Source organism: Akebia trifoliata, chromosome 4, assembly GCF_017979445.1.
Source record: "Akebia trifoliata isolate Shusen 1 chromosome 4, ASM1797944v1, whole genome shotgun sequence".
In the NCBI taxonomy this organism is placed as follows: Eukaryota; Viridiplantae; Streptophyta; class Magnoliopsida; order Ranunculales; family Lardizabalaceae; genus Akebia; species Akebia trifoliata.
Genome location: NC_141378.1, coordinates 19,024,115 through 19,089,677, shown reverse-complemented (window position 1 = coordinate 19,089,677; position 65,563 = coordinate 19,024,115). Strand labels below are relative to the sequence as shown.

Genomic DNA, 65,563 nt, shown 5'->3' with positions numbered 1-65,563 from the left:
TCTGTTTAGATCCATTAGTTAAGTGTCCGGATGAAGGATTTGAGCTCCCATGATGACTGATGATAACCAAATCTAATAACATTGGATCGACTTTGGATCAACCATGTCTTGATACAATTAAAAAGGACCCTTTCTGATAATATGTTCAAAATATTTATATTTCATATTTTATATCTTATTTAGATACATGATACATATTACATTTTCATTAAATCGAGAGTTAATATCTCATTTCACTATCTTATGCCCTACTGGCAGGGGCAAGGTAATTGGCCTCTGGCCTCCTAGAGCACCATATATCATCTAAATTCCCTGTGTATATGCAATACCCCACAAACCATGCATACCAGGTAAGTCGATATAAATCCATATGGGTGGCTAATGAGGGGGTTTGAACTCAAGAACTATTCCTTTTTGGAGGGTGGCCCTGGCCACCATCTCACTCTTTTAGTAGTTATTATATCTTCGATATAACAATGGGATGTGGCATGTGGGTACTACAATTTGCAATATAAAAAAATTAAATTTTGCGTACATATAAAAAATAATTGATTGAACTTCCAAAAAAATCAGATTCTTGTACCTACCAAGACATTCAGAAATATTTTGAGACATTCCAAATTATTTCTTGAAAATTCAAAATATTCCTAAAACATTGAATGATTCGGGGTCACTATTTGGATTTGATCATGACCAAAGTATAAACATCTTGACTGAAACATCAACGGTACAAAATTTTAAACAATAGACAATAAATACTAAAAATTTAGGTTTTGTCAGGGGAAAAAAAGAGGGGGACCAACTAGTTGCAGATCACCTAGCACAAGTTGCACTCTATTACTTAAAAAATCACTCACACTCCATTGGTATAATTGCACTCCAAAAACAATAGAAGTTATATTGATTTTTTTCTTATTCTTCATAAAAATCAAAGAGGAACCACAACACCAAAACTTCATAAGCTATAGGTTTAAAACTTCATGATATACAAGTAGGGTAAAAATATGCAAGAACTCTTGCTAATGATAGGTTTGATGCAAATTAATGATGGATTCTTTATCTTAGTATTGCTATTTTTGAATACTTTCATCGAGCTCTCAAAAAGCATCTATGATTCTGGCACACATCCAAGCTAGAAATGTCCCCCCACGATGTACATTTTAATGTTACCTCAGCATTATCCCAAAAGAAAATCTCTCATCTTGTGTGTCACTATCATTCAATCCCACAAGAAGGGTGGTCGGAGGAATGGGATTAATGGTGTCCTTTTCACAAGCTATCGACATCATCGAAAGGTTTGGATTATACTAAAATAAGATCAATTTATTCTTGTTATATCCTCATCTTTTATCCTCTCTAGTCTCTACATCTTAAGTTGAAATATTATGTATAAATAGGAAGGTCGCTATCATGATTTTGGAAAGGAAAAGCTAAGATGATCCCAAGAACTACAAGCTTTATATGGCATATTTCTTTCGGCAATGGGATTTAACCATTAACTCAAGAACTCAGATTCGACTTAGATACCCACCTTGTCAAGTTGGAGACTCATGAGTCATCTCAAGCAAATTAATGTTACATATGTTAAAAAAAACTTACATGGGGGATGAAAGACTTGGGTGTTTTTTTCACTTGACATCTAAGAGGAGGAGATGAAAAGCAGATCTTCTTCTAATTTTTTTAACAAGTAGGAAAATCATTAATAATTAAATAATAATAAATAATTAAAATTTGAAAAAATAAAAATGAGAATTTATCTTCAATTTTAATTAGGAATTATGTGTTTGTTTGAATTTTTGTATATGTAAGAGTAATTTGATCAATTTGTTAAAATCCAATAATTAGAAATTGTCATGTAATGAACAAGTTTCTATTGAAAATAGCTTCCTAGGCTCTAGGCTTATGCTTTTCCCAGAAGTTAAAGTCTAAAGTTGGAACTGGAAGTTATAAAGAACAAACCCTAAGATGATCCCAAGAACATCAAGCCTTATATGGCATATTTCTTTTAACAATGGGATTTAACCATTAACTCGAGAATTGAGACTCAACTCAGATATCCACCTTGTTAAGTTGGAGACCCTTGAGTCAACTCAAGCAAATTAATATTATATATGTTAAAATAAACTTACAAAGAGTCTATCGCCAACCGAGTCATAATGCTGAGTCACCTCAATTTATGGTGGGGCCATTAATTATTACAAGTTTGTCTTATAAGAATGGAGTACAGACAAAAGACACAGGGATACATGGGTTTTTATTATACTTTCTATGGGAAATGTAGTAGGCAGCGGAGATGCCAACTCTCTACTCGATAATAAGTCTTTCTTTTAGGGCTGCTAATGGGTCGGTATTAGGCCGACCCGACCCAACCGTTGGTTGGATAGTAAATAATATTAGGAGTTTTATTATTCTCATGGATGATAATTACAGAATCCTAACAAGATTTATATGAAAAACTAAAGAGATCCACTATCGATAGATCTTAGTTCTAATCCTAATTATAATTAACATCGTAGTCTTGTAATGGTTATATGTGTAGGACAAAGGGCTCGTGGTACGTACGGAGTTGCAAACTTAATTAAGTAGTACGGGAGACGGGGGGAATGGGTCGAGTTAACTCCTTTGAGTCAGAATGAAGTTAGCCTTCGATTTGAAGTCTTTTATCTCCTTGCTTTGAACTGATTTAAGAGGACTAACAAATGGACTTAGTATTCTAGAGATCTACTTTGATGTTTCGCACTACCTTATTACAATGTATCATATCTAATACCCTAACAAATAACGTTACTAGGTTAGGCTGAGGTTTGGTCCGCCTTAAGTTTGATTCGTATTTAGGGCTAAGTTTGTTGGGACAATTCGATAACTTATATAATAGTTATGTCGATGATATATAATGGACTGAAGAACCATGTAGAGCCTGGATCGAGATCCTCATTTGGACTATGTGAATTGTCACATAGGTCAAAATGACACCTCAACCCTAAGGGTGCAACTTGGTCTGGTTCAAATTGAGAACTAAACCAAATCGATAGTTTTGAGGTGGTTTGCTTCTATTTGGAACAAATTGCAGTTTGCTTCCAAGTTACAATAATGGAGAATTGGTCAATTTGATTTAGTTCCCGGATCAAGCTTATATAGAACGGAACCCCTATGCAATAAATAAATATATATGTTAATAATAATTATGATGAATTATTTTAAGAGTTTGGACATATATTCGTATTTTTTTGTAGATAAATTAATTACTTTTTATTGGATAGATTAGTGATTATTCTATGAAATTTTATGTTTATTATACGTTTATTTTTTCATTAAAAAATATTACTTACAATTTATAGAATATTAACAATCCGTTGAACCGAACTGAACCAAACCGACTCTAGTTTGGTTTGGGTTGGTTTGGTTCCAATGGAATTTGATTCAGTTCTTGTTCCTATTTAGTGGAATCGACTTATGTCGGTTCGGTTCCAATTTGACCTCAAACCAAACTGAACCGAACCAAGTTGCACCCCTACTCAACCCTACAGACTTTGCGGCATAGATTGAGTTTGCAAACCCAAGATTTTTTTTTCCTACCAGATCTTAACAATGAAAATGGATAGCCAATAAATTCTCAAATTTAACAAAATTAAATTCAATGATGAAAAATAAATATTTTTTCAAAAAAAAAAAAAAATTAAGGGTTTCATAAAATGGTATACTCTACATCCATGTGGCACCTAATCATGTTTTTGGGTGTCGCATGGCCATACAGTCCATAGGTGATCCTTCAATTTGACCATCAAATGGGACAAGTTTGGACTAGGATTTTGAAGCCTAAAAAGTATCAAGCCCTTTATAGGGTTATGAATGTGTCTCTCTTGATAGAGAACATTTTTTGCCCTTTAGTCACTCAAAAGCACCTTTGCGATTCAAATTATCATTTGATAGAATATGACTGGAAATGAGCAGAAGTGAAGCGGATCATACTTGCTTCATGCTTCCAGTGTTTGCGTGAATCTAATCAAATTTGAAAATTATATTTTCAAAAGAAAATACTTTTATTGTTTCAAATAATGATAAAATACCCGTAGAATATTTTTAAGATACAAAATCAATGATCTTAGTTTGTTTGTCAAAATATGTAAAAAAAAATTTCCTCAAAATGTACTTTATAAACAAGCTTATCAAATGCCTACACCACCGAAGCGCTTTTATTTAAGATAATGACTAAAATATCCCTAGAGTAGTTTTTAAGATACAAAATCAATTATTTATAAAAATATGTTTTTTTTTATCCCTCAAAAAGTATTTTCTAAACAATGTTATTGGATACCAATGGCCCCAAAGCACTTCCAAGGGGAAAATCTTTGAAGCGGCCATCCCACATCAAAAATTTGGTAGAACCCTCTCCTTTGGATTACATCTAGGGAGCTATCCCAAATATTAATGAAAAAGTAGGGATGTGAAATAAATACAAAATGCCCCTTATCTTGTAACGAGAAGGGTTTCTCCAAAATTTTGAAGCGGCTTGGCCTGGCCGCTTCAAAGTCGAACTTTGTCGAAAGTATGTCCAAAAGATATTTGAAGCATAATCCACACGAGCCCAAATAAGGTCTTCTTTATTGTATCAAACATTTTTCATTCTCGCTATAGCCTTAATGTACAAGCCCATAGAAGGATTCAAAATCCATTATATAAAAAATAATAATAATAATAATAATAAATAAATAAAATAAAACATTGCCTGAAACCAACTGTTGGAAATGGAATGTCACAATCATTATTTCTTATAGATTAATGGGCTTGAACGAGCGAGGGTCACATGTCATTAAGTGGGCTTGTGATCCACCAGCCCATCAAAATGCCCTCGTAACATTTTTTGGTCCAAAAAACAAAACAAATTGAGACCTGTAAAATTACCATACCATTTCATTTGAGGTTTTGTCTAGATTTTGGTGAAAATTAGAGATACTCCATGTGTTTTGACATACCCCTTGACTTCGGTCTTTTATAATATACTGATGTGAAATGGTTGAAATTCCATTGTCTTCAACTGTTGATAACTGTTGATTTTTCCCCCCAACTTCTTCAATTCCTAAACTAATTTTTTTTAATAATGATTTTCTGGTGCCCCTCTCTAACATACTCCCCCCCATTACAGAATCGTAGATCATTTGTCTCGAGTTACGTACAATTTGTAGGCATTTTATTTTTATATCTGTCTAACTTGACAATTCGTCATCTAGTTGTGGTAAGTTCTTAATGATGACCGCAAAGAACCCAAGAGCTTGAAGTTCCTTTCCCAATTTTTATGTTTCTAGTCCTTTCATTCTCTTCCACGGGACGTAAAAAATCGCACACGCTTATAATCGTTACACCATACACTCTATTTAACGAACATGTACGATTAGGATTGTCACATTATGACCAAAAGAAACCTCACGCTTAAATTCGTAAAAATTGATAAAATGACGAAAATACCCCTCATGAGTCTTATACCTCCGAGACTAAAAATGATCGATTGAGTCTAACGAGACTAAAATTGATGAAAACAAAATTTTTTGTGAAGAATTGTAAAAATGTCCAAAATACCCCTTAATGTTCGACTTAAAAACCTCGATCCCTAGGAAAACGTATTTGAGAATGAATTTCTGATAACATTTACGTACATCAAAAAAATTTAGAAACCTCACACTTAAGAAAATTGAGGATTTTTACATAAAATGACAAGATTAAAAATTAAATTAAGCTAACCGATGAAATTAAAATCTTAACTTAATCGAGCAATCAAATACAAAATTAAAATTTAATTAACCAATCAAATTGACTTTAAAATCAATCGATCATTCAAAATCAAATGAAAAACCAACCTGAAAATTTAAAATCAAATTGAATTTAAAACTCAATCGACCAATAAAGTTAAAATTAAAGTTTAATTGATCAATTGAATTAAAGTTTTAACTTAATCAATACATCTAAATTGAAAATCAATTAACCCATCAAATTAAAATTTTAACTTAATCGACCAACCAAAATTGAAAATTAATCTTGTCTTTATCAAAATAGAAAGTTGAAAATTAATCGTCAATCCAATTAACGATAAGGAAAGTTTGAATCAATCATCAATCACCCACCAATGTGCCATGGGTTGAGAAGGATTGGATCATGCTCCATTTTCTTTTTTCCATATAAACTCAAATAGAAAGGGAGAATATCTATTTGGTTCGATCAAAAGAAAAAACAACCAAAAAGAAAGAAAATCAAATAAAGATAAGGAAGAAATGGGAAGAAAAAAATGGAAACATTTTTTTATAAATCCCCAATTTCTTCTCCTTTTTGGGGGCGGTCCCTCTTCTGCCCAACTCTTTCTCATGTCCCCCACTCCCTCTCACAGCAACAAAGAAGAAGAAGAAGTAAAAGAAACATAACCATTACCATCCTCTAACTCCTCTTCTTCTTCCATAACCCCTTCCACTTCATCTTCTTCTTCCATCTCATCCTATAACATCAGCCCCATTTCACACTATTATACCCTCGTGACATCCTCCACACTCTCTCTCTTTCTCTTGGACAACAACAAGAATGAAAAAAAAGAAAAAGAAACAAAGAACGATCTACCTGGAGTACAACCACTACAACTCCACCTATTCTTCACCATTGATGTCATCCTTTTCACGTTCTCATATCAATAACAATCCCTTTTCTTCCCATCTTCATCTTCATCTTCTCAAAAGTAATTAAACTATTCACCTCCATAATAACCAAACCACTCACCTTCATCTCCTTACAACAACAACACAACAGCTATTACAGTCCTCTCAACTTCATGAAAACATCCTGACAGCAGCAACTTCAGTTTCATCTCTTCTCTTTTGAGACGTCCCCAATAGCAACAACTTCTATTTCACCTCTTTTTCTTTAAAACGTCCTCAACAACAGTAATTTTGGTTCATTTTCTTCTTTGGAATATCTCCAATAACAGCACAGCAACCCTTTTCTATTGTTCTTCTTTTCGTTTCTTGAACACAACGGCAACTATCCTAATAACAGTCTCGTTGTTGTTTTTCCTTCTTTTCACTAGCTCGAGTTGCACTTGAAGGAACGACATTCAACCGACATCTTATTTTAGAGGTAAGTTTTTATTTATTTTTTTTCTTTTTTTCTTTTTTTTTCCTTCTTGCTTTATTATCTTTCTCTCTCTCCTCTTGGTATTTTTTGTGTTTTGTTCCTATGAATGTTCTACCTTCTATTGATATTCGATATTAATCTTGAATCGTAATCATCATGATTGAATCGTTTATAATAGAAGAATTTCATTTTTCTCCTTCTTAGGCTATTAGGATTAAAGAATATTTCTGTTTTGTGATAGTCATGCGATCATCATGCTTAAATTAATTTTATATGATGAATTATAGTTAGAGTGATTCTTCATATTTGGGTGTCAAAAGGGTTTGATTCGATGGACCCTAGCATGTGATATGTTGTGTGATGATTTGAGAATTATTCCATGCAACGATGCAATGGCTAATTCGATAAATATGCATATTTAAAGTGACAACTATCTTGGGAAAATTCATGCTTATCAATTTATAATTTAGGAATTTCCTTTTTTGTAATTTTTCAATTTAAGAATTTGTCATATATGTGTACTTTTCTATTTTGCAAACTCGTTTTTGCAAATTTCTAATTTGGGACTCGTCATGTATTTAAAATTTTCTATTTTGGGAAATTCATGTTTAATAAATTTCTAATTTGGAAATTCATCATACATTCACAAATTTCTGATTTGGAAAACTTCAAATTTAGAAACTTCATAAGTTGTTAATTTAGCAGTTCCACATTTATGATTTCATAATTTGGAAATTTTGCACAAATTCCTATTATTGTCAATTTGAGAAATATTTATATATGTGGGATTTTAATTAAGAAATGTTGCCACATGAACTTTAGAACATAGGATGAAATTACGGCTTTTTTAAATTTTCTCATCAATATAAATTGATGATGATGGGATCCTAGCTTGACTTTAGTCTTTACCTATTGATCGTACGATAATTTTGAATTGTAGTAGAAATCGATCATCTCGATCAGACAAGTTTGATGCCTTACACCTTTCAAAACCCATAATTTGACCCGTTGCCCATGTATCTTACTCATAGACCAATCCGATCCATTTTGAAATTATCTATGATTCCTAGATCTAAACTAGGTGATAACTCTTAGTTCTTAGAAAATCCCCAATTTACCAATCGGACCTTCTTCGCTATTTAGTGAAAAATGGTCGAGACGATTTCACAATCATAATTTTTTTTTATTCCGAGGCAAATGATTTATGATTTTGTGATAAGGGAGTAGGGGGCGAGTATGTCAAATAGGGGAGTTATCACAACTCAAATTTTTTACCCCTCATGTTCAACCTAAAGATTTTGTCTCCTTCAACCATCAAACCTCGAGAACAAAAGTGAAAGTTGAAGGCGACAAATTTTTGGGAAGAAAAATCTAAATTTTTTTATCGAGGATTGAACGTGATGGATTGAGGACAAGCTTGGAGTGGTTAAAAAACTTAGCTTAGAGATTGAAGATCATGGAGTTTTGGGGGAAAACAAACATGACTTTTTGTTATAAAAGTTGAAGATGAGGGTGTCTTGATAATTTAATGTTAGTATCTCAAGCAAGATGGAAGTCAAGGGGTAGCTATCAGTTTGAAACCCATGAGGTATCTATAATTATCACTAGTGTTGGCAATAGGTAGAGTGAATCACATATTTGTATCAAAATATATGTATTTATTCAATTTTGTACACAATATATGTATCCAAATATTTATCCAATGTTTTAAAGGATACACATACCTAGCTTGTACCAGAATTTCAAGTGGACATTTGGGTTGTGTGTGAGTACCTCGTGAATTTACTATTTTAAATTCGGATAAATTGATATTAGAGACTGGTATGACGCGCTTCCATTCCAACCATAATTTTACCTAATTTCTTAATTGAATAAAAGAAAAACTACTTGTACCCGAATAATTAAGGTTGTATGAGTTGAGTAAGCGGATATTAGGTTTTTTTTCCATTAGTTTATAAGAAAAGATCTTCCATCAAGGTATCTCAAACAACAAGGTATCTCAAAACAACAAGGTATCTCAAACGTTCACCAAAATGGGGAGGAGTATGTGTAAATCACCATAAAATTGGAGGTTTAATAAGTTGATGAGGATCGACCACCTCACTTAACAGGGTTAGCCGGGTCATCGTTCCAATTGGTTGAATCCAAAGAGATTTATGATTTTTTCAAAAATGGGATTTTAAAATTGACTTGGCCTGTGAAAATTTGTGAGTCTGGTCCGATGTAGTCAGACAACTGAATGGTCCAATTTGGGTTTTAAAACATTGCATTACCATTTTTTTTTTAAGACAATGATAAAACGACACGTTAGAATATACACAGTTGACGTGGCAAGTGTACAAAATCGTAGATCTTTTCCTTGTGTATCCCGAAGAAAAAGATATATGATTCTATGCACTTGCCACGTCAATTTTTTAGCTCGTCCTTTTATCACGTATTTATTTCAAAGATTCATAAAAATGAAATGGTTTTTTCTTTCTTTCAAAAACATACCAATATTTTTAACATATTTTTATGCCTTTGTTTTTAACATGAAAAATGAACCTGTAGCATTTTTTTAATAACTTTATATTATAGAAAATGTTGAAGTAACATTGAAATTGACATCATTTGGGACATTGCTACCGTGGATGTGTCTATAAAATCATAAATATTTTTCATCGAGATACGAGTGAGAAGTATCGGTCCTATGCATGCCAATGTCCCAAATGGTGTCAATTTCAATGTTACTCTAGCGCGTATTTATCCCATTTTGGTACAAATAAGTGAGCACCCAAATAGGTATATGACCCTTTTTGGCAAATATTTTGTAACTATGACTGAAATAGTAATTCCAACAAAATACATTGCCTTTCTTGTATGTAATTATAATTACTTGGACAAACGAAGTCTTAGGTACAATAATTCTCTTAAAAAAAAAAAAAAAAACCAATAATTCTCGCAAAACACTAATGCTAAGCTGACATTTGCCTTAGTGCGATTCTCATATTTCTGACGTGGAAACACGTCTACAGTTAGAAATGTGAGAATCACCACAGCACGACTCTTCTTAAAAAGTCATCCTTGGCACGTGAATCATTCTTATTAACTACAAATGTATTACCACGTGGCGCACTTGTAGACAAGACAACCAGCCTCGTAGCATTTAGTCATCATAGCCCCAGTTGCATTAAATCATCATCCTATGAATTCAAGACTTTTAGATAACCTAAAGTCAACCCAATTCGACAACCATAGGGTTTGACTTTATGGTGGGCCCTTTTGCAAGCTCCTTTGTTGACCGTCTAGAATTAAAGCACATGATCCGAAAATGGTGGGTCCGAAGCGTAATACGCATCAGGCGTATGATATGGGGATAGCGTGTCAAAGATTAAAACCTAAAAGACAAACGCGGAAGTAGCTGAGATGCAGATTCCGAGAATGGAGCAGCAGTAAGATTTGACTATGTTGGGTGGAGGAGGAGAGAGGCAAGTTGTATTCTGGAGTGACAGTCTAATTTATTAGATCATATGGTTGTCATTATTGACAAAGTCTTGGCAAAGAAAAACTTTGGCAATCCATAGTTAAAACATGGGAAGAAGTAGATTTATGATAGAAAGTATAAAAAATATATATTTCATAGAATCGTGTATTAGAGAAATAGATTTTTTTTTTGGTAATAAGAGTTGTTGAGCTCATCTTGTGGTGTCCAAAAATATGTTTCCATTTAGAAAAAAAAAAAAAACTTAATTTTCACTGTTAAATATTACTCTTAAGTTTGGGGAGTTCAATAGTTGTCCATTTTCAAAACCTTGGATTAAGCCTAAGAGGAATAGTTTATCTAATTTTTTTTATTTATTTATTTTAAATCTAATATTTTTTCCATGACATCTAGAAGACTGTATTGTTGGATTGTCAATGTGGTAATCCATTTGAGCTCAACTACCTTTAGTAAGAGTTGAAATAGATAGTAAGGAACGTGTTTTTCTAATAAAAATATTATTATTAAAATCATTCTATAACAAAACACTAATGCTGGAGTGACATTGGATTTACTGCGATTTTTACATTTCTGGTGAGGAGGTGCACACATAACCGTAGATGTGTTTACTCGTATCCCAATGTCACCCCAGTACAACTCATAACAAAATAACGTGAAAATTGAAAAGTGAACCCGCCATATTGAAAACTACAATGTGTCATGATCATTCGTGTTTTCATATAAAAATTGTCGTTTAGTTCAAAAATTCGTTGATTTTTTTTTTTTAAACATGATTTTATTTGAGGATGAAAATATCATGATTAAATCGCAATTTTTTTCAAAATATCGGCGATTTTTGTCATTACCGTCATTATACATAAGTATACACGTGGACTCTTTAGTATATATTTTAGTTTTGAGATTTGGTGAAAGTGGTTTTGATTTTCATCTAAATTGAGTTTTTAAATTGTTGGATATAAATAACGAATAAGCTAAGGGTGACAGATAAAATATGAAAAAAATAAATGGATGACAAGCTTGTAATTGTTGGTGTGAGGAAGAAATTTTCCAATAGAATTTCAAAGCAATCTTTGCGCGTTGTTAGGTATTCATAGCAAGTCTCCTCTCGACCATTGGACCATACTACTATGTCAAAAAGAAAAAAAAAAACTTTCTTTTTTAATGCAAATCAGGGGTTAGTGGTAAGTTATAATAAAGGTTAATTTTGAACCCATGTCGTGGTATATATGAACGTTCGAAAATTTAACCAACTTGGCAAGATCTCTTAACCATTAAATCATATTCTCTCTTGCCTCATGCATCCATCAAATAAATCATTGAATTGGCCCAGTACATATCATCATACTTGACACATACTTATAACATATCATATTGTTTGATCTACATCTATTGATCTACACAACATTTCGCTTTCTTGACTAAGAAGACATATTCTATTCTTAGTTACAACCAAGTCTGAGATTATCTACTTGTATTATTAAGAATAATGATGAATGCACGTAATTTTGGTACGTGGTTGACGTGGTAAGAGCACAGAATTGCACATATTTTTTCTATATATCCCGATGAAAAAGATCTATGGTTATGTGTCCTTGCCACATCAAACACATACCAAAACTGCATGCATTCATCATGACTCTATTATTAATTGTGGCAAATCACTTAACATTTATGACTGAGACTCTGGTTTAAAATATCGGAATGTATCGGTCGATGCATATTAGTATCGAAAAACATCTATATGAAACATTAACCCTGACACATTGAATGTTTTGGGAGTTTATTAGTTGTTTTCTATGTTACATAGACCTATATGTAATTGTTGAAAGTCAGAATATTATCCATAACGTGAATATTCCACCAAAAAGTTTTTCTTTTAGTTCAAAATGAATAATAGATAGAATTAGAACAAGTGATTATTGAAATTCATGCGAGAACGTTCAACTTGAATTTTAAAGAGAGGGTTCGAAAGCATATTTATTATGACTAAGAGGGAGAAATGCATTAAAATACTGATGTGTACTAGGCACTTGAATATACATATGGTAATGTTCATCTCCTACAAAAAAACAAGTCATTTATGGATATTATTGGGAGATCCGTTTAGACTTAATATAGTTCATTTTTTTTTTTGCTCTACAAGGATCAATATCAAATGAACGTTCATTCTTCTTTATCTTGAACGAAGATATATTTCTAAACTCTCAATGACTAATGATCAAGTTCAGTTGTATTGAATGTATTAGTTGATATTGTATCGATTTTTTCATTAAGTGAAACATCTAATCGATACGATATTTTAAACCGTGGTCAAGACCCCTAGATTGTTCACAACTACTAAATAAAACGAAAGGGTGTCTTTTTTATTTTTGTGATGAACATGGATTAGTTTACAACGAGGGCATTACTCCCCTCACACGTGTGTGCGCGCGCGCACACACAAACACAATATTTATGAAGTTTTACTGCTAGTGTGACTGATAGCAATGACGAAAAACATAATCCACAACTATTAGCCTCACACAAAATTTTTAAAAAATTACAAGACTTAATTATCCTCGAATAGACAAAATCCTGACTCCACTCTTGTGCTAAAACACTTAGTTGTTAAATAGATTGTGTAGGGACATTAACGACCATTTTCTACTTTCACTTACTATTTGTGCTCATGACTAGTTAAGAGACTTTCTATTGCCACACCAACTTTTACTAGTGCCACACCAAGTGTGTAATAATTCTTTGGTGATTTACATATGAATTGGAGTGGGGTTGGTGTGACAATAAAAACTCTCTTAATTAAACAACTAACACAAATAAAAGATGAATAATGCTGAAGTGACTTTAAGATTGGACCTCACATCGCACATCCTGGTGTGAAAGTGTATGGGAACCATAATTGCTTTTCTCAAAATATTAGTGAAAAAACATCTATGGTTCCTATCTATTTTCACGTAAAGATGTGCGATATCAAGTCCAATCTTGAGGTCACTTCAACACGACTCATAAAAGATGCCACAAAAGTATCCATCTCCCCTTCTTAAAGGAGTGCAATTTTGGAGAATGCATCGAGGCTTGCATTCCCATAGGTCACATGCGCCTTTAGAATGTTGGTCTCCAAGATTACACTATCCTTAAACACATGAGTCATAATAAAATGATGCACTAAAATGTACGTGGCTGACGTGACAAGTGCACAAAATCATATATCTTTTTCTTCGGAATATACAAAGAAAAAGATCTACGATTTTGTGCACTTGCCACATCAGCCACGTACAGATCACATACGTTTTAACGCCTCATTTTATCATTAGTCTTAAACGCACATAGAAAGGTGCAATTAAGAGCAAAAATGGATCAATGAGAGTTTGCCATCTCATCTGCCACATGTAAGATGTACTGTCTGTGAAGAGTGCCTATCTCCTCTGTCAGTGTAGCTAAGAAGTCAAGTTAAAAAAACAAAAACAAAAACAAAAACCAAAAAAAAATCTGTTGAAGGAGATAGTCAGTTTGACCTCTTCCTGCATTTTTCTATTTTTGTTGGGCCGCCTTTATATCTTCCAAACTCGATTGAACTTCGTTTCTTGATTTCGATCAAGAACAAAAATTAGGGTTTTTTTTTTCTCTTCGATTACTCTTTGAGATCTTCTTGGTGTTTGGAACTGTATTTTTTTCAGAAATTTCGGGAAAAAAAATCTGTGCTTCCAGTCTTCAATTCCTAACAACTGATCTGAAGTTAGTGAATTCGGATAAAGAGAATTAGGGTTTATGCTCGGCTTTATCTGAATTTGAGGAATTGGTTTGAATTCATGGAGATACAAAAGAGAGAGAAAAAGATAGGTGTTATTTGAATTTTGCTGAGAGTAATGGCGCTTAAGGCTCCACCATTGAAAGCTGCAGAGACTGCGATTCAATCGATCGGATTAGGGTATGATATCGCTACAGATCTACGGCTGAAGTACTGTAAGTGGGAAAATTCATCTAATCCATGTTTGATTGAGCTTGATGAAGATCAAAGTCGAGATATTGTTCTTCCTGGCGGGATTTCAATCCCAAAAGTTTCAAAATCGATAAAATGTGATAAAGGGGAACGGATGAGGTTCAGCTCTGATATTCTCTCTTTTCAACAGGTTTGGATTAAATTTTTTTTCTCTCATTTTTTGGTTGTTTTGCAGTATATTTTTGTTTAAAAAAAGTAATTTTTCTGATCTGTTAAGATGAGGTGTTTTTGCTTGGGGATTCTGATTGGGCCAATCTAGACCGTCTATCTTATAGAGGTTGGATCATCCGTGTTGACTTGCATGGACTTATACTTGCCATAATCTTAACTTTTTAGAGAGAGAAGCTTTAATAGAGCTATTTACTAATTCAGGCAACCTTAAGATTCTTGAAGGTGACAGGAAGGAAAATCAATCCCCACCTTAATCACATATCAGTAAATAGTTCCAAAAGCTTATAGGGTAAGAAACTATTCAAACCCATCATCATCGGCATCATCATCAAACTGTTATTCCAAAAGTTGGGGATCATTGTCATCGAACCATTATCTAAAAATATGGGTTTGGCTGAAACCCCTATTCCTACATTCAATTCTATTTAAACCCATTTATTCTGTTAGTGAAAGTTTGTTCATACCCTCGCTAACTACCAATCCACGCTTTCTTGTCTCTTCATCTTGCTCTTTTAGAACTTTCAACTTTCAACTTTCATGTTCCTTCTAATTGGGATTGTCTCGGCCTTTGTTGCACATGAACAGACCATCTCCATTGGCCTCATTTTGGTTTGTACCTATTGATGCTACTACATTTGCACGAACGGTTCCATTCCTAATATCATCTTTCTTAGTCTTTCCATTTGTCCATCTCAACATCCTTTATTTATTTTTTTATTTGATCTCTTTGACAAGCAATGTCCTCTACTTAAATTCATTGTAGAGTAAATCTCATTGTATCTATTATGCTTCTCAGAAGTGGCTTACGCAACCCATGGATTTAAAAATTTCTGAAATAGAAATAAGTATGAAGGAATTTTTCTTTGTTTACAACGTGACAGTTGACAATTTGGCTGAAACTTGCCACATGGAGAGGTTTGGGTGTTGAACAAGTGGACCAACATGAAAGTTTTCAACTGCTTTATGTGAATCTTATCTTGGTCAGGATCAAAGTTTGTCACATCACACTAGAGTATTGGACCTCTCTAAGTTATGGAAATTATTTTTGTTCTCGTTCATTATGAGTTTGCTAGGTCCATTTGATCTCACTTCTTATCCCTATTTCAAAATTTATGGTCTTTCCTAAGGTCCATGTCTTCCTTGCTTCAATGTTGGCTATTCTCATTTTTTGTCAGTAGAAAGAGAATTCTCTTGAGCATGAGATACTTCGCCATTTGTTGGAGTTTGTGAAGGAGAGAAAGGGAGGGGGGGAGGGGGTTCTTTAGTGGGTAGGATTTCCCGGTTTCTAACATTATCATATCCATCTTAGGTCTTATGCTCTTTTCAATGTAAGTAGTTTACCCACTTTAAGGGGGTTTTCTTTGATGATCTTTTGTTCAAATGGGACCAAGGGTATTGTTGTAGCTCAGGTGATGCTCCCTAGTTTAGTTGTTCTTAGCTTTTGTGTGTTTCCTTGCTCTAGGTATGTTTTCTCAACCTCCTTTGAATCTTCTCTTTCTTCTTTCTTGAAAAAAATTTACTCATAAAAAAATAACTTATGCTGGTTTTCAATTGTTTGTTCATTCATCATTTTTCTGGTTTGAACTGATCTTTTAAAATGGTTGTATCTGTATTTAAAGCAGATTAGGCCAAAGTAGATGTGTTTCCAAAACTGATAAAAACTTGTTTACCACGTGTTCCCATATTCAAAATTGATAACCTCCATAATTTCCATTATTAATATTTAAGTGTCAATAAATATACATGTTAGTGGTTTCAGGATTGAGATTTCCAAAGGAAGATTGAGGATGATGAGTGAGGTGCGATCTGTTTCAGTGCAATAATTTATCTGTCCTGGGGATACTAAATCCAAGAGAAGAATCTTTCTACTATTCGACACGGAGGGATATTGGGTTAAACATGCCTAGGAACTGGCATTATCACTGTCACAACTACTTTTAGTGGATACCCTTATTCTGCTAGAATATCATAAAAAAAGAGAGAACGGTGTGAAGAAGCTTCTTGACAATGTCAGTTTAGCTTCTTGACAATGTCAGTTTCTAGAGAAATTAGTGTCACTTTTTGGTGTGTTGGCCAACATGAATGTTCATTGGGTAGTTTGAAAATTTTAGTGTTATGCTTCTCCTTTCTTATTCCTTATTGTGGTCGAGACTTTGAACCAAATGTTGAAAAGAGCAATCAATATTGGGGTGCTATTGGGGTTCAAAGTGAAATTGGAGAGTTTGATGGTCTCCTACTTACAATTTGCGGATGGTACTATTATTTATTTTGGAAGATTCCGTTGATCAAACAAGGTTCCTCAAAGGTTATTAGTTTCTTTTGAGGCAATATCGGGATTAACAATAAATCTAGGTAAGAGTAAAACCTTTGGTGTTAGACCAACATCTAATATGTCCCTATTTGCTGGCTATCTTGAGTGCCAAGTGGGTTTCTTCCCATCTTCATACTTAGGCCTTCCATTGGGTGTTGCTTATAGAAGTGAAGCTATTTGGGATCCAGTCATTGCATTGTATTAGGAGGAGATTGGTTTTGGAAATTGATGTATCAAAAGGAGGGAAAGTGACCCTGATTAAAAGCACTCTATCAAGCATTCCAATCTACTATTATTGTTTGCTATACCCAAAAGTGTTGAAGTACATATACAAAAAATGATTCGTGACTTCTTATGGAACGATAAGGAAGGTGTAAGAAACATCTTATAAAGTGGAATTTGTATTTTTCTCCCTAAAGAAATGGTGGGAGTGGATTAAAGGAATTGGCGAGATGAACCATACATTATTAGGAAAATGGCTGTGGAGATTTGGGGATGAGAGTTACAGCCTATGTAAGGAGACCACCTAGGAAAAATATGGTGTTGATTGATTGGGGGGAAGAATTCTCCAGTTTGCACCACTTATAGGTGCAGCCTTTGGAAGGGGATTGACATGATCTTCTATGAGATTCTTGAGTGCGTTGTATGCTGATTTTTTTTTCTTTGCTGTTTTGTTGGGCAGCCATCTTGGCCACCTTTCTTTTTTCTATTAATAAAATTTGTATCGATAAAACAAAAGTATAGAAATAGTACAACAACCAACACAGCGATCTTTGTTATTAAGGTCTTGCACCGCCGTGGATCATTTTTTGCCAGAAGAAGTTTAGATGTATTCTAGGTAATGGTATCTCTTTCATGGTAACATGTACATACTTTTTACATGTCTGTTACAGATATTAGAATGATCCACATCATATAATGAAATGCGAATAGAAAAATTAACATTATTGATCGCTCTAATATACCATGAATACCACTTCTCCAAGGATTTTATTAGCTTGCAAGTGATATCAAGTCGTACATTAGATTTCTTGTTTGTTTGGTGTTGGAATTTGAAGATATATGGTAACTGTCAACGACTTATAGATTTTCTCTGTGCCATTTCTTTTTCCAGATGTCTGAGCAATTCAACCAGGAACTATCTTTGTCGGGTAAAATTCCCTCTGGCCTGTTCAACAATATGTTTGATTTTACAAGTTGTTGGCAGAAAGATGCAGCCAACACTAAAACCCTTGCTTTTGATGGGTGTTTCATTACACTGTATACGGTTGCATTAGCAAAATCCCAGATTGTGCTGCGGGATCATGTCAAACAGGCTGTCCCATCATCATGGGATCCTGCTGCATTGGCAAGGTGAGACTCTAGAGTCTGTCTAACTATTTCCTCACATAAACTGAGTCACTTCAAACATTGGCAGAGTGAAGCCTTACATGCTCCCTTTTTTTCCATTGAATAATGATTTTCTGATGCCCCTTCTGACACACGGCCCCTGACGTGGCATGTGCTAGAATCATAGATTCTTTTCATCGGGATTCACAACTGCACATATTTATGATGATGTACAGTTGTGTATCTCGAGGGAAAAATCTATAGTTCTAGTCCATGCCAGGTCGGGGGGGGGGGGTATGGGGGCGTCAGAAAATCATGACTCTTTTCCATTACCTGTCAAAAAACTGCTCCTTTTTTCAGCATTTCTGCTTTGGATTCCTTTAACAATTCCTCAGTTTCCAAGAAGAGTTACTTGCTTTTTATTGCTTTTCTGCTTGCAAGCCTTTAATTAATTGTCTCTTGCATTGACCTTACATCCTATGTCTGGTTGTAAGCAGCAAAGAAGATGCACTGAACAACAAGGTTTCAATAAGGATATTGGGTTGTGTAACTAGCATGGATTGTTACCATTATTCTTGAATAACAGTAACTGAATGATGTGCTTCACCATCAATAATATTACAAAATGTTCTGAAAAAGTGTATTTCAAATGAAATTTGAATTTTGAGCACAGATAAATGTAGACAGCAGCTCATTTTTTTTATATTATAATAATAGCCACTATTTGAGTTTGGAGACCATTTTCCCCCATAAGTTTGAAACAGTTAAATAACTCCATTACGTAATGTAACAGTGGTCGCTAGAATAGTAATGAGCCAATTTTGGAACGTCATTGCTTTCTGAAAAATGGCATGGGTTATGGGCCTTACCATTATAACAGCTGTTATGAAACATTATTTACAACCACAGAGAAGGATCCTAAGGCGTATAAGTGCCAGCCTGATATTCTCATTTGTTCTCCACCTTCCCTTCCCCCTCTTAGTTTCTTATATTAGTTTTCAGTGCTGACCCAGTGCAAGAAATGAACTTCCATGGTGATTATGAATTTACCAAATCATGTTTAGGGATTAGGATTAACATAAACGCCATTGAAGTTGTTGTTTATCGATGTTTATCTTCATGTGTAACATACGAGCTGAACTGAATTTATTTGGTCTAGTTTTGTTGATAAAGCACATTGAACTCTTGAAGCATGTGCATTCTTGGAGTTCATTGGCAGAATTATTAAATATAGCAATTTTTTTTTCTCGGATGACATGACATTTTTCCCGTAAGTTCAATCATTATGATGATCTTATTTCAGTATATTGGTGTTACCTAACCTTTTTATTTGGACACAAGCTGATAAGTATATGTGTGCTCTTCTGGTATTAGTTGTGCCACATATTCTATTTGAAGTCCATTGCCTGGCTATGTGTGTTGTTGACAAATGCTGGTTGTCAACGGGGGTAGGGGGCCACGTTAGTTAAGTGGGAAGATACAACTTCCTTTCCTCCACACGGTGTTAAGTTGAAGATAGTTCAGATTCCACGAAAAGCTTTAAGATGTGAAGTTTTAGGAAATACTGCACTTTCATCAAATATACAACGTTATTGTGATATTAAAATGGGCATTCTTCTTCATCTGTCTATAGTACATCATAGGACATTTAGACTAGGTTTTGCTTTCTTATCCAGGTACCCCAATTCAAAGCTATGGCTTCTTTTATGAAAAGTGAGTTCATTTGTGGTGTCACTATCTCGATCCGCGTTCTTTGGGCCTTCCTTTATATCTTTTAGAACCTTCAACTTGCATATTCCTTCTAGCTTGGGCTGTAATAGGCCTTCATTGAATTTGCCCAAACCATCTCAATCGACTTTCACTTAGGGTATGTTTGATTGCATGGAAAGTCACTTTCCATGGAATTTGAAATCCATGGAAAATTAGTTGTGGAAAATAGGTAGGGTTGGAAAATCAAATTCCATTGTTTGATTTCACTTGGATAAAATCATGGAAAAATATGAGAAAAAAGAAGAAGAGGAGAAGGAGGAAGAAGATGAGAGGAGGGGGAGAGGAAGAAGAAGATGACGAGGAAGAGGGAGGGGGAAGGATGTGGCGACAGCGGCGACGAAGGTGGCGGCGACGACAGCGACGGTGGCGGCAACAACGGCAACGGTGGCGATTGTGACGGTGGCGGCGACGACTACGGTGGTGACGACGGAGGTAAGTGAGGAAGATGGGGGGAGAACGTGGTGGTAGTAGTGGCGGAGGAGGTGAGGGATGGAGAAGAAGTAGAAGAAGAAAAAGAAGAAGAGAGAGAGAGAAGGTGGTCGGAGACGGAACCGACGGCGACGGCGATGGTGACGACGGCGATGACGACGACGACGAGGTTAGTGTAATGGTGGTGGCGGTGGTGGTGATAGTAGGGAAGAATTGAGGATGAAAAATATGGGTGGATTTCATTTTCCCACCCATATGGGTGGGAAAGTGAAATCCATGATTTAGTGGACTTTTTGATGGGGTGGAAAATGAATTTCCATTTCCATGTGCAATCAAACACTTGAAAAATGTCATTTTCCACCCTATTTTCCATGTGCAATCAAACATAACCTTAGTTTATCGGTTATTGGAGCTATTCCTACATTTTCTTACATGTGTTCATTTTCTAATATACCTTAACAAAATTTTGGCAATTCAACTTGTAAGAAATGCTTAGTGTCCAATTGAATGGGGAATATTTAGCAATGTCCATACCAACCAATAGTTACCCAAAAATTAAGCTATAATCTTGTTCTAAGCTAGATTTTTTTTTTTTGAAAAGAAATTGAAAATAGCGTGTAACTTGGTATAGGAAAATTTCTCAAACTTCATGCATCCAATTGATACAAGACAACTTTATAGAAGTTCCTATGTGTAATACAATCCATTCTTGTCAAATCTCAGATTTCTATCTCTTGTCACAAATTCACGCTTTATAAGTAAAATATGGAAACTAAAACCTTAACTTTCTGGCTTGAAGGCAGTAGAATGTATTCTAGAGGACAACTTGGAGTAAGGCTGCGTAGCCTATCCCTTCATATTCTCAAGATAGAAGTACACAAACTGTGTCATCAGAGAATTATATGATGGAACTGGGGAACTTGTTCAGTATACTTATTACATCTTACTGTACAAGTGACCCTCCAAGTCATTGATGTAAACATTTGCATTCCCAAGTCAGTGAGGCAGTTGCAAGCAAGGTTTAAAATTTCGTCTTGAGGCAATGTTTCGGTCACGAGAAAAATCGATACCGTCTCAATCAAAACATTTCAATACATTCCTGAAACATTCAAGGTGGTTTGGGGTCAATGTTTCGTGTCGGTCTAGGCTGATACTCATATGTATCGGCCATTTTGATTCATGTTTGCAAATATTCCCCTTTCCTCTTCCCCTTTACTCAGACATATTTAGTATACCCCTTCCAACTTGCTGTTGAAGTGACCATCCAAGTCATAGATGTGGACTTCTGTTTTTTGTTTTTCTTTTGCTCTTTCTTTAGTCATGGGACACGTCTTTTCCCATGCTGTAACTTTTACCTTTTAATTGTAATCTGTGTTAGTTATAAAAAGAGAAGAATTTACCCATCCTATGTAGTAATGGCGTGATGATGCATGTGGTATTACATTTTCATTGACTAAACCTTATCCATATTTTTTTTACCAGTTTTATAGTAATCGTATCCCATATATAGTGCTACTCAAATTTGAGAACCCTGTTTATTTTTGTGTTCTTATGCTTGGTGGCTGTTTCCAGGTTCATAGATACGTTTGGTACGCATATTATTGTTGGCGTGAAGATGGGAGGTAAGGATGTAATAAATGTAAGGCAGCAGCATTCATCAAATCTTCAACCTTCTGAAGTACAGAAAAGGTTAAAGGAGATGGCGGACAGGCGGTTTCGAGACTCAAATGGACAGGATGGTGTGGATCCTGAAGAATTGTATGAGAAGGGAAAGGTATGCATGTAAAGGAAGTGGATTTGTGACTACAAACCATATAAAGGAAGTGCATTTGTGTTGGTGTCCTAGCTAAACTAAATTAACCAAAGAAATTAATATTACAACATTACTGTAGTTCCTGGAGTAGATGACTTTTCATCTAACATGTTTGCCTAGAATTTTTTTTACCACACTAGGTTGTTCTAGAGGTATTAACAAAATAAATGTAAGCTGATATGGATCTATTTAGGTTACTTGGAACTCCATAAATCAACGGCACAAACCTCAAGGATGTACCATATACCAAAAATCACATGCTTATTCCCCTTCCACACCACCCCACGCCCAACACCCCCTTCAAAGAAAACAATCTCACAATTTCAATTGAATGTCTATCTTCTAGTCAAGAGCTTAAACCAGATTTAGTGTTTTGTTCTTAAGGTACATCTCATTCACTTGAAAAACTGAGATGGTATGAAGGCCTTTAGGTGAGATTATATAACATAACAAAATAGAAAAAGACAATCATATCCTCATAAAATATGAAGATTAGGATAAACAATGTTTATCTCTTTAACACTCTTGATTCCACTTTTGAGGCTTCACACTCATGGGTTTCTCAATAACAGTGCGATGAACTTTGGATCCAGTAGCAACTTTTTTAATTCTACTCCCAATGCAATACTCTATTGGTGTAAAGCTTTTCCTGCCTTATGATGCTTACTCTTGAATGATTATTGTGCCCCATCTCTTGCCACCACAACCTTTTTGAGCTCAATTGTTGTTGCTAAACCTATCATAGGACCATAAAAATAATTTAAAAGATTGAATATTGCATATCAAAGAAAAAATATTGCGACCATGTATGTACTACTTATTTCTGTTAAGGCTATTTAGATGCCCTTGGAAGTTTCTTCTGAAATTCATCAAGAATTCAAATTGATGTTCAAACCTATCTGTCAAAAGCAATCTTGCTTGCTGGAATGGAGTTATTTCTGAGTACTAGACTTTTCTTTTGGCCATGCAATCATTGAGTGAAGCTGACTACCATACATAAGACCAATTAAGATCTTTTTATTGTTCAACTTCAAAAGGTACTTTGGGTGGATAGCTCTAGTAGTTTGGTTGTATATGACAATTAATTAGCAGTTTTGGCATGTTATGGAATCTCTACATAGTTTTTGGGGACATCAAATCTTAAAGAGTAGATTTTAGTTTTTATTTAAATTTCTATTTTAGGGTTTTATTTTCATTTTTTGGGTTTATTTTGATGTCTTATTGGCCTATGGTCTTAGTATAATATTTATGGGCAGTTTAGTAACATTAGTTTATCTTTTATTTAGGTTTATTAGGGTTTGGAAATTAGGAGAGAGAAAACTACGAAATAAAGTTATTAATTTGGTATTTTAGTTTGACTAGGATTTTTGATTTATTTTCTTTAAATAGGTTGTATTAGGTTTTTTTTTAAAATAATGATAACAAAGAATTTTGATGAATAAAGAATGAGTTTCTTTCGTGGAGTGAAGTGAGTTCTCTACCATTCTTGATGTGATTCCCAGAAACCCTTGGTGTGATTGCAAGGTTCTATTTTTTTCTCTCATCTTCTCATTTTTCCATTTTTCTTTGTTTTCATTCTTTTGTTTTTTTCTTGATTTTCTTTAATTCTTGAAGTCTTGAATCTTGATCTTGATTCTTGATTCTTGAAACCCCTTTCTTGATTCTTGAAACCTATAAACCTCAATCCCTAATCCATTCTCCATTCTCTTAATATTAATCATTATCCTATAAACCTAACTCTAATCCCTAACCTTCCCCTAATCGTAATTTCAAAATGTGGAAAATTCTGTGTTTTACATTTCAAAATATAGCCATTTGAGATTTTGGAAACCCTTTTTATATTGTTGCCCAAATCCTTGCCCAAAATCCTAAACCAAATTTTTTCTAAATTCCTTATTTTCTTTTCTCCCCTCACCGTCCTGCATCAAGACTCTTTCTTTGGATCATTCCTTTCCTTCAGATTTGTGCTATGGCGAGAAATATTTAATTGGTTGACGCTGTGGTCATGAGTGTTTTATTTAAATGAATGCAATTGACTTTTTATTCTTTCAAATTCATGGACTATTGAAACAACATAAGCATATTGAGATAGTCTCCTTGTCCTGCTTTCTTTACATATACCATCTTTTTTTTTTGTTTAGTTTGAGATCAGGGAGCAACGACTAAGGTTCGCAGACATCAGCCCTTCAAGTCCTTTCTCAAACAAGGAGGTACTCTTTTAAGATTCCTCTACTCAAAGATTCTCAGGAACAGTAGAGTTAATTTTACAGGCATTGACTATTTTTATATTCTAACAATTATTATTTTGATTGCAGAGTATTGTAGTCATTTACAAGAGGAGAGGAGGAAGTGATGATAAGAATCTATCCCATAATGAGTGGATGCACACTGTTCAATTTGAGCCTGATGTGATCTCAATGTCCTTTGTCCCAATCACGTCTTTCTTGAATGGAGTTTCTGGGAGTGGATTCTTGAGCCATGCCATCAATCTCTATCTACGCTGTAAGCAAGACCTGTCATCCTATTTAGACATTTATTGCATTTTTTTTAATGTTGAAATACATCTATACAAAACTTGTAGATCTTTCATTCCTCTAAAAGGACACGTTTTCGTATCACATTTTAAGCTTTTGTATTTCCTAAAACAAACCTTCAAATAAACTTTTCAATTGTTTTTAAAATAGCCAACCACATTTTAAGCTTATGTATCTCATAAAAACTCAAACTTGAAACCCTTAAATCATGCAATTCATGGTGTTTCTGAAGTACAGAACGTGTATTACCATCTTTTGTGACATCCTTTGGTTTGTTTCTGTTTTCTGATAGTGGATGTATGTTTTCCATTATGTCAGAACTTTACAAAGCATAACTTTCCTTCATCCCAGTCACCCCTTTATTGTATTTTTTTTATAAACATGAATCTATTACAAAGAAAGAAAATCAGCTACAGCGGAAGGAGGTTGAGAGACGACCCACCTGCAAGAGAAAAGTTCAAAGCTGTGTTTTGTGTTTGGTTGTTTAAAGAAAATAAACTTCTATAAAATTGTTTTCTGATAGCTCTCTTAAAAGTAGAAGTAAAACAAAATGATTTCTACTTCGAACGTGGAAGTCGTTGTAGAACTTGTAGTGTGTAAGAGAGCATGGGTTCAAAACCCATGTGGTGTAAACAGTCATTTTTAAAAATCTTTGCTTCTTTCATAAGATTTTGTAAGGTTTATAAACCTCACGAACAAACTCACACTCTCTCTCTCTCTCCAGTGTTACTCTTTCTACATTAGAGAAAGTCATCTTCTTCAAACATTGGGCTTCTTTTGGGAAAGATAAATTCTCTCTCTACAGGGATGCTCAGATAATCTAGTCCTTCATGGAACTCCACTACTCCTATCTATCAATAGAGAGGACTCTTTTGGGCTTTCTGTACTGGCTTTCCCATTAGCTGCGATGATGCCTCTTCCCTTGAAAGAACCAACGTATCGCTCTTCAAAGACCCATATCTGCAATTTCTCTCTCTCTCTCTTCAACTTCCAGTCATTGGTCTCTCAAGAGAGATCCCGGAGAGCTTTCTTCCTTGGGTGTTTCTACCAGGGCATCAACTCTTTATTGGATAACTACCCTCTTGAGATTGGCTACCGTGTTTCTTTTTCTGATTTGATTTGAGGGGCAATTCATTCAATTGGTCCCTCCCTCCTTCCATCCGGAACCTTTATGATGGACTTGCTTCATTGCAGCTTCACAATAACTGCCTCTTAGGTTATCTTCTTGAACCTGCATTACCCAATTACTCCACTTGCTTGCAGATTTTGGATTTGAGTGAGGATAAATTTCAGGGGATTTTTCCATAAGTTATAACTTGATTCCATGGTTTGAAAGGACTTGATATTGCTAATGATCTGCTTTTGGGTTCGATTCTGGAGAGTCTAAATGGATTGGACCTTGGAAAGATTAAATCTTTCATACAATAATTTTAGTGGGTTGATACCAATTTTTGGTTAATTGAAGTTCAATGCCAAGGTTTTTGAAGGAAATGATCATAGGCTTTGTGGTCCTCCTATGGGGAAATGTATGAGAAAAAGCCTTGTATGTATGGGAAGAAGAATTGTTTGAGCTATGATACCATTGTGATTGGACTGATGACGAGTGCCATTGTTTTGGCTTTGGTTTTAATTGGGTATGTGCAGGGGAGGAAGAGCAAGGGAAGAAATGAAAATGGCATAGAAGAAGGATAAGAAAATGGTGGTGGTGGCATCGTTTTAAAACTCTGCATCTCGTCCCATTGATTTTGAGTTGACTAATCCAAGTCATCTCTTCTCGAAGGAGTTAGACCGTTTTAAAACTGTTTATATATATATATATATATAACAGTGTTCCGTAGACAACATTTTGTCCTATATGGCGAAACAGTTTCGGAATGGACTGATTTTTTGTGAGGATGATCTCTATGGTAAGTAGATTATCCTCACAAAAATTCAGCTGATTCTAATACTTCTAACCCTATGAAAAGTGGTTACAAACTAACAGTTAAAATGAATAGTCCATGATTCTTTAACTTGTAAATTGGGGCTAGCAATTTCAGAATGGGCTGATTTTTTGCAAGGATGACCCCCTCACCATAGAGATCATCCTCACAAAAAATCAGCTCATTCCGAAACTTTTTGCCCATATAAGATAAAACACATTGTCTATGGATCCCGACCCATACATATATATGTAGGGGCTAGTTCGAAGGCCATACTGAAGAACAAAATCTATGACAACATAACGTCTGTTGGATATTACGAAATCGAATGGTCAAGATCATCGTTTACAATTGTAAAACACTGATGCACGAGATACGCCACTTTTACAGTATTTTTCAAATATTTACAAATAAACCCTTCATAATTTATAACCACCTGCCCCCCCCCCTCCTGAATTTAACCCTTAACAAATACATTCTTACTCTCTCTCTCCCCTTCACTCAAAATCGAAGAAACCCTCGTTCTCTTGAATTGTAATTCGAAGAACCCCTTTCCAAAATCGCTACTCCCACATGACTCAACACTAACTTGCGCCAACACCTGATTGAGGTCTCTAAGAAGAGCGTTTACTGTAGTCTTACTTGTTTGTGCTAATTCTCTCTAGATTTGATGCGATGTATTGAGATTTCTTACTTGTTCTGCAATAACCCACTTTGATTTTCTGATTTTATTAATCTCTTCTTTTTCTTTCAATTTCGTCTTCTACCAACGTGACGAGCTCTCTTGAATGTTGTTGACTCTTCTCAGTAAACTCTAATCTGAGCTTCTCGGTCTGTAAATTTAACAAATTTGAATACCCATTAAAATCTGAAGAAAAAAAAATCTGAAATTATGAGAAAATTTAATGGTGTGTGATTAATCGTTTAGTCTCTATGTTCTGTTGTTGAATCTGCAACGAAATTTCTTCTCCACATAATTCAACTTTGGGGTTGTTTGAGATCAAAATTGAACCTTTGGAATGCTTTCCTAATAGAGAAGATAGATTGTAGGTGAGACCAATGTTAGCCATCATCGTTGTTTTAGGTGTCATTAGAACCAAATCCGATATTATAGAATTGTAGAAGGGAAGGAGAGGTTCAGAGGTGATTCCATGTAATGGGACACCATAACCCATCTAGGTACTGTAATTATTTGTGTTTTGTTTGTTGGAGTTTATGATTTCTCTACAATTTATATCAGTTTTAGTAGAAAAACAAAGAACCCAAAGAGAGAGAGAGAGGATTTGTTAAGGGTTAAATTCGTAGGAGGGATGTGGTTATAAATCATGAAGGTTTTATTGGTAAACAACTGGAAAAATATTGCAAAAGTAGTGTCTCATACTTCAGTGTTTTACAGTTGTAAATGTTGATCTTGAACGTTTAATCTTGTAACATCCAATGGATGTTATGTTTTGTCACAGATTTTGCTTTTCAGTATGGCCCTCGAACCGGCCCCATATATATATATTCAAATAATAATAATAATAATTATTATTATTATGAGCTAGGTTTGTAGATGCTCAGTCATAAAATCGAAGATTTTCTAATTGTCGGATGAGTCAACATATCTCAAACGAGATGATGTGGGGTGAATGGAAGCTTGTTTTGTTTCAAAGTGTTGAGCATCTTACGTTAATCCGAGTTATGGGGAAAATGAGATTGGGAACTATTGCTCTTAGGGTTCTTGAGAGAAGATACTTGCAAGGATAGAAGTTTATATTGAGTATCTCACTAAGTGAGTTAAGAATGGTTTGTTTATAATGAAGTTAGTTTCTTAATTGACATGGCCTAACATCTATTATTTGGTCTAAAACACTTTCAATGCATGAAGTACTGTAATCATTAGCATTACCAAACGTACTTACGTTGCTTTATTTTACATGAGTTACTGACAAGTTACACAAGAAATACCAAACACAATCTGAAATTAATGCCACTCCTAAAAGAGTCCGACTTTGAAGCGGGCAGGCTGCTTCAAAATTTTGAAGGAACCCTCCTTGTTACAAGACTCATGGTGTTTTGAATTTATTTCATGCCCCTTCATTTCTGCCAAAATTTGAATACTTCTTGGAAATGCCACATGTAATCCAATGGAGATGGTTCCTTCAAAATTTTGAAGCGGGGGTACCCGCTTCAAAGTTTTTTCCCTCCTAAAACAGCCTCCCAACTAAACAAAATTTCTTTTAAGAAGATGGCCTTGGATTCTTTGAAACCTTTAGCCCCGAAAAATACAAAACCCTGAAATTGAAATTATATACTCTTGAAACTAATTTTCAATTCCCTCAAATGTCTGACCATTTGTTTCCTTCCAAACACCCTATCAAACGGCAAAGGCAGTCAAGTTCTTAAGAATCCTCTCCTTCAAGTTAGAAGCATTGGGGCTATCCAACCTCTAAAGAAATCCGACACCTAAACAAGAAAACACTAACATAGGTTAAACAAGGAAATAAAGTCAAACCAGATAAAATGAGAGAAAAAAGAATGAATAGGCAATTGGTTGACAGATTCCTTACTTGCTTTGCAAAAAAGAAAATAGTCTACCACCATAATACCCCAAGCAATAATACCATTCATGGTTGGAATTTTGTCAACAGCCTCTTAACAAATGGAAAAACCAATACTGATAATAGTGTATCAAGGAATTAGAGGAAGGGAAGGATGCCAAAGAGTGCTAAAAAGATTTGACCGAGAACTTCTTGTCCTGACTATTGAACCAAACTTGCCTATCCTCTACATCACAGATGGAAACATCAGAAATTAGACCAATAAAGCAGCAGTTGGACTTAATGTCCCTGTCATTGAAATTCATTCGTAAACCAATGTCCCAAGACAAAATGTTCCTTGTCTGAATCATAATACAGCTGATGGGCAACATTTTCTTTTTGGAGATGGAGAATAAAATTGGAAATTGCAATGTAAGGGGTGAAGAACCACACCAACAAATCTTCTTGAAACACGTCCCCCTTTTTTCTTTTTTTCTAACCTTAAATGCCATTTTAGTGTGGAATTTAGGCAAAAGATTGATGATACCCTTCCACATCCCCTATTCGAATTTGAAGGAAGATTGAGGTTGCCTTCTGCCCCAACCCATGGCATGATAACCCCACTTCGCCTGAATGGCATTCTTCCACAGACTATCCTCCATGCTTCCCAGCCTCGACAACCATTTCCCAAAAGAGCTGGGTTCATAACTCTCGACCAAACTGAAACCACCATTTTTCTTAAAAAAGAACTAGTTTTTGCAAGTTTTAATCCAGTTGGGGTTGGTCATTTATAATCCTAAATGGTTGTAGGAATCAATTCTGAAGAAACAACAGTGTTTGGATGTGTAACCAATGTCTGAGAAGTTTTGATTCCCTCATGTTTCAAAGAGTTTTGGCATCATTTCATTGAAATAATGCAATTTTATTAAAAATTGCAAGTTTTGATTTAAATTTTCGGTAGAATACATTATTCATTAAAAATTCCACGAAATGCTTCCTTTTCCAATGGAAAAAAAGAATTTTAAAACCTCACTGTTTGTACATGTATCCTTGGCTTGTGTGCAGTGTCCAAATAAGTTTTGCTTCTCACAGTTGATATAACCTGTACTAACAAGTACCAAGGATATGAAACCATTCCAGGATGCCTAGCTATGTTTTTTGTGATAAAACACTGCCTAAAAATCCCATTTTTAACTTGGGTTCTTGACGGAGCAAGGATAATTGGCCAGTGTTTTGTCTTGGACATCTTCTATTATTACAAATCACAATTTCCATGGTTGCTTCTTGATTCATTTTTACCTAATATTGCTGTCTCAGAAATACTCATGATTCACCTCCCAATTTCTTTATAACACCTTTCTAAATTGCTGCAATTTCTTGGTTACACATTAAATGCAGGTCATAGTTCTTTGTTGCTTTGTGTACTAACCTTTGGCTTCTGCTTGCAGATAAGCCACCAATTGAACAGCTCCATCAGTTTTTGGAATTTCAACTGCCAAGGCAATGGGCACCCGTGTTTGGCGAGCTTCCCCTTGGCCCGCAGCGGAAGCATCAAAACAATGCTTCTCTACAGTTCAGTTTCATGGGTCCCAAACTTCATGTTAACACAAATCCGGTAAGCCTTCTTTGCTTCTCTGGCATTATTGTGTTACTGCTATTATTGGTTCTTGCGAATTTTGTTTCAAAGATCCTATGCCGAGTTGTTCTTATTTTATGAGCTACACTGTAACGTTCAAGGTATTTATATATATCATGGCCTACCTTTGAATCTATAGAATCATAGCTCTTGATCTTTTGACCATCTATTGGATGGCTTTCCATTACATGCCTTGATTTTTATACAAGTCATCATATCTATGATGGAAAATATATTGGTCATCCATCCATTACTCCTTAATATGGAGAAAATTTATGGAATTTTTTTTCAGCTCGAGTCCACTGCATCGAGAAACCTTTTTTTTTTTTGTTGGTTCATCAGCATCAAAAGTGGACTTATTGGCCAATGCTTGAATTATTGTCTTTAACATGAGCATTTCCAATCGAGTCCAGATCCCATACTCACTGAAGTCGGGTTGGAAAAATCAAATCCTTATTTTACAATAACACACGTGTCCCACCCATGGTCCTATCAATGTAACTGGAAATAGACGAGATAGTTGGTAAACTTGCCATTTATGTCTCACTGGTATTGGTTTCTTTGTTGTTCTGTTGATTGATTCCATCGTAGGTTGAAGTGGGTAAAAGGCCAGTGACCGGCCTCCGACTGTACCTCGAAGGGAAGAGAAGCAACCGCTTGGCGATTCACTTGCAGCACCTCTCCTCACTTCCCAAAATCTTCCTACTCTATGACAACCCGAATGAAAATTACCGTAATGAGTCATACAATCACCAGTACTATGAGAAGGTTCAGTGGAAGAACTTCTCTCATGTCTGCACAGCCCCCGTTGATTCTGACGACGAGCTTTCTATTGTCACTGGGGCTCAATTCCAGGTGGGCAACTATGGATTGAAGAAAATTCTCTTCTTACGCCTTCGCTTCGCGACAGTTTCAGGTGCCACAGTGGTCAAGAAAGCTGAGTGGGATGGATCCCCCGGTATTGCCCAGAAGTCTGGACTCATCTCCACTTTGATAAGCACACACTTTTCGACTGTTCAGAAACCACCCCCACGCCCGGCTGATGTGAACATCAATTCAGCTGTGTACCCTGGGGGGCCGCCTGTGCCCGTCCAGACACTTAAGCTGCTTAAGTTTGTCGACACAACAGAAATGACGAGGGGACCACAGGACTCTCCCGGTTATTGGGTCGTCTCTGGGGCAAGGCTTCTTGTTGAGAGAGGCAAGATCACACTCAAAGTCAAGTATTCTCTCTTGGCTGTGATGTTACCCGATGAAGATGAGGTGTCTATTTAGGTTGTAGAATTGATAGTGCTTGTGGTGTGTTGAAACAAGGCCCTGGTGTATCTTCAGTAGGTTAAGGAAGCTTTTGAGGATGATGAGAGAAGAGGGTTGGTGATAGTTTGTATTATAAGTTTGATTATTTTTTTTTTCTTAATTTGTATTCCTCATGCAGATTACCGACACAGTTCCTTATATTGTTGGATCTTTGGGTGATTGAATTGTTTCCTCGATCGCTCTATTACTCTCATAATTACTAGGCCCACCCAACAAAGAGCTTTTCTCACAAAGTAGAAACCTAAATAGGAGAGCTTCTGCTTTATGAAACCAAAAAGTGGGGTGGTCAAGCATGTTCGATAGTTAGATTGTCGTGGCTACAACCCATGTGAGATGGCCTTTTGGTAAATATAACAAAGCATCAAAATTTATTTGCAAAAATGCTATATATGAGAGAGTCTTTTGACACACCAACTTTTTCTAAGAGCATACCAATTCATATGTATATCAACAAAAAAAATTAACACGCATCTTGGTAAGCTATAGGTAAAAGTTGGTGTGGCACTAGAAGTTCTCTATGTTAGGTTATGAATTCAAGACTAAGTTGCACAAGCGAGAGAATTAGTAAGGTGTAAGAACATGGATTGCATGATATATGGATCCTGCAAATGGGAGTATGATAGGAGGTAACTTTCTTTCTTGAAAATGAGATATCTTGGTTTCTTAGAGCACCTTGGGGCATGTGTAGCCCACAACCTGGATTAGTTATTCTAACCCAGGCTCAACTCATGTTCCACATAACTTGGCCTGGCTCTCCCATCAATCGGGTTGAGCTCGGACCAACCAACCCAAGTTGCAGTCCTACCGCATGCACTGGGTAATTTATGAGATAATTCCCTATGGGTGCCACTAGGGGTGAAACTTGGTTCGGTTTGGGGTCAAATTGGAATTGAACCAACATAGGTCGGTTCCATTAGATAAGAACCAGAACCGAACCAAATTCCATTGGAGCCAAACCAACTCAAACTGAAATAAAGTCGGCTTGGTTTTGTTCGATTCGTAGTCAATATTCTATAAATTTTAAGTAATATTTTTTAATGAAAAAACAAACATAAAATTTCATACAATAATCATTAATCTTTTCATAAAAAGTCATTAGTTTATCCATAGAAATCACTAATATATGTCCTAACTCCTAAAATAATTCATAATAATTATTATATACATATATATTTATTTATTGCATAGGGGTTCGATTCTCGGTTTGGTTTAGTTCTATACAAGCTTGATCCAAGAATTGAACCAAATTGATCGGTTCTCCATTTTCGTAACCCGGAACTAAATCGCAACTTGTTCCAAACCGAACCAAACCACCCCATAGTTATCGGTTTGATTCAGTTCTTGGTTTGAATTGGACTAAGTTGCACCCCTAGGTGCCATTAAGGGGATTTGAACTAAAGACCTCTACTTTCTGTTGATGTGGCAGTGTTTCTAGAATCATAGATTTTTGTCTTTGTATCTCAAGAAAAAAAATCTATGATTCTAGGATATTGTCATGTCTGCATAGTGTTTGGCATATTAAGGCTGCAACTTGGGCGGGCCAAACCCACTTAATTGAACCTGACCTTGGGTCAGGTCTTGGCATAGTTAACTTGGGTTTAACCTCAGGTTCAAGTAACCAAAAAAAATAAAAATAAATACCTAACTCAAATTGGGTTGGGTTCAGGCAAATTTGATTTATCTAAACTTAATATGATTATTGTATAGGTGAAATCTCTGATGCCTTCGATTCCTTGAGATTTACCCCTAACAATTGATTTTCATTGTTCTTGATGCACTTAAAATGATAAAAAATTACATAGAAAATAATCAAAGAAAAGGGAAAGAGAGAGAAGACAAGAAGCAAGATCTGTTTATGGGGATCGTCCCAAAATCGGATTACGTCCATGGGTTCCGAAGTACTATTCCACTACTATTCAAGTCATTACAAGATTTACAGACCCTAACCTCCTCTCTCCTTTTTTTTTTCCTCCTAAGAGCCTCTCTCCTTTTACCTAATCGTTCTCTTTATATGAATATAAAAACAAGTCCTGAAAGAAAAGTCAAACAAATCAGGATCCTCTATAAAATCTATCCTTATCTAGAAATAGATATTCTCTAGTCAATTAGGAGACTTTCTATTTTTGGATAAGATTACAATCTTAACAAAAAATCTAATCAAGGAGATATCAATCAATGTCTTGAGAGATGTATTAATTATTGTGTGATCGATCATCGATATTCGTCTTATTTATGCCACACGTCCAATACCGATTTTACCTTCTACAATTATTATTTAATTTTTTTTTCTAGATCTTGGTATCTTTTGCATCCGCAATTCATATTTCAATATATATACTTTTGTTTATTTATATTTTTAAATTAATATGTGGTTATTTTTATTAAATAAACAATGCTTTTCTTATTAATTCTTTTGTTTAAATGTAATTCCATATCATCATACAAATTAATGATTATGTTACGACTTTAATTTTTATTAGAAATGTTATTAGCAATAAATAAAGATGGTTACTTTAATTAAACATCACCACCTTTTTTAAATTTATTTATAATTTTATGTATGTAAAATTTTAAAACTCATTTTTGGACAAATAATTTTAAATTTTAAGTTATTTTACATACCACTTATCTTTACATAGGCCCTTATCATTACTAAACTATCTAATATTAATGAGGAATGAATTCACCCGACTTGAGTTTGTTTCGGGTTGAGCATTTCATGCCCGAAGTTGGGTTGGGCATGGGTGTAGGTTGATATTTGTCAAATTTGGGTTGGGAGCGGGTTGATCCCAACTCATGTAGCCCCTTTAGTGTAGTCAATTTAGAATAATTCTTATTTCAACTTGAGTCTGACTTACCAGACTAAGGATCATTTGGGTTCATCTTGTGGCATCCAAAAATATGATCGATGTGCTTTAGGATTGTAGAGGACAAAATTCTATCAATTTCGGAGTTCATTTTTCAAAAAAAAATTATTCTTCACCGTTGAATTTAAATTTTAAGTTTGGGAGTTTTGTGGAAGTTCAATAGCCGTCCATTTTCAAAACCTTGGATTAAGCTATAAAGAAATTGTCTTTTGAATTTTTTTTTTTCATCTACGTTTTTCAATGAAACTTAGAGGGCTTTAGTGTTGAATTGCTAATGTGATAATCCATTTGAGCGAAACGACCCTTAGTAAGGTTTAAAAGTTTCCTTCCAATTTAGTGGAGAATCTATAAAAAGTACTTAGGTTTGGGGTCTTCTAATAAAATATTATTTTTGAGAAAATTATTTAAAGGACTTCAACAGGATTTTTTTTCTAATTAATTCCTAAGTTAACTTAGGCTTTTCTTACTTAATACATTTAGTAAAACTTGAACCCCACTCCAGACATTTCTCGTGATTGAAATATTGAAATTGAATCATTAAAATTCATCATTTTTATAAAATAAAAAAAATTGGATTTTCAGCATTCCAGTCGAGTTTCAGAGACTTCATTTTGATAAAAAAAAGATTTGAGAAGGAAGAAGTCATTTTTAAACATTTTGAAGATGTATGTAAAAAGCAAGGATTTTTCAATTCTTTTCCTTTATTTTTGGATGAAAATCGATTAAGGATGTTTTTTTTTTGTTTGAAATCATCTATACAAATTTTTATATTAAGTTTTTAGTCGATCTTTCCATGTATTTTATTGAAAAAATAAAAATAAATAAAAAAATCGGTGGATTTTACCAGCATCAAGCTCATCATTTTTTATTTGGAGTTCAATTTTTTTATTGTCAAGTTTGACAGCTTTTTAAAAATTGTCGAACTCAACAATAAAAATTGGCGAGCTCGATAATGTTATATAAAAGTGGTGAGTTTGACAATAAATAAAAAGTGGTGAGCTCAACACTGTAATTTATTTTTTTGAATCTCAGTTTTGTTCGTAATTTTTTTATTATCATAAATCATCGAAATAAATAAAAAATTACATCTAAATGTTCAAAATGAAAAGTATATCATTTCCATTCATCATTCATGTTTGGAATCACTTTTGAAAAACCTAATTATATGAAAAAGATGAAAAAAAGATAGTTTTGATATTTTAAAAAAGGTCATGTTGGAGTGACTTCAAGTTGGAACCTCATATCTCACTTCTTAACGTGAAATTGGATATAAACCATAAATGCTTTTTTACTTGTATCTTGATGAAAAATATCTATGGTTCTCATGCACTTTCACGTCAGAATGTGTGATATGCGGTTCCAATCTTAGGTCTCTTCAGTATTATTCTTTCAAAAATATTATAAGTTGGGACGAGGTCGACTGGTCGAGGGACCATTAAGAAAGGAAAGTTTAAGTAAATGAAATGTTAAGAGAAATCTTAAAACTTAGGGACTAATTAGAAAGAAATCCTTCCACCAGGGTCTTTTAAATAATTTTAAGTTTTTTATTTCTTTCAAACCAAAAGCTATATATGCGGTCGAATTACGTCTCGTTGGTATTGGTTAGAGAGTGGGTTCAGTGTAATTGAGGATCTGCACCGAATTCTTTCGACATGGCGTTGGTCGTGATTTGTGGTCAACCTTGCAGCGGGAAATCGACGGCTGCCCTTTGCCTTGCAGAAGCTCTTAGTGCCCTAGAACTCAAACCAACGGTCAGGATCATCGATGAATCTTCCTTCCATCTCGATCGAAATCAAAGCTATGCTGGTTAGATCTCTCACAATCTACATTTATCTATCTGATTAAAAACATAAGATTGTTGTAAATGTTACTAATTACTTGTTGTGTTTGAAGTTGTGATGTTTTAAGGAATTTAGGGTTTATGTTATGTGTTTTTTTTTTCTCTCTCCTTTTTAGCTATTTTGGAATAAGAGTGACTGTTCCCTTCACCTGGTTCCACTAATTGACCCCACTACAGATGAATCCAGCCATGTCTGCATAGTTACACCTTTTTTTCTCCTTCCAAATTTCGACCCAAAATTGTGTAAAACTCAATTAGCCTTAAAAAAAAAAAAACACACTGCGTTTGTTTGTTTTAATCATAATTGCACAAAACCCAATTGTTTTTCCTATACTGAATTTGTTTGCATGGTTTCAAGACGAGACCGAGTTGTCTAGGATGAGTAATAAAATCCTATTCTAAAATGAGAGAGTAATTATAATTCTTTTAATAAAATGAGGTAGATTAGAAGATTTTTAGTCATAAAATCATATTTATATAATAAAAAAATAAATTCTAAAAGAATTAATTATTTTAGTTGAAGTTTATAAAATCCCAGTTGATTCGGCAGAGATTTTCAAAATATCGTTTGAGTCACGTCTCGCTTATCTCTTGAGATGGTGTTAAGGCTGAGACACCATGTATATCCGTATTGTTGCTGAACGATATCGAGATGACTCAAATGTGTCATATTGGTCTCAAGCAAGATTTAAAACCATGATAATAAGGTTGTGTAACACTCTGAATGATGTAAGTGCTCTTAATACAAAGAAAAATCTAAATTAAAGGAATTTTAAAGCAATGGAGCCTAGAATTCCTAAGCATGCTCTATTGTCCATATCTTTAATCATGTTCTAGAGTGGCAGATTTTCACTCATGTGGTTGCTTGTTGAAATATCTGTGGTTGCATCTTGGACTAAAATTGCGTAGAGAATGAGCTCATGAATTGGACAAGAATCAAATTGATAAATGTATGATAATTCCTCCAATAAAAAAACACAATGATATAACTCTTTAACACCTTCACTAGCAAGTCGATAGGCAACACTGAATTATGAGACTAGGGTATTGGATGGAAGCTTAAGTAATGATGAGACTCACATACTTTTTTGATGTGTTCCTTACCTCTTCAAATACATGGGCTTCCTTGGGATGATATTCCAATGGTCGATCATCTCTCACTTGTCGGAGGATTATCGTTTCTTTCTGCACCATGAGCAATTCAAGTGGCAAAGTTGTTAATCATCTTATTCGTCATTGTAATGTAGCTGGGAATGTGTGGACTCACATTTTCTTTCCTCTTTGGATCTATTGGACTTTTCCCCAGTCATATTGTTCCTTCTTCATATTTGGAAAAGCTAAACCTTTGTTGCTGGAGGTACGATGTTTTGAAGAATGTTACATTTATAGTTTATTGGAGTATTTGGAAAGAACGAAATGGGAGGATTTTCTTTGGAGAAGGAAGAATCCTTGCATGGAATTGTTCTGAGTTTCAAATCCCACATTTTTTTGGGGTCTAAGCTGCATAAATATTTTTGAGTTCCTCCCCCTCCCTTTCTTTTGAGGAATTTATAATGAGATGGGAGTTTGTGATTTGTGGAGATTATTAATTTTTTCTTTTTTCTCTTGTTGAGCCTTATTATCAACGCCCTTAATTTTTTGGTAGTTCTCCTTTCTTTTTATCGTTATATTTGGTTCAAATAAAATTTATGCACAAAAGGGGAAAAAATGATGCTAGAACAGATTCTTCTTCAAGTTTTAAGAGAGTCTAAGGGGGCATTTGGTTCAGATTATATAATCCGATTCTTAAGTACAATCAGATTTTAGAATCTACAAGTGTGTTTGGTTGGGATTGTAGTGGTGTTTTTTATTTTTTTATTTTTAAAATCATGAATGAAAATCAGCAATAATCAGAAACAGGTCGCATATTGTTTCTTGCATTTTTGGACAGCAAGCCGCTTGTAGTGTTTTTGCACAACAATATATTACCATGTAACAACCAAAAGGTCATGGGGTTCAACTCCTCTTACCAATAGAAAATGTGAGAACAAAATTTCAGAAAATTTATTTTGTTCGGGCCCTTTCTTCAGCTATAAAAAAAGCTTGGTGGAAACCTTGCTCATCTTCTTTAGTGACCATAGCTCTCTCCACAGTTTTCAAGGTTATTTGGTCGTCGTCTTCTTCAACCTATTTTGCCTTTTCTTTCTCTTATTTTTCTAATCTGTTTTCCAGCAACTATAAAGATTGTAGATACCTTGAAATTGTATACTAAAACGTTTTTTCTTCTGAAACCAGCCCTCTCAAGCTCAACCTCTATCTCCATCCCATCGTTTTTAATCTTACATTTAATCTATTGTTTTCTATTTTTTTCTACTAACAAATCTGATTTTCCAACGTAAAAATCCATGGTTTCCATTGCAGACCCCTTTTTTTTTTCCCTTCATTAAATCAGACATTTATAAGCTTTCCTTCTATTCCACAATTTTAACCTTAAACCCGCTATTATTTTCCAAAATTCAGTAATCTTTAAGTTCTTCGTCTATCCGTTGTTTTCATCCTATAACCCTTATTTATACCATTATTTTAGAAAAAAATATAATTTGGTAGATTTTTATATAAAGTCAATTTTCAGAAACAATGTTGGCCAAACGAGATTATGATTTTCAATTGCAAAATCAGGTTTCAAAAACAGTTTAACCAAATGAGATTTTTGGATTTTGAAAAACAGTTTATAAAATCTGATTTTGATAATCCATAATCGGAATCAAGAATCATGTTATACAATCCGAACCAAACTTCCCCAAATATTCTCACTTATAAAAAAAAAAGTACAAGATTCTCAATCATTTTCATGGCTCTTTGGTAGAACTAGCTTTTTTGGGCTTTATTAATAAGCCCAAGCTCAAACCCAACAATAGCATTGACTAAAAAAAAACCATAACATTAACACACACAATTCATTTTTCTCAGTGAAAGCAAAACTTTATTAAACTCGAATGCATCTCTTCTTATTTTAGTTGTCCTTTTTTTTTTCGTTTTTCACATGTCAAAATCAAATTATCTTTGAAATTTACCCACATTATACTTTGTCGCCGAATCACTACTAAGATTGGTTCTTTTATTTTCCTTTTGATTGTTGTTAGTGTTAGAATATATTTATTGAATGCAATTTGACTTCCGTGGGATCTTGGTAGATATGAACGCAGAGAAGAATTTAAGGGGGGTACTCAGATCTGAAGTTGATAGATCCTTGTCAAAAGACAATATTGTTATTGTAGATTCGTTGAATAGCATCAAGGTGAGTAGATTGGCAACACGGTTAGTGATTTTCAATTTTGCTTATGATGTTGGCATGCTAATGTCATCCAATATGCACTATGTAAAAATAAGTTAGATATTGTGATGTATTATTTTGGTTGATACCTTTGTTGCGCATTTATTTTGGTTGATCACATTTGTTTTGGACTTCCAAGAGGCAAAACATTATCAAAAGGGACTTTTTCCGAAGCAGAGTGGGTTCAGTTTGAAGGGTTGAGGCCCGAAACAACTGGCCTCATGCAGGGGTTCGGGGGGTAGTGCTCTCGAGGCAAATGTTTTTTGGTATATATATATATGTATGTATGTGTTGTGTGTTATGCTTCCACACAACAATTTCAAAGAAACATCACCTAAGAACTGGTTTTTTTTTTTTTTGTGAAAAAATTATATGCTATTTTTTTTTGACATTTCCTTGAAACAAAAAATAATACTTCTCGAAGAAAATATTTCGTAGGAAAGTTTTGATTGAAAAAATGGTTTTCTATTTAAAAAAAATCTAAGCAGGCATATCGGATCTATGTATTAAAACATTATCATACCTTGCTTATCCATGGTCTAAAGTTTTGTTCCATTTCTGAATGTTTCAGGCATGATTGGAATATAACATTGACCACAAAATATCAAATGGTTTGTGACCAAAACATTTCCTCGAGACAAGATTTTAAACCTTTTGCTTGTTTTCCTTAGTCTAATTTGATTGCATAAATGAGTTTGATGTGTTTGTGCATTTTTTATGTTTGGTGGTTTCTAGTTAGGTGCTTCCTTTAGACCTAGTCATTGTTTTTTGTAACAAGGTTTTTTTTTTTTTTTTTTTGTGTACCTTTATATTCATGAGAGCAAAATAACAATTTATATATCCCCAATCTTATTTCTTGATTATAAACCTTGCGGTTTGATTGTTCATATTCAAGTTTCACTTGTTCTAACTGATCTAATTTTCAGATGCCCATTTTTTCATTCCACTGCATTATAGTATTGCAACAAACTATTTACTTTTTCCTGTGCTAGGTCTTTTGTTCTATTACCTTTCTTCTTTCCTTTCATGCTTGGCCAATCTGGGCTTTGTATTTATCTGACATGCCCTTCTTCAATATTCAGGGTTATAGGTATGAGTTATGGTGTCTAGCTCGTGCTGCTGGAATAAGATATTGTGTGGTAAGTTATAGTCACTATTCCTATGCTTAACATACTTGTGATAACATTCATGTTGCGATGACCTTTTTTTCTTCATTTAATATGAAATAAAAAGAACTGTACCACTAGGATTTCAATAAGACTATATTATGATCTGCAAGGCTAGAAGAAAGGTCAATGCAATAAAACCTAGTTTAACCTATTTAGTTTTGTTGCATTGTCATAAGTTGTCATGCTCTCAGTATCAAGACATGCCGAAAAGGATTTCACCAATGAGCTCTAAAGTTCATCATATCATATTAAAAAAAATGAAAACAAAAAGGAATTCAGATAATCCAAGGACATTTAGGGATGCGAGGAGGCTCAGGGCGTAAAGTGACAAAGTAAGCACGGTAGAAAAGGAGATAGTGATCATGGATTTAGATCCTTCAACAAGGAAGTTAGGCACAATTCCAACAGGAAGGCTTCAATTCTTGTCCTCATAAAAGCTAACATTTATCATAAGGATTCTCAAAGAAGTTATGTGGAGCAGCAACACTTCCATAGTGACCTAAATCTATCTCCTTTCGAGTTAGAAGCATAAAGTTGAGTATACCACTTGAAGTGCTTCCCTCAATGTAGTTGCTTGAGCTAGTTCTGTCTTTTAGCTAGAAGCAGGAGTTCGAGTCTGGCCCTTCAGGTCTTGCTTGAGTTAATAGCTTTTGCTTTTCAAGTAAGAGGAATAGACAGGTTAGAGGTATGCTCGTAGGAGAGTTTGAATCACCCCCTTCCCCCCGAGGGGGCTGGGGGGTGGAGATTTTGTGGGAGGGTAAAGATTCATGCATCAAACTCAACGTAGAAGAGGATTCTTCTTGAAAACCTACTTGCTGAGCAAGTTTGATAAGGAGCTAGATGAAGTAAATCAATTCTTGGAGTTGGTTAATGATGAGTTGCACGCTACCGTTAAAGGAGAAGAATGAAAGATTGTTAGTTATTTTTTGTTCTTCTACTCGGGATTGAAGCAAATAGAGTATTGGAGAAAAGAAAAAAAAAAACGCCTCTAAATGAAGCATGCCCTATGATGGATTTGTTAAGAAAAATATTTCTATTGAATCGGAGTATTACAAAGAGACATACCCTCCTTTACATAGAGGAGTTACTTAGTACGAAAGTAACTTGTAGGCGGAGTGGTACTAAAGCCACACTAAAATTACTAAAACTACCTCACTCACCATAAATTAGTGGTTAAACAGGATCGTAATAATTATCTTCAATAACACCCTCAACTTGGAGTAGAATCGATGATGAGGCATTGGTGTCTTAAGTTGATTGACTTGGATCTTGGTTTGTTGATAAGAATTGCAGAAAAGTAATTGTCAAGTCTCATTATGAGATCTTCGCTAATATATATTTGTAAAAGAGTGAATAGATGTAAATGCCCTTACAAAGAAATAAAAGACTAAAAACAGAAAAAACATCCTTATTTTCAATATTCCCCCTCAAGTTGGGGTAAATATATCAACTAATCCAAACTTGACAAGATGAAAGTTAATAACAGAAGAACCAATAGACTTCGTAAGGATAGCAGCAAGCTATTCTGAAGAAGAGACAAAGATTGTCTGAAGAGCACCAGATTGAACTTTCTCCTTGAGAAAGTGAACATCAACCTTTATATACTTGGTTCTTTCGTGAAGAACTAAGTTAGAAGCAAGCATGATGGTAGACTTGTTATCATAAAATAAAGTGGAAGAGCCCGAGACCGGAAAACCAGCTCCATCAACAATGATCTAAGTCAAGTAAGCTCACAAGTGCCAAGGGCTATAGCATGATATTCAGCTTCAGCAGAAAAATGGGAAACTACACTTTATTTCTTACTTTTCCATGAGATTAGGTTACCACCATGGAAAGTACAGAAACCAGAGGTAGATCTCTTATCTGTAAGAGTATTTGCATAATCAACATTAGTGAAGCAGGACAAATGTGGTTGAGCAGTGGAAAAATAGAAAAGGTCAAGACCATGACAAGACTTCAAATAAAGAAGAATACGATAAACAACATCAAGATGAGAGGTGCATGGGACATGCATGAACTGACTGACTACACTAATTGTAAAGGTAAAATCCAGTCTCGTGTTAGTCAGATAAATCAAGCGGTCTACGAGTCTCAGATAAGAAGAAGGATCAGATAATAAATCACCAACTTCGGTATGAAGGTGATGGTTCTGAGTCATAGGAGAGGAGAAAGGACAACAACCAAGCATACTAGTGTCCTGAAGAAGATCCAATGTGTATTTGCGTTGAGATAGCGAATACCACGGCGAGAGCGGGACACTTCTATCCCCAAAAAGTATTTGAGGAGACCCAAGTCCTTACCTCAAAAGCACGGTCCAATAACATCTTAATTCTATCAATCCACTGTACATCATCTCCATTCACTATAATGTTATCCACATAAATCAAAATTATGGTGCAATGGCCATCTACTCCTCGACGAACAAAGCAAGTATGATTTGAGTGGCATCTGAAAAATTCCATGGATAAAATAACCTCAGAAAAACATTGAAACTAGGCTCGAGGAGATTGCTTCAGGCCATACAGAAATTTGAGAAGACGACATACTTTCCCAGAATACTCCTCCTGAAGAAGAAATCCAAGAGGGGGTCCATATAAATAACCTTAGTTAGATCACTATTCAGAAATGCATTCTTTACATCGAGCTGGTGAAGAGGCCATGAATGACAAACAGCTAAAGATATCAGGAGGTGAACAGTAGAAAGTTTTGCGACAGGAGCAAATGTGTTACCGAAATCCTTGCATGGAACCTGTGTAAATCCCTTAGCAACTAAACGGGCCTTGTATCGATCGATGGTACCATCCGCGAGATACTTGACAGTGAAAATCCATTTACAATCAATAGTCCGCTCCCCAGATGAAAGAGAAACAAGCTCCTAGGTGTGATTCTTCTGCAAAACATTCATTTCAGCAGTCCTAGCTATAGTCCACTTAGGGTCTTGCAAAGCCTTTGATACAAACCGAGGAGCTTGAATAAAGTCAGTGGCTATAAGGTAGGTGTGATAAGGTGAGAGTCTTTGATAGGAAACAAATTGGGTAATAAGATGATCAATTACACACCCCTGCTTATCTTTGCCAAGTACGATAGGCAAGTAGAGTTAGAAACAAAAGGAATAGAAGTAGGATTTGGTATACCTGAGTCCAAGGAAGAAGTTTGCAAAATTGGTAAGGGAAGAAGGCAATGAGAGTAGACCTTCAGAGGCGGCAAAGATGGAGTTGGATCCTACCAAGACTTGCAAAGAAGATGACGGTGGAGAGAAAAACAGAGAGGGTAGCACTGCAGGAGAGAGATCCTGCAAAGGAGAAAGGTCCTGCAAAGAAGATGTAGCACGAAAATGGGGTACATTTAAAAAAAAAAGTGACATCTAAAGAATGAATTACACAATGAGAAAGGGGATCATAACAATGATACCCCTTTGACATGGAAGGGTAACCCAAGAAAACACAACGAATGACTTTGTCATCTAATTTCGTGCAATAAGGAATGCTATCCTGAACAAATTAAGTATGTTCAAAATTTCTAGGTGTAATGGGAAAAAGAAGTGTTATTAGGTCGAAGGACATGAAGAGGCACTTGTCCACATAAGTTGTGACTCGGAACGTAGTTAATGAGAAAAGCCGCAGTGAGAACTGTCATATTTCAACATAACTTGGGAATATGCATCCCTCTAAGAAGATAACGGACAATGTTCATAAGATGACGATTCTTGCATTCTGCTACCCCGTTTTGTTCAAGAGTGTAGGGACAAGTCAACTGGTGGAGCATACCATGCTTATGAAGATGGGATCGAATCCCATCAGAAATATATTCCCTCCTTTATCAGATCTAAGGGATTTAACAATGATGTTGTCTTGGGTCTAAATCATTTTAAGAAAATTAACAAAAATAGGAAGAATCTCAGAACGAGAACGCATCAAGTAAACCCAAGTACGACGAGAATAGTCATTAATAAAAGTAACATACTATCTATGACCATTAAAAGCAGTAACAAGGGAATGTCTCCACACATCAGAATGGACTAAATCAAACATTGTATTAAATCGATGCATGCAAGGAACATAAGAAGTACGTGTGTTTAGAAAGCTCACACACAGAGCACTGAAACTTGTGTCCACTACAAGAAGTTTTTAAAGTAGGAAATAAAGAACATAAGTGCTGAAAATTAACATATCATAAACGAGCATGCCATAAATCTAAAGTTTGAGAGGAAAAAGTATGGCCCCAAGAGAGTGGAAGAACAGTCATCAGAACAACAGTAGGTTGAGATCCAAACAGGTACAACTCATTTTTCTCATATTCCTTGTCAAAAATCCTCCTCGAAGTCAGGTCCTGAAAAATACAGTGAGTAGGAAAAAAAAGTTACAGAACAATTTAAAGATTTGGTAATAGTACTCATTGACAAAAGCTTAAGAGAGGTTAGGAACATGAAGCACATAATTAAGAGAAAAACTAGATGATAAGGGGATGATACCCTTGTTGTGGATAGGAGTAAGGGACTCATCAACAAGATGAACCTCCTTATGAATAGTAGAAAAAATTGAAGAGTAAAATGACTAGACTCACCGGTCATGTGATCAGAGGTACCTGAATCAATTACCCAAGTCAAAGGAACAGAACCAGACTGAGTAACATGAAATGCAAAAAAACATACTTGAGGGGATGGTAATTGAGGCCACAGTTGAAGATGAGTGAGTCTGTGCATGGATTTGATCTCGTACAATAGCAACAATCTGAGTCTGGAGTTGTTGCAAATTAATAATACCAAGGGAAGTAGAGGTATTAATAGGAGGAGCAGATGATGACTCCACAACATTAGACTATTCCAAAGAGGAAGTGGCAGAAGATCGCAACACTTGAGGATAGAATTGAAAGCAGCGGGCCTTCTCATGGTCAATGTTCCCACAATGACTGCAAGTAAAACCACTCCTTTTACCTTGGCCACGGCTTCCGTGACCTCGACTCTCAGATCCCTGAGTACGAGAGTCAGAAAAATCCGAATTGGCTACTAGAGTCATTTGATCTGTGTTGGAGCAGAGATAATGCCAAGGGCCTGAGTTTAATAAGGAATTACACGACGATGACGCCGCTAATCACTATCAATAGTCGTAAATGTCTCAAATAAAGAGGGTAAGGGTGTAGTGTTAAGGATCTGTGTCTGAAGTGTCTCGAACTCAGGATGTAAACCCATGAGAAATTTGTATGTTTGGTGTCTAGCAATCCGCGTAACCACAAACCTAGCTGCCTCTGCAGACAGCTTAACCATAGACTGATAGTGAGAGAGCTCTTCCCAGTGAGACTGAAGGAATCCAAAGTAGTCAGCTACACTCTCAGTCCCTTGGGTAGCCTAGGCAATGTCCCAATAAAGCTCGTAGATCCTTAAGTCATTCCGAGCATCTGCATGTGTTTGAGTAAGGACTGATCATAACGAAGAGACAGTCTCATGATACATGAACATGGTGTAGATATGCTATTTCATGGAGTTAAAAAGCCATCCAAGGATAGTGCAGTTGTCAATCTCCCATTTATTCATTTTTAGGATCAGTGGGAGGTGGTTTATTAATAGTACCCAAAAGCCATCTAGATTTTCCTCTACTTCCCAAATAAAGCCTAACTGACTGAGATCAAGATTGAAAATTCCGACCATCTAATAGGGCATTAGTAATGCATTGGGCTAAGAGGTTTGCTCCAAGTATGGTATTGGAGTCCTTGGTCTCTTGATGTGATGTCATTGCTTACTACGAATAAAGCAGTCGGAACTTTGGTTATAAGGGAGATCACTGTGGTCCTAGACAAAAAATAAAGTAGTTGTAGTAAAAAAATTACTTCAAAGTTGTTGTCGTAGTCACTTACACAGCCCTAGTAGTTGTTGTTGATCACCCAATGGCAGACCACCAAGCAGCACCAATAGTTGTTGTCAAAGGACTCCACACAACACCTTGCTGTTGATAAAGGTCACAGAATAGTTGTTGCTGCTTTTGCAGGTCACAAAACAACACCTGCTATTGTTGTAGGGCCACAAAACAGTGCCTTGTATTGTCGCAGGTCACAGAAACAACACCTAGCTGCTGTCCGTAGGGTTAACACAACCCAAAAAGGTGTCGCAGGTGACAGAAACAACACCTAGCTGCTGTTGCAGGGTAAACACAACCCCAAAAAGTGTCGCAGGTCACAGAAACCAGCACCTAGCTGCTGTTGCAGGGTTAACACAACCCCAAATAGTGTCACAGGTCACAAAACAACACTTTGCTGTTGACGCAGGGCCATAGAACAGTGCCTGCTGTTGTTGCAAGTCACCCAATTGTACTTTGCTGCTATCGCAGGTCTTCACACAGCCCAACAATCCTGTTATACAACTTGCACCACCTGGAAATACTCTCGTATGACATCAGCAAGGGTAGAAACCCTATCAAAGGCAAAAAATCGAACCAAACCACCTATGAAAGGCAGAAAACCCTATAGTAGGGTAGAAAATACAGCGCAAAAATCTATTGCAGCATGTGAAAAAGAACGATAAAACCCTATCGCAACATGCGATTAAGGGAATAAGAATCAAAAGAAAGAAAAAAGTCCCCGTAAGAAAGACCTTCTAACGAAGTTGTTGCTAGGTTATTAGGTCTCAAGATCTAAAAGCGTTGGTGAAGGAAGAAGAGAAAGGGAAATAAGGAGAGGAGACTTCAAGATCCCAAAAAACGGAAGAAGGGTCCTCTAGGGCCCTTGATACCAAGAAGAATTGCAGAAAAGTAATTGTCAAGTCTCATTATGAGAGCTTGGCAAATATATATATTAGTAAAAGAGTGAATAGATGTAATGCCCTTACAAAGAAATAAAAGAAAAAAAAACATCCTTATTTCCATTATGCTGTTCATTCAGGCTTTTTTTTTTAAATCGGTAAAGATTGAGTTTGTTAAAAATATTTTGGGAGGTCAAGATGACCATCCCAAAAGGTACAATGCAGAAAAAAGCTAAGAAAACTCTAAATTACAAACCAAATCCCATCTAAAAAAAGATCATCTAAGAAAACCCCCTTGAAATCCTTAAATAATTTTCCCCAAAAGAACAAAAGGCCAAAGATCGAAAGAATTGAATTCTGAATCGATTGTACTTTCTCATTGAATATTTGCTATTTCTTTTTTTTCCAAAGCGTCCAAAAAACTGCAAATAGAAGGAAACTCTAGAAAATACCCATTGACTTCCAAAAAGTATATCCCCTAGAAAGCCAAGACTGAAAGAAGAGCCCAATTTTCCCAGGAAAGCACCCATCCAGGCCGAAAGGGCTACAAAATGAAACCAAATTGATCAAGCCAAGGAACAATGTTCTAAGTTATGGTCTGCCGTTTCCCCATCTCTACCACCCAAACAACAAAAATTTGGAGTAGGAAAGCCTCTTCAAATAATTTGGTCCAAGGTGGGTAATCTCCTCGATGAAGCTGCCCAAACAAAGATTGATACCTTTGGAGGAACTTTCTCATTCCAAACAAAATGATTTTGAGAGATACTGTCAAACGACAAAGATATAGCTCGGTACGTAGAAGAGACTAAAAATTGACTGTTCTTGGACCCGTCCCAGACACGTCTATCCTTTGTATCACTTTGTAGATTTTTGTCCTCGATCTCCTGGAGCAAACTACTCACAATGACCAACTCCCAGTCATTAAAAGGTCTTCTAAAGCCGAAATCCTAAGCCCTCCCCAACCCTTTTGTGTTCATAAAAGCTGAGATAACTTTCCCCCCTTCTTATTAGACAAAGCAAAAGGATCTGAAAATTTTCCCTTTAAAGAAACATTTCCATACCTCTTGTCCTCCCATAACCGCACCCTATTCCCATTCCCTACTTTGAATTGGATTCTTCGACGAAACACCAGAGCTTTCTTCAAGATATCTTTCCAAAGATCACAACCATAGGGACCCTTAGCCACCCCACTCCTGAACACCAAATTGTGTTGCTTGCTGGCTTCAATTCTTGAATAATGTGAGCATTCTTTTCCTTCAATTTTTTTAAAAAATGTAGTCTACATACCTTATTCATCTTACCCTATGATTTTTTTGCTAATGAAAACTTGGCAATATCATTATGGATGTCAATGCCATCAATTTCATTCCTTGTTACAGCTGTATTGTGATGTGGAAGAAGACCATTGTAGGGAATGGAATAAGGGACGTAAAGAGAAGAGGGAGGCCACTTATGATGACGAGATGTAAGTTCAAGTTTCGTTTGCAAACAATTGATATCTTCCATTATTTTATTTTTATTCTTTCTGTTTTATTTTTCCTTCCAATTTTCTTATCCTACACTATGGATATTTTATGTTTTGATTTATTAGAATATTCACCGACTTTCTGCCGGACAAAAATTTAGGCAATCTGTTTTATTTATTTATTTATTTATTTATTTTAAATCAATAACAGAAGTATTAGTTAAAATGGATATTATACGTAAAGGGAGGATGTTCCAACAGGAAAAAAAAAGTTCTTAACCAAAAAAATGACTAGTCAATGGAAGGACTGTTGACTCTTCCCAAGTACAACAAAATCTAAATTATAAGTGAAACCATTCATGGATTGTATCCCCCCAACCTGTAACTCTGCCCGAGATTGAGGAGAAATCACCTGCCAATTAAAATGCACCAGGTATGCATACAAAAAATAGAATGATCGTAACAACCAAGTCTGAAAATTTTTTCCCCTCATGGAATTTGACCAAAGATTTTAGATGGGGTGGGACTAAGAATGGAAATTGTGGTTTTTAATTTTTTTGACACTATCTATGATACACAATATTGGAGATGTATCCACCGACTATTTGTAAGTTGTTGGATGGTGAGACATACCTCTGGCTAGATCTATCATCACTCTGATGATGTCCTTAGCTTGAACTTGAATTTTCAGCTTGATCTCAACAGCTTCCAACTTGAATTTGTGCCTGCTTGTAGATGGAGGTCCATTTTGGGCCTCCCAAAATGCCTCAGCAACCAGAACTTGCATGTTCATAGGCTTTTTAACCTGGCCTTCCTCTTGAAGAAAGATCATGTATTCTAATCCACCATTCATCACCTTTAGACAATATCTTTACAAAATTACATTCTTGAATCTTGCTATCCTTATCCCAACAAAAAAAAAAAACAACCTTGCCATCCTTTCTCTCTGCTTGTGTATCCGTTCATGGGTTGATTTTGTTTTGGTTTTACTTGTACTATCAATAAAAATAGTTTCCAATCAAAATACAGAATCATGGTACTACTCGAGATTTGTGTTGAATCTCCAGGCACTTTCATTTATTTACTGAAATTTTTGTTGAACAGATTTGAAGATTTAGTTAGAAGATTTGAGAGACCAGATAGGCGAAATCGATGGGATTCTCCACTTTTTGAATTATGGCCATCTAAAGGTAACAGTTGCTTGTAAAGTCTTGAATTGATTAGGTATCATATTAATGTCTCGGGTTCAGTGATATATGGTGATGAATTATTCTCTTTCAGTCAATTCATTTCCAAGTTGGCTGCAGTTCTGTTTGAGTTGGCTATATTAAGAGGAATTGAAACTTTTTTTGAAGATATGAAAAGTTTAACTGAAGCATGTCAAGTGGCATTGACGTAATGATTCAAAGAAAAATATCATGGTTTTCTGGACTCCAGAATAACTAACAAAGGAGCTTTGACCAGAAAATTCTTGATGTTTGTTTTTCTTAGACATAATCAAAACTGACTTCTTACTTTAATTAAGTTTTAGGAAATGATGTCACTTGAGCTGCAATAAAAATAAATTAATAAATAGAAGGCAAAAGAAATCTGTATAATGGTCTCACTGTTGTGTTTCCTGATTTTTAAACTTCAGTTGAACCATCTGTTTTTTTTATATGCTTGTGAATCCATGGATACATGCCATTAATTTACTTTTTAGTTGTTTTGTATTTAGTTGTAGTAATTGTTATAATGTGTACCCAATGCACACCAGTTGCTCGGGAGGTATGATAACCTGTACCGTACTTCAGTGCACTAATCCTTCTGGGTACAGTGTGAAACTTGATGGTATAAATATTCTGAGATAATTTTCAAAGTCCTAGTTTGTTACAAGTCTAATGTTTCATGTCATGGACATGAAAAGTTGGTTCAGCAAATCTAAGCTTTAAATTACATGATAAATCACTGTTGGATTCACCACGTGGTGGAAGAAAACATTATTTGGAATCATATTCTAGTGTAGATCAAAATTTTGTCTTGAAAAATATCTTTTTGACTTCTTGTAAATATTAACATTAATGGGAATCTTTGGCTGAAATTCGACTCTGTATAGTTTGGGGAAACCTAATTTGACAATATATCCTAGATTAGTTTTCTTCTCAAAAAAGAAATATATCCTAGATTAGTTCTAAGATATTGAAGGATTTTTATTTTTATTTTTTATGTTTTAAATAAAACATAACTTGGATAAATTCAAAGAATTCAACCCACTTTGATGGGGCAGCAAACTCTCAGCTGAATGTGGTTTTTTTATTAATGGAGTTCAGTCAAACCCTTCTCAGTGGTTGTTAGGCAATATTATGATCTTAGGAATCTCTTTGAGACATTCTTATGGTGGTCAGGAAGACAAGGCTTTGATTCCATTCTTACTATTGTTGTTAGGGTTGTCAACGGATAGGTATCCGATCGGATACTACTATATCCGAATTCGAATCCGAAAAAAAATAGTAATATTCGAATTCGAATTTGAATCCGATCGGATATCACTACCCACTATTCGAATTCGCATCCGAAAAAATTATCGGATATCCGAAAATATTCAATTCGAATTTAAATAATAAAAAAATCTTTGATTTTTTACAGGTAATTTACAGGTAAAATAAGAGTTAAATAAAATAAAAAAATTACCTGAAAAATAAGATTTTTTCTGGCAAAAGAACACCCAATTCATCGCTCATCGTATCAATGCATCCTTTAAAGTTATACCATTGATGATCTTGTTTGGAAAATGCTTGGTATACTGAAGTGAAAGTATACAATTACAGACGACAAGCTCGCAAACCTTCTTCCCTCGCAAACTTTCTTCCCTTTAATATCTACCATTGGTCTTGAATTTCAAGCTTATAGTTTCTAATTCTAGTTGAATTGAAGCCCAGGCGCGCCATGGAAATCATTTAGAGAGTATTTGCGCAGTTGTTTGAGTTGATAGAGGGAGAGGGGAAGAAAAGTTATCCACCTTGTCTCGTCTTACAGAGAAAAAAAAAAAGAAATAAAAGAGATGTCTCGTATTTATGAGAGAGAGAGAAAAAAAAAAAAGAAGGATATATCTTGTCTTTATTTAAGAGAGAGAGTGTGTAAGTGAGTTGTCTTTGTCTCATCTTTATGAGTGAGAGAGAGTGAGTGTAAAGAGAGAGAGAGAGGAATTATATATATATATATAAATAAAGTAAAACAAACGTGTCTTTTCTCAATTAATGTCTTGTCTTCATTTAAGAGAGAGAGTGTATATGAGTTGTCTTTTGTTATAAAGAGAGAGAGAGAGGGATTGTATATATATATATATATATATATATATATATATATATATATATATATATATATATAATATATATATAAATAAAGTAAAACAGACGTCTGTTGTCTCAATTAATGTTTAGATATATATATAAAGAAAGAGAAAAGTATTCGGATCGGATATTAACGAATCGGATGTAGCGATATCCGAATTCGTATCCGAAATATATTCGAATATTAAAAATACATCCGAATTCGAATCTGATATCCGAAAATTTCGGATAATATTCGATTTTTCGAATTCGAATTCGAATTCGGATTCGGATTTTGACTATCCATTGACAGGCCTAATTGTTGTGTACAACAGAGCTACAAATGGAACCTACAGGGTGGATGAGCTTGCTCGACATCCGAAGCTGAAGGTTTGGGCAAAGATGGTACCCTTATCGACTCTCTGTCCTTGTTGAACTAGGGATGTTGATTCAGCAGATTTACAATTTGTTTTAGGTAATGAAGTTGAATTTCCAATTTTGAGATCCTCTAGTGTTGCTATTGAAAGAGGTAAATCATCTTGACTTAATAGGAAGTTGCAAGGCTTAGTGGATAACCTCTAAGAAAATAAATAAATCTGAAATTATGGTATCGAATATTAGGTCTTGGTGGGAGGCTAACTTGATAACCTCTAAGAAATCAAATTGGATCAAGTTATTGAAGGCTTAATTAATGGTATTTGTGCAGAATTGTTGTACATTAGTTCTTGAGTTTTTACTGGGGTGTATGATCCCATTGAAAGCCGTGAAAGGGCTCAATTTTGGGGGGAACTAGATGACATTCTGTGCTCCCTTGGTGTATCAGTGAATATTTTAGTCTAATACATTTCGCTAACGAAAAAAAAGTGGTGTCCAAGTTGTGTGACTTGTGAGTAGCATGCTAACTTTGATGAATTGGTTAATAGGAATTTATTAATGGTTGTAGAAACTTTGTGTTGAACAATAGCGAAGTTACGTTTTCTTTACATGTGTAGTGTGTGGAGGGGAGTTTATAATGGTTACCTTGAACTTTCTCAAAGAACTCATTTTTGCATGGGAAAAAGGCAATAAAATTCAATTCTAAGAGAATTGGTAGTGTTGAAGTCCCTCTCTTATTTGCTTTAGATCAGAAAACTTCCCAGTACTAGATTTCTTGGTGGGCTCAAGTGAACCTATATTATGGGACTTGGTTTTTTTTTTCCCTAATAAATCAAAGATCTTTATCGATACCATGGTTGAGGAGACCATAAAGTGAAGAACAAGCCAACTAAGAACCCAAAAAGAAAAAAAGCATCTCAAAAGAAGACAAACAGATTACACGACAATGTTACACACCCAATCCCACTTGGCTATTATGTCTTCAAAGTAGACCCCCTTAGACTTTGTCTTAATTATCTTTCATTAGCGGCAACCCTTCATCAAATATAAGTAGACGGTTGTGGTCACCTGGTCGATTAGTCATGATGAATGTGTTTTTGTTAGGCCTTTCTATAATGCCTTGGATTATTTTGCCAATCCTTCAGATTATTAGCTTGCATTAGCTATAACCCCTTCGTCGTCAAATATAGATAGATGGTTGTGGTCACCTGGTCGATTAGTCATGATGGATACTTTTCTATTAGATCTTTCTATACCACCTTGGATTATTTTCCCAATCCTTTAGTCATCATGCCTTCTTAATTTCCATCATCAATTGGGGCACTAAAGTTCCATCCAGTGTTCTAAATTTCTCAAGACGTTTTGGGTTCTTGATGCAAGTCTTGATAAATTTATAAAACAGAAGTCCTAAAAAAGATATGAAAATCATAATAAATATATAAACAAATAAAAAAGGAACAAGAATATAAGTCATTTAGCTATTGATTTTTGTAATTTACCTTGATGGTTGATAATCAGCGCTTCTGTCAATGCCAATCTCATTGTCAAAAGACTTAAAACTCAAAACTTTAACAAGTCAACAACTAAAAACAATGATTCATAAATCGTAATAGATAATGCCTAAATTGTATTGAACTTTGAAGAAGTTACAAAAGAATAAAAATAATAAAACAAGTAAACAATTATTAAACAAAAAATAGACATTAAATAGTAGTAATGTGAAGTGCCAACTTAGCTAAGTGGTATGACGTGTGGAGTGTCGTTCCTACTATTGAGTGTTGTGTTATCTACCTCCGTTCTCGGGTGTCACGTGCTCACGTATCGTGCCCTAGTTCGACCCGTAACTCTTTTATATTTATAGTTGCGTCTTCCCTATCAGATCGGTCTTTTGGGGTAAATGGTTTGTCAATATGGTATCAAAGCGTTGTGCTGGGTTCATATAGGTCATGGGTTCGAGTCTTCTCGAAGGAATTTGACACCCTTATGGATGAAGGGGAGTGTTGAGTATTGTGTTATCTACCTCCGCTCTTGGGTGTCACATGCTCACATATTGTGCCTTAGTTCAACCCGTGACTCTCTTATATTCATAGCTGCACCTTCCCCATCAGATCAGTCTTTTAGGGTAAATGGTTCATCAATACCTACGTCTTAGGTTCGAACCCCCTTTAATCCAACTTCATTTGCTAACCACTAATCTTATACCTATAAAAAATTTAATAAGGGTCCTATAACTTTTATAAACTACAAGAAAGTCCTTGAAAGTTAAAATTGGGCCCGAGCATCCAAATTGATCCCATAATCTTGGAATGGGCCTCTTATAACGTTGGTTTTGGGTTTTCACAGATAAATCCCGTGGTCTAATCAGTCTAATTGATCCATATTAAGTATTGTGCTCATACACCCAACAAGCTGGTCAGCCTATGGTTGAGTCTAAAACCCACTAAAATAGGTCAATCTAATAACCAAATATCATTTAAACCAATTATGTAAAATCCATTTAAGTTAGGGGCATAATTGGAAATGCCCTCCTACCTTAAATCTATAAACATCAAAACCTAGGCCATTTGGGAGGAGTGTGGATCATTTTCTCTCAGAAGACAAAAGTTCTCCCTCCAAAAAAGAAGCTGTTTAGTTCTTCTCCAGAGAAAAAACAACCTTCAATAATACTTATCAAAAAAAAAAAAAAAAAACCACCTTCAATAACGACTTGGAGTCTAATTCTAGAGAAGATCAAGCCTAAAAACCTTTCTCTACAAGCATAAAAATCCTTCTAAATCAATTAAGCACAAACCTTGGAGAGAAGATAATAAAAAACATGCCTCTATAGAAAATTAAACATCCTAAGCGATCATCTACAAACCAAGAAACCACTTCTTAGTCGATTAACATGAAATTCAGAGAGAAAAAATCTACACGTCATCGTTTTTGTATTTGACTGCTAATCAGAGGGTGACACTTTGGTGAACGTGTGTATTAAGATCACCATTATACATAAAAAAAATAATAAAATTTATTTGTCATCTCATTACACACATCTCGAGGTAGATCATGAAATTTATTGTTGACAAGTTGATCTATTTTTCAATTCTCATCTTGGGGTCAAATCTTATGGAGATTGCTACATTCTTGGTTCACCGAGGTCTATGGAAATAGTGGATGGAGAAGTATTTGATGGCAAGGAGGAAAATATTCAGGATAGTATCTTGAATACCAAGGCATCAACTTGCAATGAGTTTGTTTTTTTCGGAGGTATTGTATTTGTATGGGGAACTATTATCTGGTGGTTAGGGTTCTTCTTGTTGAGTTTTTTTTTTTTTTTTTTAATCTTCTTGGTTTGTCTTTGTAGGTCTTTTTGCCTCTTCTCTTTGGCAATACACATTTAATAATCAACACACTTCAATATGTACCATGTTGAGGTGTTTCAATCAAAAGCAACTAGTTCAGAAGTCTTGATGACCGAACAGAGTTTTATAAGATCAGAGTGTGTCTATTATTGAACCTGCCAAATTTATTATCTAACATGGATTTGGCTTGGTCTTTAGGCCTGAATGAACCAGGTTGACTCAGCTCAAAGCAAAACGTAAGCAGCAAAATTTCAAAAGTTTTCATACATAAATGAGCATTTCCATCCCTTAGACCATCACTATCTTTTTTTATCAACTAATTATCAGTAGATCTTGTCCACTGCTCCTCTGAAAAAAGATAATTGCATTTGTTTTGTTTTCTTCAACATGACTTTTATGAGTATATCACATTCAAATGATCATCTTATCCCACATTTTTTATGTTAATTTACTCTAGACGTAAGTGACACTATCAATGGTTCTTTATTCATAAGTTCTTGTCTTGTTTAAAACATATTTCAGAAGGGAAGAAAAATAGATAACCTCACTTTTTTAAAGCGGGGTGCTGTCATATAGCTCAGAAGTTTCACTTGACGACTGATATTTTTAAAATAATTATATTATATTTTGATCTCTTTCACTCATATACTTTCTCAAGCCAGATGGAATAAAGCAATCTTCTGCTGCTATTGTGGATGCTGTATCATACTTGACAACGAAAGTGGATTCCAAATCAAGAAATGTTAGAGTGCTCCAGCCCACCATTGCCACACAAAATGTAAGTATGGGATTATGTATGATCATTGTATTCCAACAAAGGCAAAAACATGAGCGTGCACACAGTAGCTTGTACGTGACCTTAGCTTCCACAAACTATATACGTCATCCTATGAAGTACATGCTGCGATCCACTAAAAATGCCATAATGGCAGGCCTAAGATATATGTTACAAGGACAGTCCATTTTCCAAGAATTCACTGTGCTGGTTACATGTCACATGTTGGACACAGGCCATCACATTTTTTAAACAAATCCACATATTTAAATTCTGTTTTTTTCCCACCCTAATGGGATTCTATCTATCCCAATTTCTGGATAGTATCAGGGCACCATACTCTCCACAAAAATAGTTTCATTTTGCAACTGAGAAACACATGGGCAGATGCAAGTATGCCACATCCTTGCGTGGCCATGAGTGCTGAATCACTAAGGTGTCTAGATTTTCCGTGTCTACTTTATGAATGTATCATTTACTCCGGGCTTGCTGAATTTAGTCTTTAGCTGTTACAGGCCATTTGATATTTTAAGGGGGACCTCTACTTTTGTGGTTTTTCTCTTTCCTGATAACAACAGTGAACTTATAGAAGTGTACTGTTATCAGGAAAAATTTGCAAGGCAACTTTGTCAAATTGCATCAAGCATCAATACAGAAAAAATTAAATATCCCTTATTGATACATGTCGTCCCATATACTGGCACAGAAAAGGAGAAAGGTTTTGCCTTCATACCTACCACATTAAAGCATTTTAACACTAGGTGGTGCATCTTGATGCTTTCTCTATTTATTTTAAGGTTGAGTATGTTTATCCCTCCTTTCTTGTTTCCCTTTATCTTTTTCTTTACTATTTCAAGTGCGCAAAAAACTCAAAAAAGAAAAAAAAAAAAAACTATGGTGTGTGAGGTGCACCAAATTTAGTAGACATATTTTGTCGATAGTTCAACTTGTACAAGCATATGTCAGTTAAACAACAAAATACTACATGTAGCATGTCTGTTGTGGATAGCGTGTAAGGAGATCCCCCCCCCCCCCCCCCCACCCTCCCCACTCCTCTAATTAATAAACATATTTGATAATGTACATTCAGGATACTTTTTGAATTTTTTTTCCTAGGCAAGTAAGTTTAGTGGTTGGTAACTAGTAGGTGCAGGCTGATCTTTAACTCAGGTTGTAGTATCAACACTCTCAGACTTGAACCAACTTAGCAAGTCGGCACCTTTAGTTATTCCGTCTCTTTTATTACTTCTATAATTAGTAACTTTGTTCTTTGTCATAATTGATCTTGCGGAACTAGATTAATATTATTTCATAACATGACCATTTGATTTTTTTTCTTTTTAAATTCCTAATAGTTTAATCTAAAGAACAACCTCCTTAATTATATGTGCAAGCTCAATATTGGGTTGAACTAAAAACAGGATTTGTGTTGCCGACTCGAATATTTTCTTCTGTGTTTATTGTTCTCTATTCTTGCTTCTAGCATCTTATCAGAGCAAAGGCATGTGCAATCTACTTGCATGCATGCATGCATCCATCAATATTCATAAATTCCTATAATTCTGAATTTCTGATCAAGAAAAGATGTGTCCAGGCTCATGTATCAGAGGCGAATTCACTGTATGAGATGGACCGTGCAACACAGGTACTATCAAGGATATGAGAGCTTGTCACTTCATCCTTATCATTCCTTTGTTAAAAGTTCTTCGATAGAAATTCAAGCAAATCTGTCTTCAACATTTGTGCAGGATGTTATCAATGTGATTATTGAAGCACAATCTCAGGCACTAGGAGGACCCGTGAATGGGATTTCCCTTGGCCGGCAATTGCCAACCATATCCTTCCATGCTTAATTGAATGAAGATTTCTTCTTTTTTTCCATTCAGTCGAATGGAAAATTGGAAAAAAAGAAAAATAGGTTACTTGTAAAGTGAGTTACACTTGGAAAGAATACATACATGGATGCATGCATCGATGATTACATGTATTTTGAGTACGTGTTCATCCATCATGTATGTGCCTTGTGATTTTAAAAGCACTGATCATGCGTTCATGTGGTTCTACCCAGTTTTAATACTCATTACAGATTAATGAATCAACCTCAAATTTTAAAGTGTGCATGCATGCATGTATGTGTGTATTCCCTTGAAGAGGCTGAAACATTAGAAACTACCACATAGCTGCTGTTTGATGAATGTTGATTTAAACTGCAGGTTAAGGCCTTGAAACAGTCAGTAGTTTTTTTTAAGGGAAATCGGTACACGGATACATAATGCAGTGATGTGTGTGTATGTATGTATGTACGATTATAATGAGTTACGATAAACATTGTATTCAACATTACACATCATAATCATTGTTCATACACTATGAGTTACTATTAGAGTTGTTTGAATATTTGTGTATTTGAACCGAAAAATCAAAGATTTTTATGTGTAAATGTGTCTACGTGTTAAAGAGACAGTTTTGAAGACCTTGACAAGCAATTCACATTAATATTCAGAGACAGGTTGGGTTACCAGAGCTTCGGAGCCTACGACGAACATTCATAAAATTGACAGGACAATCCAGCTTGAGTGGACCACCCCCACCTTCAGATGCAGATAGTGCAAAAAGGATGTTTGTGGACTACTTGAACAGGGAACTAGGAACTGTTTGATCTGTCACCTCTATTGCACAGTAATCCTTTTTCACCTTTTTTTTTTTTTTTTCAATTTTTAGGTTTTCAATGGAAACACATTTGTGTGAAAATTATTTAAGGCTTTCTAAAATCATTTTCGGATATAAGCAGAAAGCAGTGCCCCCCACCCATGTAATCACTCTGGATTCATTCTCATTGATACTAACGGGTTTTTTCTTCACTTGAACGGATCTACATTGCAGGGAAAGTGGGTCTACCGAAGCATGTCAGGTTACTCTGGCTGGCCTTCGTTCACAGGTGTGCTCAATTCATACGAAGGGATTTTTTTTTTTAAATATATATAAATATCATCTGAAACTTGTGTATTTAACTTAAATTTTGTCTTAATGTATTAGCTATTAAATTAAACATCTTCATTTTTTACTCTTCTTTTTTTTTTTTTTTAACAAGGGTTTTAGGATTTTGATGTTTTTACTGTAACTGTGATACTATTTTCTAGGGCTTGACTGTTGATCTTCGGACAGGCCCCACAAGGCCATAACTAACTACTGATTCTTTACTTAAAAGACCAAAATTCTCTAAAAAGCAGGGGCTGATTTATTGTGGGGGGCAATGAGAGCATTGACCCGCACAATAATTTTGGAAACTTATAAGATTAATATGCTATTGCAATAGATAATAGTGGAGGAAAATAAAATCCACCACTATTGCCCCTACAAGAAATTTTAAAATTTTCGAGTGTCTTGGTTGCCCCCACATAGACAAAATTCTGGCTCCCCGCCCGCTGCGAAAAAGACTAGTTATTTTTTGGGTAAGATTTTTTTTTTTTTTTTCTTTCATCTTAGATGATTTAGACATACCTCTCTGCATTTTGGTGAATATTTGAGACATCCCATGTTTTTAATTGATGGCATGTCCTCTCATATTTTTCTCCCAAAATTTTGTATCTTTAAAACTCTTCACCTCTACTATAAATCAATCACATTTTGGTTTAAGAAAGTCCTGTTGGTTTGATTGTACGTGGAAAATAGTCGGGGAAATGATTTCCCTTGAAAAATAAGATTTTTAGGCATTTTGGATTTGACATAAATCAAGTGGACTAGATTTGCCAGGTTGGCTTGACGTTGGTGCTATTGATCTTGGGGCCTAGTCACCTTGAAATCCAATCTGGTCAACTTGGTCAAGTTCGAAGTTGAGTCGACCAGTAAAAGCCAATTCTCTTTTTGATGGTTTCCTTGGTGAAATCAAACAGAAGAATTCATTTTTCTGCCATCATTTTCTTAGGAAATTTAGTATTTCCTTGAAAATGAATTTCATGTAATCTAATAGATGTTTACGTTTTTCTATTCAAAATTCCATTGTTTTCTAGTAGTTCAAAATTCTTATCTTGCCTTGGAGTTTGAAGGTTTAAGATTGAGGGTAATTATTTTATTTTATTTATCCTAGTTGTAGAAGATACTGATTTGAAGAAGAAAAATCTTTATAGATTTTTGTATTTTTTTTGCTAGAAGTTGAATATGAGAGCGTAAGTGTCATTTTGTATTAGTTTTTAAAGATGATCAATGTCAAAGAACATGTCATCCATTTGGAAACGTATCTCAAATATTCCCTAAAATGTGTTGATGTATGTTCAAATCAACCAAAATTTTCTTCTTCTAGTTTTGTCGAAATTTGGTGTTCGTGACTCGATCAATTCTTGCAGAAAAATGAGTTTCTAATAGTCAAGGTGGGTCTTATTTGACTCATTATATGGTCTTATTTGGCCGGAAATCACCAAATTTGTAGACATAATAATCAACATCAAAACATATAAGCTGAAACCATCTGGAAGCAGAGGAGCTCATTTGTCAAGCAGAAATCAACTTACACAATTCAAACCATTTAAATCAGTTTAAAGTTATTTATTAACTTTTAAATAAAGAAATATAACTTTATTATCGTAAGGTGGATTGGTAGTATATTTAAGATTTTGAATCATTAAAAAATAATTTACCATTAAAATAAAAGTAAAAGTAAAGAAGAAAAAACAATTCCAAGGGTAATACAAAATCTATAATTGGACTTCATTTTTTTTTTTTTTCTGTTTTTATGAGTCATTATTCAAGAGTCCATGTTTTATATAAACAAGACCTAGTTGACTCAGCCGAGTTTTCACTTATTTAATTGAAATATTCACCAACGAAAAATAATTAGGTTCATAATGGTGGATCCAAAATTTTGACTAATCGGTTCGAATACATTGGATAGTTGGGTTCCCATTGACACTCTTAAGTATTAGGGGTGCACATTGGATTGGGTAAATCTGATAATCGAATCAATCCGAAGCCTTTTGGATTGGATTGATTCGGATTGAGCATAGTTTGGTTCAAGTGCGAATTGTATATAAAAAAATTCGATTGATTTGATTTGATTTCGGATTAGAGGTATAACAAAATCGAACCAATCTAAGAATCAAACTAATCCGAAGTATCTATTATAATACATATATATAGTTTCGTTCTTCTATTATCTATTTCTCTCTTCTTCAAGTTTGAAGAAAATTTAACCGTCATTTGTCCCCCTCACCTCGCCACTCGTCACGTCGTCGGAAAACGAAAAGGTAACCCATCTTTCTCTCTCTCAACTATGTTAGTATGTTACGAAGAGGTAACTCATCAAAGTCTTCAACTTCATCTTCTCTATTTTTTTTTCTAACAAAAACTCAAAAAAATGTACACAAATCTCTCTCTCAACTCTCAAATGGATTAACTCATTTATAGAAAAAAAAATTTAAAGAGTTTGATTCTTTGTTTTTTTTTATGAGAACCTTTATGCCATGTTAGTTAGTTGAAATATACTAGATGAACCTAGGCTAGGATTCGTTAATCTATCATTTATGGATTAGTTTACTTACTAATTCATCCAAAAATATCAATTTTAAAATTGTAAATTTTTTTTTAGTCTCATTGAACTTCTTCTAATTTTCAATTTATAAAAATTTCAGTCAAAATTTAATCAGAAAATCGTTTTCATTTTAAAAATATGCATTATTTATGATTTGATCCAAATGATTCCTCTTTTGAAAGAAAAAACATTAGTTTTTATATTTTGAAAGTATAAGAACCGAGAACCAATCCAAACCATTCCGAACCAAAGTTGGTTTGGATTGGTTCGGTTCTAAATTTGTAGAACCGATCATGTTTTGTTCGATTCCAATTTTGTCAAAATCTGAATCATGTGCACTCCTATTAAGTAGGATATCATGTCATGTAGCTCTTTATATTGCAAAAATTAAAGTACATTTAATGCCTTAGACTCCATCAAGATCACTATCAAACATCAATTTCTTTTATACACTATATGACCGACGTCAACAATTCATAAACCCTAGTTTTTAATGGACTCCCTTCCTTTGAGGAGGAGAGCATGAACCAACTATACTACCACTTACGTGTATACTTATCCGATGTCATTCATGCTCCAATTATGTATAAATGAACCTACTTTGAGAGAAGATGGAGTAGAATTGGTTCGATACCAAATTTTGAGTGACCATAAATGCCTATATTTTTATATTTAAATTTAATATAATTAGGATCATTTTGGTAAACCACCAAGAAAATTACTATACACATAATTTCTTTGTTTTCAAAATTAGAAAAATATCAATTTTAATATCTAATCTTCAAAAACCCTTTATGCAATATTTTAAATTACAAATAAGCTATTTTCATGGTGTAACTCAATCATGTTGCAATTATTTCTATATAAACCTAATTGTATATGGGTTCGACAACTACCGTTTTGTCATATATGAGTTACCGATGAGATCATCAGTACAAAAAATCATCTCATTCCAAAAATTTTAACCCGTCAAATGTGATTTGCAATTGAAGAATTGTGGACATTAAGATTTTTATCATTAATTGGTAAATCACTTTTGATGGGAAGTGAAGTTACTTTTGAAACTTCCAACCAAAACTTCACTCTTCATAAAAGGTGATTTACCAATTAACAGTAAAAAAATCAGCGGTCCATAGTCTAAATCACTTTAGATCGGCTTAGAAGTTTCAGATTGAATTGATTTTTTTTTTTTTTTATGATCTCCCTACCATAGATATCATCCTCACAAAAAATCAACTCATTCTGAATCTTCTAACCCATACAGGACAAAGGCATTAGTTGCCGAGTGGGACCATACATCATATTTCTAAATAAGATATAAAATATAAATATATTTTATTATATATTATAAGCACATTATCGGATCCAAAGCTGATCTTCGAACTGGGTCCTTATAACCCAAATCCTGGATCCAGACCTGTTAGCAATCGGATCAAAATGAATCAGATCCGATCCATTGAGAGTGATGGGGCTGCAGTAGCACAATAGTTTGCACCCAATGGATCATACAAGACAGCTAAAGCACCGTACGGACATCCAAACATCATAATAATGATTTGCCAGACACCAAGCATTGCTATTTGATTGGACAGCAAATCAAAATTTATTTAAAAAAATAACTCCTTAAGAAACCTTCCCTTTTAAAACAAAATCAAATCAAATAAATTTTAAATCATATAAATAGGCTGAAAGACGAAAATCAAGTCAAAATGTTGAATTTTCAAAGGATTGAAGACAAATTGGAAACTTGCTTCTTCTCCTCTTCTCTATCATTATCATTATTATTAATAATAATATGATTTAAAATAATTTTTAGTTGAATATATATAAGAAATTCGATATCAAATCGAAATGTTCCATTGAAAAATTTCGAAACGATTCTATTTTAAAAAAAAATTGGCTTGAGAAACAATGATAATAATCAAAATAAAACGCAAAGCAGATGATGTGTTCTTTTCACTATTTTCACGAAAAATAGGATTACAATATCTCTAATCTCACATCCTTTTGTAATATTGAAACTATTCCTCTTTTCAAACAATGAAGGAAAAATTACTTAATAGTCCTTGGTATTAATTTTTGTTTCAATTTGGTCATTGATTTTTGTGGTTTGTCAAAATAGTACATTTAATAAATCCCTCTTTTCAAAATAGTCTTTGAACCTAACTCTAGACATTTTTCATGATTGAAATGTCGAAATTTTCCTAATCATTGAAACTCACTATTTTTGTCCAAAAAAATTGGGTTTTTTGCATCGAATGTCAATCTCAACATTGGAAAATACACCTGTTTATTTATTTCGAGTTTTTCCAACTAAAATACATGGAAAGATCGACTTAAAACTTGACATAATGACTTTTGTAGATGATTTCAAATCAAAAGAATCATCCTTCATCGATTTTTATCCAAAAATGAAATAAAAGAATTGAAAATTCTTAATTTTTTACATACATTTTCAAAATGCTTGAAAAAAATCATCGAAAATCACTTTTCTTTGGAATTTCTAAAACT

The 65,563-nt window shown here is 34.8% G+C and overlaps 2 protein-coding genes across 2 annotated transcripts; both read left to right on the top strand.

Annotated features, from left to right (window-relative positions):
• The first annotated feature begins 14,093 nt into the window (after positions 1-14,093).
• On the top strand, positions 14,094-32,520 carry LOC147404326 (MAC/Perforin domain-containing protein). Its single transcript, XM_086440211.1, has 7 exons — positions 14,094-14,718; positions 18,185-18,423; positions 22,171-22,372; positions 24,553-24,621; positions 24,727-24,913; positions 30,838-31,004; positions 31,617-32,520. Exons 1-7 carry the CDS (start codon positions 14,455-14,457, stop codon positions 32,298-32,300), a joined length of 1,812 nt encoding a protein of 603 aa, XP_086296337.1. The 5' UTR covers positions 14,094-14,454; the 3' UTR covers positions 32,301-32,520.
• A 4,274-nt stretch (positions 32,521-36,794) lies between these two features.
• On the top strand, positions 36,795-60,592 carry LOC147404325 (KTI12-like, chromatin associated protein). The gene is made up of 10 exons (XM_086440210.1): positions 36,795-37,015; positions 40,223-40,326; positions 41,445-41,501; positions 49,641-49,726; positions 50,831-50,916; positions 57,416-57,531; positions 59,123-59,173; positions 59,277-59,365; positions 60,022-60,207; positions 60,412-60,592. The coding sequence occupies exons 1-9, from the start codon at positions 36,862-36,864 to the stop codon at positions 60,185-60,187; spliced, it is 909 nt and encodes a 302-aa protein (XP_086296336.1). The 5' UTR covers positions 36,795-36,861; the 3' UTR covers positions 60,188-60,207; positions 60,412-60,592.
• The last annotated feature ends 4,971 nt before the right edge of the window (positions 60,593-65,563 follow it).

What these genes read in the sequence shown, in the direction of transcription:
- LOC147404326 (XM_086440211.1), top strand. Translation starts at nt 14,455, where the DNA reads ATGGCGCTTAAGGCTCCACCATTGAAAGCTGCAGAGACTGCGATTCAA. An exon ending in ATATTCTCTCTTTTCAACAG is followed by an intron (nt 14,719 to 18,184) that starts GTTTGGATTAAA and finishes TTCTTTTTCCAG; the next exon opens with ATGTCTGAGCAATTCAACCA. An exon ending in AATTGTATGAGAAGGGAAAG is followed by an intron (nt 22,373 to 24,552) that starts GTATGCATGTAA and finishes TTTTTTGTTTAG; the next exon opens with TTTGAGATCAGGGAGCAACG.
- LOC147404325 (XM_086440210.1), top strand. Translation starts at nt 36,862, where the DNA reads ATGGCGTTGGTCGTGATTTGTGGTCAACCTTGCAGCGGGAAATCGACG. An exon ending in CTGGAATAAGATATTGTGTG is followed by an intron (nt 41,502 to 49,640) that starts GTAAGTTATAGT and finishes TCCTTGTTACAG; the next exon opens with CTGTATTGTGATGTGGAAGA. An exon ending in GCCACTTATGATGACGAGAT is followed by an intron (nt 49,727 to 50,830) that starts GTAAGTTCAAGT and finishes TTTGTTGAACAG; the next exon opens with ATTTGAAGATTTAGTTAGAA.